The sequence below is a fragment of the Benincasa hispida genome, chromosome 1 (assembly GCF_027475165.1).
Source record: "Benincasa hispida cultivar pf3 chromosome 1, pf3_genome.v1.1, whole genome shotgun sequence".
NCBI lineage: Eukaryota > Viridiplantae > Streptophyta > Magnoliopsida > Cucurbitales > Cucurbitaceae > Benincasa > Benincasa hispida.
Genome location: NC_143478.1, coordinates 217,131 through 289,219, shown reverse-complemented (window position 1 = coordinate 289,219; position 72,089 = coordinate 217,131). Strand labels below are relative to the sequence as shown.

Here is a 72,089-nt window from a genome sequence, read left to right as displayed (position 1 = left end):
TCAACATCCATTAACTGTTGGTCACACCACTAAAGACCGACAGCTGCACTCTTCGCATTACGGATATATTTATGTGTCCATTGGATTTAACTAGTCAACAATGCAATGACCCTTACAAATTGCTCGTAAGTACAGTTGGACCAAAATTATCATTTTGCCCTTGTAGTTACATTTAACTCCTTAAATACCATTGATCCCTCTAATGAACAATAAGTCATAGTCCAATTATGACCAAACCCCTCTCGACTCAAGAGAGGGTGTGGCGCCACATTGTTCAAGTCCCAAAATTAACTCTTAGAGAACAATTTATCTACTTATCCCGACATTGAGGAAGAAGTGAATTTTGTCTTGTGTAGCCGTGTTCCAACTCCTCAATCAAACAAATCTCCAAAATGGTACGCTTATTGAATCGGCGATCTGGCCACTCTCACCCATAAAAATCAAAGGATCGTCTTCATAGGCAGGAGTTCGCAACTCACTCAGGGTCTGTTTGGGAGCCCAATATCCTATGGCGGGAGATATATAGCTCCTATATGACTGTTTGGTCCATTGATATACCATCTCCCTTTTTCACTTCCTTCAACATGTGTACAATAACCCTCATTTAACAACTCTCTCAGCTTCTCCACCCCCCACTTCCTATGTCTCCTCCCTTCTCATACTCAATCGTCACTCTCTCCTCCCTTCTTTGACCCACTTATGTTTTTATTTATTTATTCTTTTCTTGAGTTTATTTCATTATACTTTGGGTGTAATTTTTTTCCACTATATCCATTTTATTAAGAAACCATGGTATTTCAATCTAGTTCCATGTACCCATTTTTTATCTTCAATTTACATACATTGTTTTTTCCTCCAGTGTCATGTGATAGAGTATATTAATAATTCATTATCTATAAATTATATCATTCAAGTTTTCATTTTTATTTGCTTAGTATATAAATTATTTATCTATATAATGTCTATTAAAAAAATCACAATATTTTGGATTAAATCTTTGTACACAATGTCTCAAAAATAAAAATAAAAATAAAAATAAAATCTCTTCATGTACAACATTAATATTCAAAATCTACTATTCAAAAGCCTATTATAAAACCTCAATAGAAAACTCATCCGTGAATATATATGAGAAAAGCCTCAACGAAATCCCTAAAATCAAACATTAGCAAAACCTTTTTTTTAAATGTCTTATAAAATATTTAACTGACCATTCATAACTCTTTAGTTCTCGATAGTTTTTAAAAATTAAATTTGTAAATACTACTTTCCCTCGTTTATTTTTATTTTTTTTATTTCTTATTTGTCTTACTTTTGAAGACTCTTTTCAAAATTCAAATCATGAATAAAAATTAAATATATATATATATATATATATATGGGCGAGCTTGAAGCAGGGAGTCAATTAACAAAACAACGAGGCCATAGTTTACTAATAAGAACTATTGCGACTAATATAGCTACCCGGCCACAAACAAGAGTCTTCACATTTCTTTCTTTGAATTGAATTGCGGGGAAATTATCCCTTCCTCTCGTGAGAAGATGGTTCCTATCGCTCTTTTTTTTTTTTACTTCTTTCAAAGGGGAATACAGAGAGAACAGAACGGAACCGATAGCCCCGAATTATGTCAGAAAAGGCGGGGTCGACTCAATATCGAGAGACTCAGCCACCGAGGACGCAGAAGAAAAAAGTCAAAGGCTGCTCACCTGACCCCATCCAACGGAGGGTCCCACTCCAGTATCCGCTTCGATTCATGCGCAAAAGAAAAAGAATAATATTTTGATTCTATGGACCCCTTGGAACTGACGCTGAGACCCATTCTCGATGAAAAAAGCAAAAACGTGCGCAGCCCTCTTCCTGCTGCGAGGGCGTTGCACGAAACCAAACCGCTCCCCCGCCCGATCAAGTACCTGTTGCTTTGGCAATCATACCACTGCGGTCGAAAAAGCGTGGGAACTCCTTTATTTGATGTAACTACTTGAGCCAGATGAAAAGAAACTTTCACGTCCGATTTTGAAAGGTCGCCTACGTGACTGGCGCGGCCGAAATAAAGAAGGGAGTTTTCAAGGTGTTAAGAATCGATTGAAGCATCCCCTGTTATCTCCTTCTACGACATGCTGTTGTCGTCGCCATATTCCATATGTAACTTAGTCATCTCTACCTCGCTGCGGGTCCCAAAAACAACTCGGAGCCTAAACTAAAGAGAAGCGAAAAAAGAAGAGAAATTAGGCCATGTTTCCCAGAAGAAGGAGTTATTGAATACCTTGTTTAAAGGGACCGCCACCCCATAGCATGTTGTCACCAGAAGCAGAACCCCTATCAATGCCCGGCATATCATGAGACTCCCAAGCAAAACTGACTAGAGCCATGGGGGGCCCAGCAGAGAGAACAGTAAGGATAATATTAAAAAGTGAAAAAAGGTTTTACAAAAAAAAAAGTTGATTCCTGGCTTAGAATTAAATTTCGTATTTATAATTGTTGGTGTTTCGTTGACTATTTACGATTATTCTTAAATCTTGAGTGAGTTTTTTTAAACAACAATAATAAAAAAATTATTTAAAAGACAATAATTGAATAAAAAAAACTAAATTAATACAATAATTGAATTATAAGATTTTAAAAAAATAGTGTTCATACAGGTAAATTATTTTAGCGTACAAAAAACTAAACAAGATATCACTGACATATAAACTCTACACACCCAAACACAGACATATGAACTCAGACAACACAACTCTGCACCCTAAATACAAACATCAGAACTCCCTAGACATCAGAACTCCCCAAACATCAGAACTCCAGACATCATATATCATCTCAATGCCTCAAACAGCCTCTTAGGATTTAAGTCATATCACCTATGGTCATCCTAGTAAAATATAAATCTCTATTATTAGCGGTGTTATATAATGAGAGTAGTCATTTCGTGGTTCGGTCTTATACAAACTCTTTTGTATAGAACACCCCCACTCACATGACTTTACATGAATGATTAGGATCAAATCATTTGTAGCACTTTACAACAATCGTAACATCTACAAAATGGGTCGTATTCATAGTATCAGCATGATAAGGTACCCAATTTTATCCATCTACTACATACCATTTAGGTTATCACTTAAACATGATCTACCTGTATGTCTCTACATGCATGTTTAAGTTACAGAAGATAACCTTGGATATTAGTTTATGGGTTTGTGGGTTAATGCTACTATATGTCAAGTAAAACATCTCATATTTTATTAAATAAATCAATTGTTTATACATTACAATTAATTATAATTACAAACTACAGGATCCATGAGATTTAGGACATCAAACCCAACAGTTCGAACTACCATGATTTCCATTGTAATGATATCTCTCGGTGTGTTTTGTACACTCTATCAGTATGCTTTTATGCATTTGAAGGGCAATATTGACTTCTTTTCGCTTGCCACAGATTTGTACAAGTATATCTGGATCGTCTTTTGTAGAATTTGAAACACCATATCGTCTCCAAAAAGTCAGAAAGGAGTCCATCTATCACTCAGCACAAATATGGAGTTGACTCTTGGGTGAACAAAGGCCCGGAGATGAAGCAAGAGTCTGTTTCTACTATAGCAGCAACAGTTGCTGCCCATGAGGCTTGTGAAAAGTGGAGATTGAGGTTAGCGTTTTCGTGCTTATGATTTTTTCTTGCCATAGATATCAATATCATATAAGGTGTGTCCTTGGAATTTTCATTTCAATTAAGTGATTATCTTCTACTTTGGCATTGCCAGCTTCAAGATTTTATCTCTTTTATAAAGTGTACCTTAGAGCTGCAAAGTATGGCCTCACTGTTTCTTTATTGTGTTTCTTGCCTTGTCTTATTCTGAGTTTGATATACATATATGCACATATCCGTAACTCTTTAAGGTTACTTTGATTGACTTGCTATATTGAGTTAAAGTAATGTTTTATTCTCAATACTTAGTTGCTTAAGCATTTTTCTAAAAGTATATTTGATGCATGTCGGTATATTTAGCTGCAATTTTATATACATTTTGTGGGCTTACATGTTGCGTATCACCAAAAAACAATATGGGCACTTATATTTCTTATTCTTCTTCTTCATACTTCCGGAATATCTTTTTGCATAATAAAAAAAATTCTCTTGTTCAGATAGTTGAATTCTTATTATGTGTTGTTTGCCTATTTTTCTCTGCTTGCAGGAAGTCTTACTTTAGATTTGGATCAAATTTTTGGTGGATGGTGGAGAGAACATAATGAAGGAGCAATTGAAAGACTATGTTTGGAAAACACTACATAATGACAACAAGTATGTGTGTGCACTTTTTTTTTTAGGGGAGAGACATATTTACAAAGTTTTAGTTTGTATTTTGTATATTAAAAGTAAGCTCTCACTCTTTTTTTATACACAAATAAAAGATATTTGTATCTGATAGAATTTTAATTTTACTATGTAATCCTGATGAGTTTTGGTGATTTGTTGATTACCTTGATTTTAAAGTTAAATTATCATCCAATTCCTCTTTTATGACGTATTATTAGGGATTTTTTAAAGCAATTAAGATTTTATTTTGTGCATGTACAGGTAAAAGTATTGATTTACACATGCATAAACAACAAATATATACATATATATTTTTTATTTTTTCAATGACAAAATGATGACAAACATTTAATATTGGACAATTACTAACAAAAAGTAGGTGAAAAACCAACATTGAAGATAATGTTCAATGTCAGTTGAAAATCGATATTGAAACAATATTCAATGTCGGTTGAAAACTAGAAGATAACTGACATTGAAATCTTGGTCATCTATAATGTCGATTTAAAATTGACATTAAAGACAACCGATATTAAAGACCTTTTATAACATGATCTTCCATGTCGGTTTTCAATCGACATTGTATCCCCTATAATGTCAGTTTTAAACGGACATCAAAGCCCTATTTTCTAGTAGTGATAATTTTATGAAAGTTTAATTGATGTACCATATATAGAGATGAGAGTAAGTATTAATTGATGGATCATGTATATTTACCTAAAAAGTGAGGGAAACAAGAAAGTTTATTGGGGATTAAGTGTTGCCTGAGTTGCACCTATCTTTGTGTGCAACCCAGGCAACTATCCAATGAAAAATTATCATGCGGTAATTTTAAAAAATGATTTTTTTTAATGTAACGAAAAGGGGAGCATGAGGTTACGTGCAGCCTAGACTACATCTAATCATTACTCAAGTTTATTTTCCACTCCGTCTTAACTTTCATAAGGTATATGCTTCCTTTCACACACAATTTTATGTATATAAGCTACGAATGAGCTTTCTTTTTTCTCTTTAAAGTTGGAGTATGTAACGACCCGACCCCCTAGGACTTAAGTTAGGCCGTTACTAAATACATACATGCATGAAACTCAAAACGACACTTGGTTATGGAGAAATAAATGCTAATTAAATATGGTAAGTTCAAAAGACTTTCATTAATTTCAAATACTAAAACAATAGTAGGGTACCCATATATCATAAAGGATAGTAAATGAGTCTGAAAAACAATTCTTAAAGTAATTTTTAAACATCAAAACTAAAAGTTAAGAGAAATATGAAAAGAACTCTAAATTTCATGATGTGAAAGCATAAAAACTAGTCCTAGTGGCTCGATCACGAATTTCGCTTGTCCATCGCCAATGCATCTCTATCTTTACTTGAAACAACAACATGAGAAAGAATGAGTATAAAATACTCAGTAAGTAACCCCACTACTGGGGTCAGGCTGGGCATCTATGTCCTCTAGATACCCACATCTGGTGAAACATATAAACTGCTCTAGTTCTCATGGGACACATATGCACATGAAACAAGAAGGAGACTGAGTCCTATCCTACTGTAGTTAAGTATGCCCACTACCTCTAGTGAATCCTGAAGGAAACACAATCTCTTACATACGCATGGTTATGCATACACCTCTTTCGTATACACATAACCCACTTAATGTGTACCTCTTTTGTACACATGGTTACGTATACATCTCTTTCGTATATACATAACACACTGAATGTGTACCTCTTTCGTACACCTGGTTAAGTATACACCTCTTTTGTATACACCTAACCTACTGAGTATGTACCTCTTTCGTACATCTAATTATGTATATACCTCTTTCGTATACACATAACCCACTGAATATATACCTCTTTCGTACACCCCAGATCCTCTAGGTATGTATCACTTTCATACACACCAGCCCTAGTATATCTCTTTCATGTACTAGCGCCTTTGGACGTGCATCACTTTCATGCAGTCACATAGTCTGGAAAGGAAAAGAGATTGTAACTAACTTCATATTACATATAACATTCACCTAATCATGAATCCTCTAAAATCTCTTGATCAAGATCAGGCTAGTTAACCCCAACATACGTAATTAATCTAGTATTAATGGATCCACTCTAGTACATCACTTTCATGCACTAACTCATGTAACAATCAAACATTTGAAATTTCATAATACATCATATAACTTACACACTTTCATAATAAGTCACATCAATAAGCACATCCACAAAATGCTCCAACTTTCATCTAACTTTAAGACATTTCCGTAGTAGTGTCGCTTAACTCATAATTTAAGGTCATGCCCGATCGTCCTTTTAATATATTTCATAAAATTCTAAATCATGCTCATACATTAACATGTTTCAGTCATATTATCACATGCTCATATATCTTTTCTAAACAGTTCATTAAATCTCAGAACAGTCAAAATTATCCTAGTAACTAGTCTTACAATCCTCAACATCAACAGATCAAATACAACAATATGGAATCACATACCATCTCATGCTAGCATTCAAGTGTCTATGTGCACAAATAAATCTTTCAGATCTCATACCAGAACATACATTGGTCATACTATACTATCAGTCCATCATGCTGTCATTCTGCCATATCATTCATTAATCATGTTAGCATACATCTAATGCCTGGCCCATGGGTAGTTCCAGTAGTAAGATTACTTACCTCTAATCGCAAACTCTAGAACTAGAAGCTCAACCTTTTCCTTGCCTAATGGAACCTTGAATCAAACAAACATGCAAAACAACTTTAATCCTTGTTGGTTTATTGTTCGAAATTTGGAGCCATTAAGAAGTGGGTAACTCAAATCTAAGTTGCAAGTGTTGTGGCCATTGAAGTTGTATGTTGCGGCGTCAAAGGACATTGGTTCGAGATCGTGGGCATTGCCGTTGTTCATTGGAAGGACAAAATGAACAGATGGGAGGTGGGGTTTGACTTTTTATAAAAAAAAAAAAAAACAATAATAATAATAATAATAAAACAAAAAAAGGAAATAAATATAATTACATTTTTTTTTTTAAGAGATATTATATTTAAAGTGTGGGGTGGGGGAATCAAACCTCAAACCACGAGGTTGATAGTATGAACATTATGCTAGTTGAGCTACACTCTTGTTGGCAAATATAATTACATTTAATTCCTTTCCGTTTTATACTATTAAATTCCATTACATTTAATTCCTTTCCATTTTACTATTAAATTCCTTTTCGTTTCAAAAGAAAATTAATTTCTGCCATTAATTTTCAAATTGAATAATTTCACGCCAACAATTAATTCCCGCACTTACACTTGAAGTCCAAAATTCCAAAAATGCCCTCCAACTAATAACAATTACTGAAATTCCAAATAATAAAGTTACTGAAATTACATTATTACTAAAAAAATGTGTGGGGTGTTACAGAGTAAGTTGCTTTGAATTGTAATAGAAAACTCAAAATCATTTAAGCTTGAACTTTATTATAAGTTGAGCTATCACTAATTGACATGTGTATAAATAAAATTGATTGTAATTTTTTAAGTTTAATAAATAGATAATAGGAGAAAGATCAATGGTTTCTTTAAGAAATCTATCATGTTAAGATCTTCAATGAAAATCTTTAAGAAATGCCCTTCATATTTGTTGGGTTTTATGTCCTAAAACTCGTGGTTTGTAAACAATGGAACTTATTCTGAAAATTCAATAAGGTGTTATTGAATAGATATATTGCTTATGAGAAATCCAATAAACCTAAAAGTCTCTTGACTATTGGATGAGTACTTGAACTTTATGTGGAGACATAAAAGTGGATCAGGTTCGAGTAAATAGTCAAAATGATCTATAGTATATGAATAAGGTTGGGTACCTTATTCTAGTAATACTATTGGATGCGGCCTGCTCTATAGTTGTTACAAAGAGTTGTAAAGTGCTACAAACGAAGTGATCCTAATTTGTTCATGTTGGGACATGAGGAGTGGAGGTTTCCTTGTGCAAAAGAGTTTGTACAAAATCGGACCACAAAATCAGTCACTCTTACTTCATAACATTGTTTACTGTTTAAGACTGATTATTTCAAAGCGATGACCTAGGTAACTTGACCTTAATCCTGAGCTAACTTTGAACTCCTGTTTATTTGGAATTATATTTAGATTTGCATAAGTGAGGGTTGGCTCAACAACGCTGGCTTAATAACCTCCCATTTCATGGGAAAGACTGGATAGATAGCTGGAGACATAAGGTGTAAGACGAAATTCGCTCCTACCCGCTTTTAGGGATAGTAAAGAAGTTGTTCCCTTAAGTGTTGATTTTGGGTCTTGAACAAGGGGTCCCGCCCTCTCACTGGCCCGAGAGTGACTCGGTTTTTTTTATTGGATCACGAAATGATTGTTCATTAGGGGATCAGTGGGGACTTAAGAAACAAGAGGTAATTTCGGGGGTAAAAGAATGAATTCAACTATCAAATATCAAACAGGAATTCGACCCAGCCGTTATTACGAACAACCTGTGAAGAGTTGACTTACTAATCATGGTTATATCGAGTAGACATAAGGGAGTTCAACTATGGGCTTTAGTGGAGTGACTGATTAGTTAACGAATGGGGGTTAGTTTAGTCTAATGAGTTTAGCCGTTTAATCTCGGATCGTTGGAGCCCATGATCTGTAGGTCCACGAGGTCCCTTTACTAGCTCGAAAATGGATTAGCTCTAGAGTAGCGCGATAAGTTTATTTGAAATGTTCAAATTAGAATCAAACGGAATTGGAGAATTTATATTTAAATATCATTTAAATATATGAAGATGGATTTGTGTAAAATTAATTTAATATTAGATATTAAATTAATTAGAATTATTTAAATTGTTTAAATAATTATTTATTAATTTTATTAGAAAAATAATTTATGAAATTAATTTGTAAAATTAATAAATTTTGATTTTTAAATCAAATGTGATTTTAAAATCAAAATTAGATTTTGGAAATAGAAAAAACATAAAAATGGAAAAATGAGTATTTCCAACTCCATCTTCAAGTAGTTCACTAACAACCCACCATCTTCAAGTTTTAATTACTCCAAGCATGATTTGCATCTCATGCAGTTATTCTCTTTGCATGATGGTCTGCAATATATTGAAGAGATTGGAGTAATTTTGAGGTAGTTGCAACCGATAGAATTTCAGCTGAAAATTCGGATGAAAAAGGTGTTCTTCCTTTGGGTTGTTGTTGTGAGCATTCTCCAATTTTCCTTTGATTCCAACTTATTTTGAGTCCCACAACTCAATCTAGAGCACCAAGTGAATAGTGGAGAATATCTTGTGGTGGTCTGCACAAAAATTTGGAGGAATTAACAGTTGGAAATCGAGATTTCAAAGGTATGACTTGAAACCCATTATTTTTGCTTGAGCATGCTTTTGTTTCTAATAAAATCAATCAATTAGAGTTGAAACTAAGATGTAATTCGAAGAAACAAGCGAAGAGGCCGAGTAGCAGATTCCAGACGTTCAGCCTCTGTTCATATTGTCGTTGAGCTTAAGTAGCTAGATGATCGTTTAGCTTCATGCGTTAGACGATGTGAAGAAAAGCTAGACGATCGTGTAGCTTTAGGCGTTGATCGTTGAAGTGTTGTGCGCTAGACGATCGTGTACCTGCAGGAGCAAAACGATGTGTTGTATTGCTATGCGATGGCGCTACACATTTCGCATGGGAGTTAAACGATGCGTTGAAGCGCTATGCGATAGCACTAAACGATCATTTTCCTTTAATCGGCAGTTAAACGGTGCGTTGAGATCCTAAGTGATAGCACAACATGATTGGTTACCTATGTGCGGCAGCTGAGCGATGCGTCGAGAGCTATGCGATACCACTACACGATCACTTACCTTTGTGCACGCGCTAAACGATTAAGACGAGGTGCTAGAAGATGGCGCTAAGCAATCGTGTAGTAAATGTTTGTGCTAAACGATGGAGCTACATGATAGTGTTGGACACTAAGCGATCATGTAGCATCCTCCGACACTAAACGATGACACTATGCGATAGAAGGCAGACACTACACGATCGTGTACCTTGGTCAGGCGCCATGCGTTGATGCTAAATGATCACACAAACACTAAACGATCAAGCAAACATATGACGATGGTCATCATTGCTAAATGATCAGCCTTAGTGAGATTTTGAACATGAGCGAGAGTAACCGGTTTGACCGATTCGCTTGAGGTCTGGTCCGATTCAGCTTCAAATGGTTTTTGGCTAATCCGGTTCAGACTCTGTTGGTCCAAATAGTTTGGGTCTGATTCAAGCGGTTTGGAGCGGTTTGAATGATTTTGAAGCTGTTTTTGTAATAATTAGGCTTTTGCTTGCTTGTTTTGCCAAAACTAAAATCATATCAGTCTGTGTTTAATTATATATGCATTGGATGTATGATATAATTAAATAAATCTTGTATGTGCATATAATATGCCATTTAGATTTAAAATCCCACCGTAGGAAACATGCTACATGCATTGAAAGTATGTTATAATCTGTTATAATACATAGTATGCATGTTAGGGTTTCTTGTATTTAATATAAGTGTTATATTAAATATTGAATGCCTTTATGTATGTTGTGGATGGTTAGCATGTCTAAGGTTTTATAAGGTATTATAAAATTGGGTTAGACATTTAAAATTCATAACAAAGAACAGTTGTATGCTCGCGTAGGTTAACCACTTGTTTTAATAGTTAAAATATGTCGTTAAACTTGTAAAACTAGGGTTATAAACTCAACCGTATATAATCATGTCGAAGGCTGGGGGTATTTAAGTTAACGGTCTATGGAACACCTCTTACCTGGGGGATTATGGTCGAATTATTGAGCGTTGGTAACTGATTTTATGAGTATACATAAGCGATGTGAGGTAATAAAAGGGTTTATCACCTAGACATCGTAGGTTTAAGTCCATTTATAAGTGTTATACTTGGATAAACCACATAGACTTAGAGTTGTTTTTATTAGCCGGAAAAGAACCCAAGTATAAATTTACCCTTTTAATAGAACACTTCAGTGGTAGTCCAATAACTTCTATATGATTGAGTTATTAGAAAACTTCAATGGGATATTAATAACATATACGATACATTATTTTTAGCTCTTACATCCCTAAGAGTTCACAGTCTTGATTTAAGCGATACTTCGTGTCACCCTGGAAGTGACCTCCATTTGGAAAGTATTTTCTTAACTTAAATCTAGATTTTGGTGAATAAGGGGAAGTTGTTCGAACAAAAATCAAGTATACGATTTCAACTGCCACATTCCCACATAGTTCACATAGTGAGATTCATATGACGCTTCGTGTCACCCTGGAAGTGGCCTCTATTCGGAAAGTGGGTGTATGAGTCAATATCAAGGTGAACGGCGGAAGTAGTTCATAGTAAGTGGGTGAAGGAAATGTGTCAACATATCCTGCGGTCTCTTCCGTTAGTTTGGACTATGAGATTCCTATATTGCGCCTGCTAGTTAGCTTTAAGCGGCTCTTTGCTAGTTGTTTAACGATGGCTATCCCCTCGGAGGGTTGTAACATAGGATTCGGAACAACTCAAGCTCCAGAGATGGATAAGATTTCTTAGGTCCATTCCCAACCTTGACTCTCCACTATGGTAGCATAGTTGGGGCTGACCTTTGACGTCTGGAAACGGAGAGTTACACTTACAGAATTATTAAGTGTTAATAATTTCTGACCAAAAGCAGTACCTAAATGACTATCGAAATATGAGTTATTCTGGAGATAGTATTTAGTCAAGAATGTCTTGATGTAGTATCATTGCTAAAGAATAATCTTGGGTACATTATTTAAATTTCTAAAACTTGATTGGATTTAAAAGAAATTCACTTATAGAATTTGTTTATAATTTCATAATGACGGTTCAATAATACAATTGTTGCTATCAAATTAACTCATGGGGGATAATTATGTGACCTGGAAATCAAATTTAAACACGATACTTGTGATAGACGATTTGTGGTTTGTCTTAATGGAGAATTGTCCTCCCATTCCTAGCTTTAACACAAACCAAAATGTTCGGGATGGATATGACAGATGAGTCGACAAATGATAAAGCTCGTGCTTATATCCTCGCCAGCCTATCTGATGTCTTGGCAAAGAAGCATAGGGATATGAGTACTGCTAAATAGACTATGGAATCTCTACGAGGGATGTTTGGACAACCGTCCTTCACCTTGAGGCATGATGCCATCAAGTACGTTTACAATAGTCGCATGAAAGAGGGAACCAATGTTCGTGAACATGTCTTGGACATGATGGTTCACTTTAATGTGACAGAAGTAAACGGTGCTATCATAGACGAGAGATGCCAAGTTGGTTTTATTTTGGAACCTCTTCCGAAGAGTTTTCTGCAATTCTGTACGAATGCATTGATGAATAAAATTGAATACAACTTGACTACTCTGCTAAATGAGCTACAGGCTTACCAGACAATGTTGAGAAAAAGGGGTCTGGAATCAGAAGTAAATGTTACTACTGTTGATAAGAGAGTAATGTCCTCCAAGCCTGATGTTGCCTCCTCTTCAAAGAGTAAAAGTATTCCTGTGAAGAATGGCAAAGGGAAAGGGAAGAAGAAGCTTGCTGGAAAGAAAGGCAAGGAGAACACTGCAGATAAAGAAAAATATTTCCATTGCAACGAAGAAGGGCACTGGAAACGAAACTTCCCTCAGTATCTTGCCGAGAAGAGAGAAGAGAAAGGTAAATAGGCTAACTAGTTCTTGGGGACCGTTTGCTCAGCTCGACCATGGGAGAAGTTGCTGCTTGATCTTACTTGTTTTTATGATCTTGTAAAAGAACAAATTGTATATATTTTTGTGATGAATGAAATGTTCATTTTCAGAAAATTATGTTTGTTCTATCTCATAGCAACTTCAGTTAAGAATCAAATGTTAAAAGCCACTTGTAAATATTCAGATATTTAAAATGGCTAGATCAAAGTATAGAAAGTTTAAAGATTTCTAGATCTGACTATTAACAAGAGTTGTTAAGATAGGTCAGATGCGTCTTACTCAAAGAGTTGAGAGTACCTCAATGTAGTAGGAGAAAAGTGTGCTTCCTGGCCATTATTGAGAATAAGATGCATTCCCATATAGTTTAAATAAAATCCTATTGTATACTGACATGTTTACAATGGTTCTCTCAGCTAAAGTATTTGAGAATTATCTAGTAGGACTGGGAATACTAGAATAATCTAGGGAAAATGAGAGAAATATCGGGTATGGGATACCGAATGGTAAACCATGGGTATGGGATGTCTTAGTTTATTGTATTTCTCTATAAAACTCAAAAACTCAGTCTTATATATTGGATATATAAGTTACCACTGGAGTTTTACTCCAAGTAGGAGTTTGTTGGGTTTTATGTCCTAAAACTCATGGTTTGTAAACAATGAAACTTATTCTGAAAATTCAATAAGGTGTTATTGAATAGATGTATTGCTTATGAGAAAGCCAATAAACCTAAAAGTCCCTTGACTATTGGATGAGTACTTGAACTTTATGTGGAGACATAAAAGTAGATCATGTTCGAGTAAATAGTAAAAATGATTTATAGTATATGAATATAGTTGGGTACCTTATTCTGGTAACACTATTGGATACAGCCTGCTCTGTAGTTGTTATAAAGAGTTGTAAAGTGCTACAAACGAAGTGATCCTAATTCATTCATGTTGGGACATGAGAAGTGGGGGTGTCCTTGTGCAAAAGGGTTTGTACAAAATCAGACCACGGAATCAGTCACTCTTACTTTATAACATTGTTTACTGTTTAAGACTGGCTATTTCAAAGCGATAACCTAAGTAACTTGACCTTAATCCTGAGCTAACTATGAACTCCTGTTTATTTAGAATTATCCTTAGATTTGCATAGATGAGGGTTGGCTCAACAACGCCGGCTCAATAACCTCCCATTTCAGGGGCAAGACCGGATAGATAGCTAGAGACATAGGGTGCAAAACGGAATTCACTCCTACCCACTTTTAGAGATAGTAGAAAGGTTGTTCATTTGTGCTGATTCTGGTCTTGAACAAGGGGCCCTGCCCTTTCACTGACCTGAGAGGGACTCGGTTTTGTTGATTGGGATCACAAAACAATCGTTCATTAAGGGATTAGCGGGGACTTAAGGAACAAGAGGTAATTTCGGGGTAAAACAAAGATTCGATCCAACCGTTATTACGAACAACCTGTGAAGGGTTGACTTACTAATCATGGTAGGCTTTAGTGGAGTGACCTATTAGTTTACGAATGTGGATTAGTTCGGTTTAATGAGTTTAGCCGTTTAATCTCAGATCATTGGAGCTCATGATCTGTAAGTCCATGAGGTTCCCTTACTAGCTCGAAAATGGATTAGCTCTAGAGTAGCGTGATAAGTTTATTTGAAATGTTCAAATTAGAATCCAACGAAATTGGAGAACTTATATTTAAATATGATTTAAATATATGAAGACTGATTTGTGTAAAATTAATTTAATATTGGATATTAAATTAATTAGGATTATTTAAATTATTTAAATTATTATTTGCTAATTTTATTAGAAAATTAATTTATGAAATTAATTTGTAAAATTAATAGATTTTGATTTTTAAATCAAATGTGATTTAAAATCAAAATTAGATTTTAGAAGTAGAAAAAACATAAAAATGGAAAAATGAGTTTTTCCAACTTCAAACACAAAAATGGAAAAATGAGTTTTTCCAACTTCATCTTCAAATAGCTCACTAACAACCCACCATCTTCAAGCTTTAATTACTCCACGCATGAGCTACATCTAATGCAGCTACTCTCTTTGTGTGATTGTCTGCAATATATTGAAGAGATTGGAGTAATTTTGAGGCAGTTGCAACTGATAAAATTTTAGCTGAAAATTTGGATGAAGAAGGTGTTCTTCCTTTGGGTTGTTGCTGTGAGCATTCTCCAATTTTCCTTTGATTTCAGCTTATTTTGAGTCCCACAACTCAATCTAGAGCACCAAGAGAATAGTAGGGAAGATCTTGTGGTTGTCTGCACAAGGATTTGGAGGCAGCTGGAAATCGAGATTTCAAAGGTTCTTCAAAGGTATGACTTAAAACCCATTATTTTTGCTTGAGCATGCTTTCGTTTCTGCCAAAATTAATCAGTTAGAGTGCTTATCGTTTCTTATCACTTCCGTTGCATGCTAGTACAATCCAACAATATTAACTTCTAAATATTTAATCTTTCTATTTAGAGATCAATTTAAGGAATGTTTGATGCAATCTTCTCACTCATTTAGCTTAGAAAATATTATTGTTGTTAGGGTTCATATATGTTGCCATATGATGGGTCACATGGAAACATGCATTGGGAAAAGTTAACAATCCCGCCACCCAACACCCTTTGAAAATGTAATTTCATGCCTAATTAAGATCATCATGTTATTTAATTCATTGGCTTCCCATGACCATATTATTATGATTATTATTTAGGGTTTGGCATCAATTTATATTTTTTCCTTTGACTTCATAAATAATCTCTCTCTGAACTCCTATTATATATATATTAAATTCCATTTTTACAATTTCTATAGTGTCTTTAAAAGTTTAAAAAGATTCAATGAATAGTAACATATCGAATTTCGAGATGAATATATATAAATGAATTAGAATCGTAGATATCAAAATAAATAAAAATACAAAGTTTTTAAATCAAAGATCAAAAGCGAGAAAAAGGGTTAAGTACATGACTTCAATATTTTTTTTTTTTTTTTTTTTTTTTTTTTTTTTGAATTATTATATTTTTTTTTCTCATGTTAAAGAGTCAAAAGAAGAACTCAACAAATAGGTAGCCACCATAGGGGGTCTCCATGTGAATTGATATTTGATTAAACTTGTAATCATTGGCATCATGTTTATGTTTATAGTGGGTGCCCCAAACAAACAATCATTTGCCTTTTTATATCTTTTAACACAAATTCAAAAACATGAGGTCTCAATCATTATATATCTCATTGATTCTCTATAGTTTTCAATTTAGATCGATATATATGACATTCACTAATTTGTATCTTTTTTTTTCCTCTTCCAATCATTAATTGTCGTTCAATGAAAAAGAGCTTAGTTGGAATTAATAAGCTTCATATTCAAAAGGGTTTTAGAAAGACCAAGAAAAAAAAAATAAAAAGACATGAATAAGGCCAAAGGAAAGTAAGAAACTAATTTGGAATGATTAATTTGTTGGGTTTTGAATATATAAAAATTTATATGATTTAAAACTCTATCATTGAAGCATTAAATTAAAATGAAAAAGAAAAATGAAAATTTTGATGATTAGATGCGGTTGATGAGGGCTGAAATTTGATTGATTGAAAGCCTACTAGGGATGTTCGTGGGTTGAGTTGGGTTGGGTTGAAGGACCAATCCAATTTTTCGGTTTGTAATTTTCTTCAACCCAAATAACTCTCATTAAAAAAATGAACCCAACCCAACCATAAAACATTTGGGTTGAGTTGGGTTGAGTTACTCGAGTCATTTATTTAAATTGTTATAAAAGGAAGTAAAAATATTAATAAGTAAAAACTCAATATAACTATTTTTATATGAATTAAGATTAACAACTCAATTTCAATTTATATAATATATAATCTTTTTTCAAAGTGAAAAAAAAAATATTTTTAAGAGTTGTTAAAGAATAAATCATCCAAAAAAACTGATAAAATTAAATTAAACTAAAATAAATATATGTATATCTAATTGTACATAAGCAAAAATAATTTACATTTTAAAGTTAATAATAAGTTCGGGTTGGTTTAGATTATTTTAGATGACTCATGAATAAAATTTTTATTTATTTGAGAGTTCATAACCCAATCCAAACCGAACGAGTTGGGTTGGTTTGATCAATTTTTTCGAATCATCGAATTTTTTTTAACACCCTAAAGCCTACCATTGAATTAACGCAACCAAAATCTCTCTCGTTGCACTCACTCTTTTTTTCTTTTTGAAAACTTCCATCATCTATACTCTTGTTTTTACAATTTTAGTGTTTAGGTCCACTTCAACGTCTCGGAACGATTTAGAGAATTAACCTCCTATATAACTAATATTTCATTAATATTCTAAAATATAGCAATATTTAATAACTAGGTTTTAACAACATTTTGAAACATTTTTAACCTTTTGATTGATTCTCTTTCATATTTTAATTTTGTAATATTTTAAACTAAAAATATATATCATTTTCAAATTTACTATTAATTAAATAAAGTTTATTTTCAATATCATTATTTACATTTCATCAATAAATTTTCGAAATATTTGATTCTTTCCTTAATAACATCATTTTCGAATTTGAACTTTATTTTTGTTATTTATTAATTTTGGTTGATAATGCAAGATATTTTAAATTAATATTTTCTTCATTTTTAGAAGATTTCTTTTATTTTCTTCCATATTTCTATCTAAAAATTCATCACAATTCTATCAAAATCTCAAGTTTATATCGAATATACCGATAATATACTAAAAAATATAAATATACATCACATATACCATAGTTTATTTTTGGTGTATTTACTAATATACTAAAAAATGTAATATACATTACATATATTATTTGGTTATATAAGATAAATATTGTACAAATTGTCTTCATGCACTTATCAAATATATAATGTTGTATATATCAAATATACTTTATTTTCTTCTTCGGACAACAATTTCTAGATTTTTGTAGAAACTTTCCTTACTTTATAGGTTTTGGAAAGAAAACTATTATGAAAAGTTCATAACTGCAAGAAACTTCCTTTATATGTTTCTTCTGGTATTAATATAATTATATACATAACTTAATGATGAGGATGGTTGAAAAGGTAAATTAAGTCCAAAATATGTAAAATGATAGTTTATTAGGCTTTTTACATAAAAGAAAAATAGTAAAGTTTAGACAATTATGTAATTAGACCTATTTATTTAGATTACATTTATAGAAAGCTCTGAAATTGGGAAATCTCTCTTAGGTACATAGGAATTCGTCAATTATAGATCAAAATGTTTTTCTTCTCCATCTATGTTTAAATTGGAATGACTTTTTGAGTGCTCCTAAACATTTTTTTCACTTACAAGATTAGGAAAGATAGAGATCAAATTTGTTTCTCCTCTACACACCCAGATTGTGGATCAATTTTGTTTTAACTATATTTAGAGGATAAAATTTTATTGTTATTTTTGTTTTTATACATACAAAAATAAAACAAATAATAAAAAGTTGAAAAATATGGTAATAATTTTGTCATTTTTAATATATATATATATATATATTCAATGGAGATATTCTCTTCGAAATTGACTACATATATGAAAAGTCTATATCATTATAGAATGAATTATTATATATTGTTCTATAACTACCCCTTCTATATGTTATTTTATTAAATTATGCGTCACTAAGATTTATTCCTCTCAAATTTAAATTGAATGATTGTCTATTTTTATTTTTAAAGATATTTTTAAAATAATGAATACATAATAAACGATAGTGGAGATTCGAACTCACCACTTAAGCTATCAGTCACGTTAAAGATTAATACTTTTATCTTTTATCTTTTATCTTTATGGTTAAAGAAAGGTATAATATAAGATTGGATAATAGGCCAAAACAAAATCTTAAAAAACTACATAATTACCCTAATCATTAATAAATAAGAAAATGAGTGAAATGCAAGTAACAAAGAAAAATATTTGAGTTGGTCTGTGGGTTTTCAATTCTTCTTTGACCTTTGAGATTCCTTCGAGGATCAGATCTAATAAGTTCACACCCACACCATAAAATCAGATAAGACATTGATTAATCGAATATTGAATAAAAACAAATGCAACTACCTCCATAACTGTAATAACTGAAATGTTTTAGTGAATATAAAACTAAGAGTCAAAATGTTCCCTTCAAGAAAGAGAGAAAGAGAGGGAGAGTCAAATATGAAACATGGGAATGCATGTGATCTCACATGAAGAATGGAGCAAAAGTTGGCTAAGCCTTGTGGTTATGAAGAAGAAGCAGTCAACAAATAAGCCTTTTGAATCCAATTTCTAAAACTTACAAAAACTACTCTGCATGTGCTTCAGCCATTTATTTTTAATTAAAGGAAGGCTGCTTTTGTTTGAGGAGTTCATGAAACTTCTAAATCTTGATTTTGATAAAAATGAACAAAGTCTTTGTTTCTTCAACTAATCTCACAGGACAACCCGCCTAACTCTACAACATTTGGCTACCATGAATTGAACCTATGACCTCTTAGTCCTTTATCAAGCTCATGCCCCCTATTTACCATTAGGCCAACTCATGATGGTTAATGAACAAGTCTTTTTATATGAGGGGAAAAGTCCAAGGGCATTCTAAAACCCTGATAGTGCAGCCATTTTGATGGTGAAGGGCCTCCCTAAGGCAGACATCAACCACAAAGCTACAGCACATTGTTAAGATACAATGAAATAAACCATAACTGTTGTTGATAGAACAAATTAGATGCACATGCCTATGTTTTATATTTAAAATCCATGTAAGCATGCTCATTCAATGCACTCAGAAAGACAGAATTACAAATCTCAAAGCTTCCTAATCTTAAGCAAAATTAACTGTATGAAAGGATGTACGTACCAAGAATGAAAGTTATTGATGCTGCAAACTTTGAACCTTGCAGGGAAAATTTAGTGACTTGTCAGATGCTTATAAGATATATCAGATATAATATCATCAATGAATTTTAACCATTTCAACAAGCCTTGTGTGCCACCTCGTTCAAAACTTGAGATCCTAGTAATCAACAATTTCAGAGCAGGGGAGTAACTAGTGGAAGAAACTAATACAATACAATAGATCTGTAAGTTTTGAGTACATTTGCAATGATAACTCACATGCCATACTTACAAAACAAATTCTATTCCACTTGCCTGGCTCAACATATTGACCCCAATGTAGAAGAAGATTCTGCAAAACATCGCCCTTGCCAAGGTTGTATGTCTCTTTTCAGTCTACTCGAGTTCAAATTATTAAGAATCCCTTAGTGGTTCTACTAAAGGAGGACAAAAATTCTCATTGTGCATGAGACACTTGTATCCATTTCGATTAGGGTCATATATTCTAAAATATTGACCATCTCCACCCACGATCCCAACGTCACAATTCCATTTTGACTATTGTGAGCAAAGTGAGTCAAGTAAAATTGTCGACATTAGTCACCAAAGGCAACCAATACCTCAAAAAGAGGAGGATAGTGATAAAGAAAGGAAGGGTAAAATAAGTGATGAACAAAACTGACTTAAAATTGATAACAGATTATTAAAGCGGAGAATCATAAAAATAGATCAGCTGAATAAGTTAAAGAAAGAAGAAATGGATTTCAAGTTAATATATCTTTGAGACGATCTGTCACTTTGTACAATATAAAACTGGGGAGGCAAAAGAGCCTTTGTCACACTATATTGGATCAATCTGAGACTTCCTACCCATCACTACCATTGATCTTGTGACCCTAAATATATCACTAATAGTAAGACTGAAATTTGAACTGAAAAGAATAAATAAATAAAAAATTAAACGCTTAAACCTATCTCTGATTTCCTTTCCCTTCTTAACTATTCAAACCGGCCTAACGACATTATACAACTCTAAAGAATGAACTTTACATCCAGAGAAATGGATGTTACAGTGGTAGTGAAATGATTTTTTTCATTTTTTATTTTTTTTATTTTTTTTTTTTTTGTTCTTTTTTCATTTTGAAACAAAAATGAAATGGATTTACAAAGGGCAAAGACTGGTATGGGGCACCATGGATCATATATAAATAAGAACCACAGCCTTATTCCTGTAAAAATTGGAAGGCCGGATCCTCTAGTAGTTCTGGTGGAGGCTTTATATCTTGAAAATTCTTTTCTTGCAGAGAAGTGAATACGTCATCAACCGAGAAAGGTGTACTGCAATCATGAAGCATAATTAGTGTTTATGCCTTCCAAAGAAGTCCTCTGTTGAAGGACTTTTCAATGCATGTCCTGTTTCTGTTCTAAAAATACCTGGAATTGTCATCCAACAAAAAGGCACTATTATCGTCATCATTGGAATCCTCAGTCATCATAACCTTCATGCTAGAAATAACCTAAGAAAGAAAAATGAAAGGAAAACTACATGAAGATATCAAATGGGAGACAAATAGATGCAGTAGTCAATCCTGTACAAACGTACATCTGGAGCTACACTCCTAGTATTGTAATTGTCATCCCAATAAAGAGTACATATTCTATAAAGCTGTTGAACGCTCAATATCTGCATAAAGAAGGCACAGGTGAGAGATAATCACGGAGAAGGATGCATTCACGATTAGAGAGGGACTTACTGGACAGAGGTCATTTGTAATTTCATCATAAGATATTCTAGACTTCTGGTGAATAACCTGAATTCAAAATTTGTAAAATCAAGTTATCAAAAGGCCATAAAGTATATTCACCTCATCACAACAATAATCAAGATAACATTTTGCTTAGATATATTTTCTCGATAGGAAATGAAAAGTGTACTATAAAGGGCAAACCAATGGCTGCAAAAAAATACTGTAAGAGATGTGAGTAGAGGAAACCTCTGCTCAAAAACTAACGAATTAGTGCCTTCCAATCACTTATAAGGAGGTGAAGGCACCAAATGTTTCTTTCTTTCTTTCTTTACTTAAATTTATTTGGCTAAATTGAAGAAAATACCCCTAAAAAATTTTAAAAATTTCATTGATATCCTTAAAATTTCAATAAAAAAGGTCAAAAATACTCTTGCTGATAGGATATGGACAAAAACTATTAGTACCTCATTTTAAAAGGTCATTGAAATTTCAGAAGTTGCATTAATACCCTTAACCTATAAGAAAAGTTTTAAAATGGCTTTAACTACCGGTAGTATAGGGACGAAACCGTTTTATACTCCATCTCTCCTCCCTCTTCCATTTCCTATCTCTCTAACTTCAATCTATGGTCTAACACTATCCTATTTCTCTTTTTTTTTCCCTCACTTCTTCAATACCCTCTTAATCCTCTTCTTTCATTCTTAAATCTCTAAAACTTCCTCCATCTCTCCTCTTTTTTTCCTTCTCGTCTTAAGTATCAGAACTTTACATGAATAGAAGGAGGTCCCTCATTTACGAGCATGTCCAAACAGCATTTTTTTCCCTTTTTTCAAAGGTTAATGGTATTAATGCATCTTTTAAAAGTTCAACAGTACTAAAGGTTTACGTCATATACTAACGTAAAGGTAGCAAACCCTCCCTTTATTTAATGGATGGCGCTTATCCTCTTTCATTTTTTACTTCTTTTGAAGTTTATGGGTATTAATAAAACTTTTGAAAGTTCAAGGGTATTTGTGAAACAAACTATAAAGTTCATGGATATTTTCTATAATTTAGCCTATTCATTTTGCAAACCAAAGAGATATCACCTAAGGCCCACTTTGTTTCACAGAATTTGTGATGGATTTTGGCAAGGATATAAAAGACTCGTGTTTCTTTCATGGATGCGTAGCATTAAAACCTAGGTAAATATTATCCAAGAATAAAAATATTCCATGAGCTAGGAATGTGATTGTCCTTGAAAATGAGAATACTTTCCTTGAAAAATCTAAAGGTTCATTCATTAATTTTTAATTAATGTCTAAATTGATTTTTAATCGTTTTAAGTTATTATTTATTTTCTTATTAATTATCAAATATAAATATTTTTAATTAATTTTTAGTTAATGCCTAAATTATTTTAATTGCTTTGAGTTGTTTATTTATTTATTATCCAATATAAACATATTAATTAATTAAAACATTTTTAATGAGATCTAATAATTTAATTTATTTCTTCTTGAACAAAACCTAAAAAACAAACATAGACATTCAACTCCCAAGTATTAATTAACCTACACCATCTAAACATCGACATTTAGGCTCAATTTAAAATTGTTCTTGCTTTTAGAATGATAGGCGGTAAAAAATATTTTTAGAACTTAGAAGTGAAGAAGTGGAAGAATTTTGAAAAGCCTGTTAGAAGAGCCATCAAATCTTTTAAGAAGTCAATCCCAATAACTACATTAATAAGATTTTACAAATCAACATAAATTAAAAAGTGAGTTTCTTTGGATTAATGTTTAACAAAATATTGAAAACGGTTCAAATTCTCACACCTTAAAACCTGCAAAATCAATCCTAAGCAAAGCCTTATTAAACCATACGGACATGAAACAAGATATTTAATATCTATAACCATCAAACAAAATCAGCATACCAAATGGGCCATAGAGATTCCAAGAGGCAATCTCCAATCAAATATTTTCTTTTCCCCCCAATTAGATAAATAATTATATACCTCGCCACTTGATGAATAAAATTTTGATGCTTTTTTTAGGGGAATAAAATTTTGATGCCAAACCTAGTACATTAAACTTATACAATCAGATGAATTGTGAGAGAGACAAGAATGTTAAATAAAAGTTAACATATGGACAGATAAATAACAAAATAGTACCAAGAGATTAAAAGACCATATAACAGAATTCACGGTATATAAATATATACCACAGAGAAATTCAGAATGGTGGCACTGGGGTATATAGGACAGTGAAGGAACATACCAAGAATCCAACAGCTTGCCTCACGGGTTTTAGCTCATCCCAAGATGCCCCAGCATACTAGAATTTATAAATTCATAAAAGGTAATGAATCGAGTATTAGAATATAATAAAGTAGTATCAAACACTAAAAGCTAATGAAGCAAAAGTGATAAGTAATTGGAGGGAAAAGAAGAAGAAGAAGAAGAAGAAGAAGAAGATGATGATGATGATGATGATGGATTGAGTTCAAAGCATAAGCAGTATGCAAAGTTTGAAGAGGGAGCTTGTTAAAATATCAGACCACCAGTCTACCTCTTCTTTTGCTTCGGAACACCAAACCTCTAACTCAGCCAATCCTGACTTCACATATTCCCCATTGCTAAACGTACAGCACTCTCGACGAAGTAGAAGACTAAGCCAGCACAAGCAACAATCCAAGTACATCTTCAAGTGTCACAATAAAAGGTTCTAAAATTGATTTTCTAATTTAGAAAAAGCAGATGTACCTGTTGAAAAGCTGAACGTTCATATATGAAAAAACCTGAGTGAATATCTTCTGAACCAAAACGTTAGGCACCTGTAAGGCGCTTAGCATAAGTTCACAGTGAAGTGATATATTATTCACTTGAATACCAACAGAAGTTATCACATACGAAGTTCTTTTGCAATCTACACAGATGATCATTAAGGTTATCGATGATGCTGCTCCATGAATTACTGGGAGGGCTACTACTATTTTCCTGGCCAGACGATTTCAAAATATTTCCTTTCGAAGATCTGGGAGCCTGCATACCATCAAAAGTGTATCAGAGCTGCTAGTCTTGGATCCAAGTTACAAAATTAATCAAATAAGGATATAGTTCTTGAAAACTTCTAACCAAGAAGGATATAGCTAATAGCTTGAAACTAGTAATCCAGTTATTTTCCAACAGAAGTAATCATAAACAGAATGTTTGAAGTCCTTGGCCATATATATTAGACTGCAGAAAACTTAAGTTGTTCTTACCTGGATACATGTTGAAATCAACGGCGATAGTTCCTTCTTTAGGTTGTCTCTAACTATTCCATATATCTTTTCTACATACGCTGTTAGCTGCTGCTTGAAGAGTAGAGCAGGATATTTGGCCTCAACTTGCCGCACCACATCAAGGGTGCCAACTGGAAGAGCAGAAGATGATCGAAACCCCTAAGAAAATCAACACTTTGTCACCTTTCAATCTATTTGGTTAATGCCTGAAAATAACATAAATCTCTCTTCTCATTTAAAATAAGATGACTTCTCCTTTTTTTTCTTCTAACAAAAAAAGAAAAGAAGTGCATATCGTTACTTGGGTCATCCGCTCAAAAAATGATGTAGGGGTGGGAGGCTTCCGTGGTGTGGCTTTTAAACTCTTTTGAAGAAGGAATAACAATGTAGTTGTGTTGGATAACCAATAGGTCATAAGTTCATTATCATCCTGATTCTGCAAGTAAATGAAATGCTATATTTAAATACATGGAAAAAAAAAAGAAGAAAGGGAAACATAAAAAACAAAGGAGAAGAATAAACTTAACTACTAATACTATATTTAAATACATTTGATTTGTTCAATGCCTCTACGTGTATATAAAACTTTACTGCTGAATAATGTCTATCAGTTGGTGGTTTTGCCTCCCTCCTTTCCAGGAATTTCAGTTAAGGCAATCTTTCTTAAGATGTATATATATCTATATATATGTATATGTATATTTGCAAGTGTTCAAATCAGCTTACGCGCACCTTCCGGGACAACTCATCTGTTCCTACAATATTTGGGTGCAATAACTACAGCATTTCTAGGGTTTTCATGAAAAAGACTGAAGTTTAGAATTTCAACCATCTCGTCCAATAGACAGACATGATGATGTCTCCATCACTAAGAGAGTCTACGAGAGAAGGTTTACCTCAATTGCAGAACCAATCAGCTGAATAAGCCGATCAAAAACACTTGTTTTTTCTGCTTCAAATGATCTCCAATGGAGGAGAGATTTATAAATTACAAAAGCAGCAACAGGTTTTCCCTCACTGTACCCAAGATCCTGTGTCAAGTACTTTGATAGAGCATCCATGCCTTCCTGCACGGAGTGTTTAATGACCAAATATAATGAAACCAAATGTCAATAAAACCACAACCCATAAAAGGAAAGGGGAAAATGACTCCCTCGCAGACACATACGTTTTGCCTTTCAATTTGGGATCTCCTCAATTTTGCATCAGCATCAGTTCCGTACTTTTTTGATGGTGCATTGCTTAGTAATTCCTACACGATGTACTTGGTATTTTATCATCAATGAACATCCACCCCAATGTAGAAATGCATACCAGTCGGGAAATATTTTATAAACTTACATGGTGGCCATTTTCCAAAGGCTGCAGATGTAGGAAAGAAAAAGGATCAATCAATACCTCAGAGACCTAACAATATAAAATTTATTGAGCATGCCTACCTGAATTGCTATACGTCCAGACATTTTTCTTGAAGGAGGCTTTAGCAGCGTTTGCTGCCTCAGGATTTGGTCCTCAGTTTCCAAGTCAGCTAATTTTTCCTCAAGCCTGAGACAAACTGAATAATTTAAATACGAATACCCTTCTAAAATCTATAATCAGAAAAATCACACCAAGTAAATGTCCATGAAAGAGACTAAAGATACATCAGAGCAAAATAACTGATTAAACCTTTGCTTGGCAGTCTTTAATTCGATTATCTTTGACTCTGCCTCGGTAGCCTGCTTCAGCCGCTCTTCACTAAGTCTGTTACTTTCCTCAAATTTCCTTTCTGTTTCATCAATTTTATTTTCCAAAGTACTTACAAGAGCCTGCACTTGCTCGAAACCAAATAAAACAGTTGCACACAAATGTAAGAAGCAACAACTTCACAGAATCATATCTAGGATACCAAAAATCAACATCCCGCTAATGTAAGATTTGAAGACCAGACCTTAAGTTGTTCATTTTCAGTAGTTAACTTATTGATCAGCTCATGATCAACAACGGGAACCTCCTGTATGACTGGAACTTGCTCAACTACTTTCTTTGCAGCTTCACGTTCCTCATTAAGCAGTGCTCTCGTTTCCTGAAATTGAGTTCTCATTTCTTCCAAATCAGCCTTCAATTTCGTGTTTTCTCGAGTCTTGGCTTCCTCCATGTCAGCCTGCATTAGTAAAGTGCTTACTGCCAGCATTACTATATGGGAAATTTTGAGAGAAATATTATATATTATCGAAGCTTATATTTACTTGGAATGCACATATAAATACGTACATCCCAAGTAAAAGTATGGAGGTGTTATAGATATCCAATATAGATATGCATGGGGAAGATGTGTACCCTCATTCGTTTCTCTAGCTGCAATCTCCATGTTAGTTCTTCCACTTGCTTCTCCAGCAGATTTTTGGCAGCTTGGAGAGCGCCCGTTTCCTTAGCAGCCTGCACACATTTGCAGTTTAAAGATTTATTTTCATTGGAAGTTATTAAATAATATATTTTACATAAATACTGGTACCTTTACTTTGAAAATTTTGAAACTAATGATAACTTAAAAATAATGTATTATGAAGTAGTAAATCTCGAGTTGAAAAGCATGCTATTTTTTTTTAGTACAATTAGAGATAGGGAGATTCGAACCACAGACCTCGTGGTTATTAGCACACTTCTATGCCAATTGAGCTATGCTCGGTTTGGCCAAAAGCATGCTATTTTTATCGCACTGATGAAAGTAAATTTAATGTTGCTACACAAATGGGTGTTAAGAAATTATCTAAATTATCTGATTTATTTTCATTGGAAGTTATTAAATAATATATTTTACATAAATACTGGTACCTTTACTTTGAAAATTTTGAAACTAATGATAACTTAAAAATAATGTATTATGAAGTAGTAAATCTCGAGTTGAAAAGCATGCTATTTTTTTTAGTATAATTGAAGATAGGGAGATTCGAACCACAGACCTCGTGGTTATTAGCACACTTCTATGCCAATTGAGCTATGCTCGGTTTGGCCAAAAGCATGCTATTTTTATCGCACTGATGGAAGTAAATTTAATGTTGCTACACAAATGGGTGTTAAGAAATTATCTAAATTATCTGATTTGCTAACCTTGCAACATAAGCTTTTGAGATTAGTCAAAATTAACAATCACACTTATCTTGATAATTCAAGGCTAACAACCATATATATATAATATATATATACACGCAAAATTATTAAGATATTATTCAACAGGAACAGAATTTCTGTTCAAATAAACTTCTCCAGGAAACTCTTGCCAACATGGAAAGGCTCACATGACAGGGTAGAGGGTAAACTATCATGGCTTTGAAGCATGATTATGTTATGTACGTAATCCAATCAAATGTAGATTAATCCCAGCTACTCTACATTTGAATACCAAATCCTGATCCCATTAAACAAACATTTACAAAAGGAATAATAATAAAAGATTAAAAAAATAAATAAATAAGATGCAAGTGACATGAAAAATTTAAATTGCACCACCAATACAACCAAGGGATTAGTGATTTTTAGAAGTGCTCCATCAATCCATTTAACAATTCAAAGGTATGCAAATTTCGTTAAGAGGAATAAAAGTACAAAAAAAATGTCATCTTAGAGCATGTAGCATGGATACAAGCTTCAAGTAATGGGAAAGGATGAGACAATGGGAAGATATTTTGGGGTTGCTACTCTTTTTAGTAGTGCACTCCATAGCCCCAGCTGTTAGCAACCTCGCCTTGGAGAAGAAGTGTTGGAATAATGGTGAGTTTAGTTTTTAGGACTTGAAATTCAGTAAAAGAAAAATGTTGTTATCGAGTTGCAAGACTGCCAGTCCTTATTGGCCAAACTGGATACAGAGTTCATTTGACCAAAGGATTCTATCTGTGGCTTGAGAACTGTTTTCTCCATTAGATCTCTAATTCAAAGCCTAAAGGATCCAAACTCCAACGTTACCTTCATTCCTACCAAAGTCAGAAAGAGAATTTGGTGCAATACCAAAAGACTAATTCTTGAATGAAATGATTCTCTCTCGAAATGGGGGAGAAGGATCTTATTATTGAGGAAATTAGTTACAAGATGTTTAACTATCATAACAACTAACAATTAGCTAAGAATTAGCAATTAACTAACTCCTATCCTTTTTAACTAGTTATTTACAAAAGGGCCCTTTCAGCCTTACACCAATCCACCCTTCCCAAAATCAAACTTGTTCTCGAGTGAGCTAAGAAGCTAAATGAAAGTCTTCTAGGGCATAATATGGCTTCAAATCAGCAATATTGAAGATTGGATTAATATGTAGGTCATAAGGCAACTCAATGCGGTAACTTGGTTTGACCATAGGTCTGCGAATGAGAAGTAGGGCTTAAATAGCCTTCCACTCAACCCTCGGCCTTATTCGAATCTGGTGGTATTCACTCTTCAAGTCCACTTTCGAAAAAATAAAGGCTCCCCCAAATTGATCAAGTAAATCACCTGTCCAAGGAATTGGGAAGATATACTTCACTGTAATCCGATTGATAGCTTCTTCCAACAATGGGTTACTTTTTTACATCTCTAAATGCCTTCTTTCCTCCACGTCAAAATGGGTTATTGACTCTGGTGCTACAGACCATATGATAGGTAACCCCAGTTTATTCTCTAACCTTTGTACATCTACCTCTTCACCTACTGTCACTATAGCTGATGGAACCTCCACTCCTATTTTAGGATCAGGAACTGTCCATCTTACTGAATCAATTTTTTTGTCATTAGTTTTAAATTTACCACATTTCTCGTTTAATTTGATTTCGGTCAGTAAAGTCACTTGTGATCTTCATTGTTGTGTTTCCTTTTTTCTTGGTTATTGCTTATTTCAGGATCTTATGACGAAGCAGACTATTGGTAAAGGCCGTGAATTTGGAGGTCTTTACATCTTTGAACCACAAACACCTATGGCCATCACATGCTCAAGCGTGTCGTCTCCCTTTGAAGAGCATTGTCGTTTGGGTCATCCGTCTATCTCTGTGTTGAAGAGTCTTCGTCCACAACTTCAACATTTGTCTTCTTTAGATTGTGAGTCATGTCAGTTTGCTAAATTTCATCATTTGAGTTTGTATCCTCGAGTCAATAAACGAGCTAGTGCTCCTTTTGAATTAGTCCATTCTGATGTTTGGGTCCATGTCTTGTTGAGTCCAAGGGAGGGTTTTGGTATTTTGTTACATTTGTCGATGACTATTCTCGGGTTACGTGATTATATTTAATGAAAAGTCGTTCTGAGTTACTTTCTCATTTTCGTAACTTCCATGCTGAAATTCAAACTCAGTTTAGTGGTGCTCTTAAAATCCTACGGAGTGATAATGCTAAGGAATATTTCTCTCATGCACTCAAGTCTTATTTAGATGCCCATGGCATTCTTCATCAATCTTCTTGTGTCGATACTCCATCTCAAAATGGGGTTGCAGAATGAAAAAATCGTGATCTCCTTGAGACAGCCAGAGCTTTGATGTTTCAGATGCATATTCCAAAATCCTTTTGGGCTGATGCTATTTCCACAGCTTGTTTCTTAATAAATCGCATGCCCTTTTCCATTCTTAAGGGTGAGATACCTTTTCGTACTTTATGCCCCAAGCAACATTTATTTCCCATTCCACCCAAAATATTTGGTTTTACTTGCTTTGTTCGGGATGTTCGGCCTCAGCATACCATGCTGGATCCAAGTCCTTAAATGTATTTTCCTTGGTTATTCTTGTGTTCAAAAGGGTTATCGGTGTTATTGTCCTAGTCTAAATAAATATTTCATCTCTCCTGATGTCACGTTTTTTGAACATACCTCATTCTTTTCATCATCGTCTTTCTCTTCAATAAGAGTCAGGGGGAGTATAAGGAATTAGAGGATGATTTCCTTGTCTACACAGTTATTTCTCCTTCCGATCCTCTTCCTGATTTGTCTCTACCTATGGCTACCTCTACTCTTCCACCCATTGTTAAGGTCTATACTCGACGACAACCTCCTTCAGTTCCATGCCCTGTACCAGAGTCTTCTTCGTCATTGGATCCAGAAACGAGTGATGATCTTCTATTGCTCTTCGTAAAGGTAAACGTACATGTGCTCACCCTATTTCCTCTTTTGTTTCATATAACCATTTGTCTCCTTCCACATGTTCATTCATTGCATCCTTAGAGTCTGTATCCATCCCTAAAACTGTTCATGAGGCTTTGTCTCATCTTGGATGGTGTGCCGCAATGGTGGAGGAGATGACTGCCTTAGATGATAATTGTACTTGATATTTAGTTTCTCTCCCTACAGGAAAGAAGGCTATTGGTTTGCAAATGGGTGTTTGAAGTCAATCTTGATGGTTCTGTTGCTTGGTTAAAAGCGTGCCTTGTAGTCAAAGGCTACGCACAAACTTATGGCGTTGACTATATTGATATTTTTTCTCCTGTAGCAAAAATGGCAAGTGTGAGGTTGTTTATTTCATTAGCTTCAATCAATCATTGGCTTTTACATCAGCTTGATATTAAAAATGCATTTCTTCATGGTGATCTTCAAGAAGAGGTGTATATGGAGCAACCACCAAGGTTTGTTGCTCAGGGGGAGAATGGAACGGTGTGTCGCCTTCGTAAATCCTTATATGAATTAAAGTAAAGCCCACGAGCTTGGTATGGTAAATTTAGTCAGGTGATTGAAAGTTTTGGAATGCAGAAGAGCACGTCATATCGTTCGGTCTTTTTTAAGAGATCTGAGGGTGGTGTCATTTTGTTAGTCGTATATGTGGATGATATTGTGATTACTGGTGATGATGCTTTAGGTATCTAGTCCCTAAAGACCGTTCTTCATAGTCAATTCCATACAAAAGATTTGGGCATGTTGAAATACTTCTTAGGAATTGAGGTAATAAGAAGCAAGAAAGGAATACTATTATCGCAGAGAAAATATGTACTTGACTTGTTGACTTGGAGATATTTGAGCTTGACAACGCTTGATCTTTGGCCATCTCATATTTAGGTGCAAGACCTGCTAGAAAACTCATGATAAACAACTTTTCACGTTGAGCCATTAAAACTTTTGGATCCATGCTGATTGGCATCAAGGCATTGAATTTCACACATGTATTTTTAACCTCCATAAAGTAACTTGTAAGAGATTTTTCTCCTTGATCAAGTTGATATAAAGTCTTACAAACATCAAACACTCTATTAATATTCTCTTTCCCAGAATAAAGGAAATCCAAATATTCCAATAGTTCCTTGACTAATTCGCAGTGATTTACTAGTTCAACAATTTCACAGTCAATAGAATTCTTGATATGTAAAAGCATTCTTGAATCGTCCCGCCACCAAATCTTTTTATTAGCATCAATCGGTGGCTCTTCTGTGATGTGATCACCTATCTCCATGCTCCTAATAAAGTGGCAAACATTTGATCTCCATGAATAGTAGTTGGATCCATTCAACTTGTGTTGAGTTACTTTTGACACCATAGGAACAATCTCAGACATGACTACTGGTTTCTTATCAGCCATTACCTCAAAAAATAGACACCAGACAGCAAAGAATCAAACTCTAATTTACCGAAGAGATGTCTTTAAAGCAGTGAGTGTATCTATATATCCAAACAAACACACCACCAAGAAGAGTCAACAAAACTAAGGAAACCCACAGAAGACGAACCAAAACAGGTGGCGCACACGCCTACACGCATCGGCGCGTAGACCGATGGCAGAAGGGAACAAGTGGCGCGTAAGCCTCACGCGCTGGTCAGATGGAATCCGGACTTTGAGGTTATCAGCGGCTGGGCTCCTCGACGAACTGGGCGGTGTCGAAAAAACTACCTTTTTTTTTCCGACGACGATGGTGGTTGATGGCGGCGGCGGCTGATGGCAGCGGCTAATGGCGGAGAACGAACCAAAGACGGCGGCTGTGAGCAAAAGTGTAAACTCACCCCTCCACAAAACCCTAAACGTAACACAAACGGGTTCTAAATTCTCAAACTCTAAGGTTCACAAAACCCTAAGTTGGTTTAGGGGGCTCTGATACCATATAAAACTCTTAGGTTTGAGAGAGAATCAGAATATACCATTCATTCACCAAAGATATGAATATATACAAGTGTACAAAGTATAAAAAAGAAAAATATAACAAAATATTTACAATAATAGAAAACCCTAACAATAGAATTATAACAAATGTCTTCATTGTTTTTTGTATTTTTTGTCTTTTCAACAACTACAAAGGCCAATATATCAGTCTCTCTCTCTTTAACAAACATTTTGCAATGTATTTGAGGATTAAAATCTCCTTTGGGAGCAATTGACACCATTTGGAGAACACAAGACATCCTCCCTATCATCTTCATCCATCTCAATATAATTGGCTTCTTCCTCATCATCTTCATTGCGTTCAGCCAACGAATCCTCTTCCTCATCCACATATACTATTGTTTTTTGTTGGTGACACTCATTAGACAAGTGAACCACTTGGCCACACCTAAAACACTTGCCCAATGTAGGCCAGTTACAAGGATTTTGAACTTTCCTCTTGTAAACCGCCTTTGTTTCCTTCTTACCAACCTCTTCTTGCTTTTCTTTTTCCTTTTCCTCAATTGTTGCTGGTGGGGAAGAGTGATTAGTAGAAGCGTAATTCAAAGTGCTAGCTTTTCTACTAAGGGAAACATCCAAAGGAGCCTTTCTTTGAGATTTTCTTGGAGCAAATTTCATTTAACTCTTCCAGTGTTTCAGCATAAGAAATTGCATCGGCTAACCAATGAAATTGTTGAAGTTTTACTTTCTCTTTGATGTCCATTCTTAGCCCACCAATGAACCATGCTATCAAGTGTTGCTCGTTTTCAGCCAAATTAGTTCTTGCTCCAAAACGATGGAACTCTTCCAAGAATTCAGCTGTCTGAGGGCCTTGTCAACAATTTTGGAACTGATTGTATAGTGTTTGCTCGTAATTGGGATGAAGAAATCTTTCTTTCATCAATCGTTTCATCTTCTCCACATTTGGATAGGCCTCTTGCCTGGTATTTGTCAATTTACTTCCAATTTATCCCACCACGTGGATGCTCCTCCTTTCAACTTGAAGGCAACCAATTGAACCTTCTTGTGATCCAGTGTGTTCATGTAATCTAAGAAATTCTCCGTGTTTTTTTATCCCATCAAGAAATGTTTCAATGTCACGCTTACCATTGTAAAACGGCAAGTCTATCTTCATTTTGAAATCGTATGGATCACCTCTAGCTTCATATCTTCCTTCTCGGCCCCTACTTGCATCAAAGTATTCTTCTTCTTGATCATTTTCACTCGAAAAATCCAATCTTGGTCTTCTTGGAATCTTTCTTGAATATTTGGTCATCTTCTTAGGTTTTCTTGGAGATGCCTATGCATTCTTGGAACCCTTTCTTGATGAATTTCTTGCTAAAATTGAAAGTTTTTTGGCTGTCCAGCTCCACGTCTTCCTCTTCTTCCCCAATTTTGATTGAACGCTAGAGCATCTTCTTCAATTTAGGCCGATGCCGCCAATGCATCCATCCTTCTCACAAGTGATGTCACCGTTTCTTGAAGGTTATTCAACGAACCATGAATTCCCTCCAACGAGTCTTCAATGGACAACAAGTGTCTTGTTGTTGTTCTTGTAGAGAGGGTGGGGGTTTCTTCAACCTCTTGATCTAGCGCCGAGGCATCTCCTCCTCTCGGGTAGGCAACTCTTCTTCCCTCCATTCGTCTGAGTATTCATCGCTCTGATACCAAATTTGGTGTAATACCAAAAGACTAATTCTTGAATGAAATGATTCTCTCTCAAAATGGGAGAGAAAATCTTATTTATAGAGGAAATTAATTATAAGATGTTTGACTAACTATCATAACAACTAACAATTAGCAATTAACTCACTCCTATCCTTTTTAGCTAGTTACTTACAAAAGGGCCCTTCCAGCCTTACACCAGAATTTGAAGAGAGAAACATCCTAAGATGATCAAACTGTTTATTTGGTCTCTTTTCCTTGGATGGGTTAAAGTGCCACATATTCTTCAAACAATCCAGCCCCATGAAAGTCTCTCCAAGGTGGTGCGGCTCCTCAAGATGGGAATCATTCCTTTTAAGGAACTTATTTGTTTTCATAGGTGACCAGTTTGTCCAATATCTCTCCCATCAAGTACACTCCACTATGGCAAGAATTAATATAAATATAGGGATTGACATATAGAGGCATGCAATTTTTATTATCTTCCTAGCCTCCTCTTATTTTCCTTCCTGCGTTGTTCCTAATGGATGCTTGACTTTTTTACATTGGTTTGGAGCAAAGCCCTTTTGATGTAGTAGAATTAGCAGTTGATATTACCCTTGGTTAATTCTGTATATTTTAGTATTTAATACTTAGTTTGTTTTTTCAGTTCTCTATAAATAGAAAATTACTTTCTCTTATTCATTGACATTTTGATTCATTTTAAAGATTTGAAATTATTCTTAGAGGCTCTCCTTTAGTCACTTAGGCTACGCCTCCTTTGTACATTCCTTAACGAGTGTATGTTCATTTTTCAATTAGAAAAATAGATTAAAAAAAAAACTGACATAATAAAAAATAACTTCTTAAAGATGAAAGAAACAGAAAGTACCATTTTAAGTTTTCGAAGTTCTTTGCGTGCAACTCTTCCTCTCCAAGCACATTGAGTGGTAACTGCAGCTTTTTTCATCCTCAAATAATGCATACGGGCCAAGTATTGCCGACATCGACTCTGAAATATATTATAATTGTGCATAACTACACATTATAAATAAGAAAAGAGAATATATGGAAATCCAAGAGAAAGATTGAAAAATAAAACTACAAAAAATTAAGGGGAAAAAACCATCAACTTCACCACTTCAAAATTACTATAAGTGAATGTATTTCTTTAGTATATTCAATGTTTCCTTATGCCTTCCCTTAAATATTGAAGGTTGAAACGTTCTTGTGGTTATGAAAATAAAATGTTTTGGCAATAAAGGACTCTTTTGAGGTCAATTTGGATCACATTTCCAACGACAAAGAACAAGACTCAAAACTCTCTTCACGTCAATTATGTATCTTTTGTGTCTTGGTGTAAATTGAGCCCTCTTTTGGAATTATAGTTTATCTCTCTTAAAACAAAATCGAATAGCCTTTTGTGATCATATTGATAGGAATTTACTCTTTTGTAACTTTATTATATCAAATTCTTACAGAAATAAATAAATAAATCTCACCGTCCATACTATGTATAAAACTGAAAACAATGACAAGATTTTCTCGTACTTCAAAAGGCCAAAGAGCAAGAGCACCATAGAGAGTAAACGGATTAGATATCATCAATGCCTCAGTGATTAGTCTTTACCTGAATGATAATTGCAGCTCTTGTCTGCCTTCTGAACTTAAGCTCTTTACGAGCAACCATACCCTGGATACCAGCTTGGATAGTTATAGCTGAGGAGCACAATCTTTTATAGCAACATCGGGCAAAATGCATACGCCAATACTTTTGGATTTTGATAGAAGCAGCTTCCATTCTGATGTCTTCATAATGCTGGCGTGCAACTTGCCCTGTTAACGGGAAAATAAATAAAAATAAACAAATAAAAGAGGTAACAAACAGTATGAAAAATATCACACTAACTTAATAGCAACAGTTTTTCATTTGTTGTTATCTCATCTTTATGATCTTTATTTTTCATCCATAATCTCCGAGCTTACTGTAGCAATGGATTGCTTAGCTACCAGTAATGTGCACAATGCATAAAGGTTAATTAACTCAATACCTCTACACAGGGCTTGAATTTGTATAGCAGCCAACCGCAACAAAATAAAGTTTTTCCGCCCCAAATATGAGCGAACTTTCCTTTGGATGACAATAGCAGATCTTCCCAAAACCTCAGTTCGGCACGCATCTAATTCTGCCATTTGACCAGCCCTGAGAAACACTTTGGTTTTACCAATCTGCCACAAAAGAGACTCAGTAAATCATTCCTGCAACTTCAATAAGAAACATGATCTTTTCTCAATAAGAAACATGATAGAACCCAAGGAAACTTAATATAAGAGATAACAGAACTAAAAGATAAAACAAATAGTTTGAGGTATTTGGACCCTCCCTCTCTCAAGTATTCTTCTTACTCAGGCCTAAGCCACTAGTCAAATTGCCAGCCTAATTTTTTTTTCTTTCTTTCTTTGATATGAAACAGATGAAAATATATTTGTATTGATAAAAGAGAACTAAAGGGCAAGCGGCCGATATAACCCCTTTACAAGAAAATAAAACCTACCACGAAAAAGCCACCTCATGACCGAACCTCCATAACCACTTTAATAAAAGGAAGTTATTTCTTGTTGAAGCAATCCGACACCCAAAATGGTAGGTAAGAAGGTGGTCTGCCAATTAACCAGGTTACTGACCAGGTTATAAGTGGCTCCACTCCACACCAAATCCATATCACCGTCTCCATAGCTTTAGTAGACTTGATCAGAGTCTTTAGAAACGCAAAGGGGTAGATAGGGATGCTATTCAAAACTACTTAAGTTAAGATCAATCTAAACCTTTTTGAGAGAAGGAGGCCTCCCCATTTATCTAACTTAACTTACCTCTTGTTAATAAAGGTTCCTAAAAGTTGCACCTCCTTTGACTCCCTCCAAGAGGAAACCCAAGGTAGGAGAACAGTAAATAATTGACTTTGCACCCCGAAAACCTTGCCTGCTCTTCAACCAAAGACTGATCCATATTGAAGCCAACAAGGACTGTTTTGGAAAATTTAGTGAGAGAACTGAACCACTAAGAAACACGCGTAAGATGAACCACCAATTTATAAGAGTTTCCAGAAATAAGATTCTCGACACCCTATTGAAGGTGGGTGACTTCAACCTCTTCATTACCAAAAGCCTATGGTACTGCTGAGCAAATCCCCCATAATAGTGAAAAGAAAAGGGGGAAGGGGGTCACATTGTCTAAGGCTTCGTTTCCTACCTTCATTCTTTCTAACTCCCTCTATTAATTACAAAAATCTCCTAACAAACTCTTTAGCTAATTGCCAACATACCCTTAATATCCCAATAACATTTTTAATTGCATTCCTGTTAAAATATTGCTCTCATTTCAATAAAACAGAATGCATATATTCTAAATGCATTATCAACTATATCTCTTACAATTTCGAAAAAGGATGAAGTTAAAGAAAACCAATAATAATACGTGAAAGCCCAATAAATACAACCAAGTTCAAAGACACTGAAACCGAAGAAGAAAAGTATTCAAAATTCAATTGATTGTTTATTTAAGAAAATATAAAGAACAGTTGGAAATCATGAAGCTGGTACAAGCTTCTCCAAAGCTTCAGTTTTTTTTTTTTTTCTTTTTTTGGGATAAGGAACTGATATATATTAACTACAAAAGGAACAACCTAGGGGCAGAGAGGCAAGGAGCGCTCCTCCCATAACAAAACTATAGCAGCATTGCCTCCCAATTATGGAGGATTTGAGCTACACTATAATTGCAAAAAATATCCTTGTGTCTAAGAGTTCATAAAGAAGTAATTTGTACAAGGCTAAAAAATCAACAAAAACAGAGAGACTTATCTTCAAAGATCATCCTGTTTTGTTCAAATCTTCAGCTTAAACTAATATTTTTATCAAAGTTAATAAAAAGATTTACCTTCCACTTGTTGTGGTCCAACATTTAAAAACACAGCAAAGAATTTGTGGTCCAACAGTGTGAAATATGTCTCTTACAGAAAGTTTGGTTGGAAATAATCATAGAACACTTCACGGTTATTCTAGAAATCAGGAAGATACTAAGGATCTAGAAGAGTTTACTGCATCTATGTTCTACTTGATGTGCTCTTTCTAAGTCATGCAATTGTATTTTTTTTTTCCCCTTTTTTCTACCAATTGAGATTTTTCCTTTCTTTTTAAGAAAAGAACTTCCTATTAGTATATGTGCGCAGATAAATCTAACAGGAAGATCAGTTCACAGCAGAAAAATTATAAAATGGGCACTACCATACCTGATACCCTTTAAGGTTCACTTTCTCCAAAAGCCTCTTACATGCAGTGGCTTCATTAGAGCTATCAACAAGTCCAGTGAAAGCGAATTACACAGAGCTTCTAAGAGACCGAGCATTTAACATCACAATCTCAAAGAAATATCATACAAGGACGAATCACTATAATGCCTTATTAATATTAATGTGCAAATTACCTTCCTTTCAAAACATCAGGTGCCAAGATAGTAAACCGACCAATAAATTCATCAAATGTCTTCCTAGTGGGATATCCAGCACAACTGATCCTGATTGCTTCCATGACTCCCTAAAGAAAATATCTCGTTAAGTTCATGCGCCTATGAGAGAGGTATGATTAGCCAAATAAGACTGTTAAATATAAACTTACCCCACATCGGAGCTGCTGTAAAACATTATTGTTCTCAAAGATGGCTGGTTTAAGAAGATTGTTTGGTTTTACACAGCGTATGTAGTGTGGCTCAGTAGCATTTAGTGTCTCAAGCAAAGATTGAAGTTGTTGCTGTAGGTAAAAAAATGGAAATTTAATTAAAAGTATATAAAAAAAATATATACAAGCAGCTTCAGAAACAAAAAATATATTTTTAAAAAAATTACTGTTAGAACAGAAAGACACCTTAAATCGAGTGCCTATTGATGAGAACTTGGATGATTTGGAGGTTTCTTCAGGTAAGGGGGGGAAGAGCCCTGAAACAAAGGAGCACTTAGAAGCACTCAAAAGTGCTTGATGCTCCGCAACAACATAATCTTTGTTTTTGTCCAAGAAGAGTTCAGTTTGGTACGTAACCTAGAATACAATTTACCAACATATAGTGAACAAAAAGATTGATCAAATTATCTGTTGGAACTTCTGAAGAGCCTCTGGCAAAAAAAATGCCAATGATACTTACATCACCAGCATAATGACAAATTGTGAAGTCAGTTCGTGACAATTTAGGCTTACTAAAACGCTTATGGTCCTTAAAAGTTTGATATAGTTTCTGCGCAAATGTATCATGTGTGGATCTCGGAAACATGCTACAAAATGGAAAGCAAGAAAGTATCAACTTCCATTCCACACAAACAAAACATATATACAGATAAGAGTATCCATTACAACATACTACATCTTGTAATTACATACCAAGCCTCATCCAGAAGAGCAATGACGCCACCAGGTTTCTGAAAGTAACAAACTTTTTATTAAAGAAATAACTCAATGTTCACCAAACAATCAAACACGATTAGTTGAAGCAATTGAAGAACAAATATCGTACTGAACAACTCGAGAATCTGTTGAACAAAGACATTGAAGTAATATATTTGGGGGCTTTTTTTCTTCTGTGTGTGTGTGTGTGTGTGTGGGGGGGGGGGGGGGGGGGAGGGGGAGGGATTCTTACAACAAAAAAAACTAAGATTAGACATGTAATTTCCTTTTTTCCTAAATAAGGATCGTTAATGCAAAATGAGATTTCTTACATCGACACATAGAAGAGTTTAAAAAATGTCATATGTTCCCCATTAGAAGTTTACAAAAGGTACACCTTAGAATTAATACGAGTGTAGTATTACAAAAGGAATTAGATACAGAATATTGAAAATACTTACCGACCAGAATGGAGACCATTTTTTTAAATAGGAAATGGAAAATTTTGACTAAAATCGTGTCAGGAAAATGTGTATTAAACAACCACAAGAAACTCAGAGAAGGAAAAAAAGGTTCAACAAAATCTTCCGATTTTCCATGTTGAGAGCATAAGTCCTTAGGAATATATTAGAAACATTTTTATGAAATTTGTAAATAACTTAAGTCACGAAAGAAGGAAACTTTTCTGCACCTTCTCAATGAGATCAAGAACATCCTGATTATCAATAAATTCAATATAACTCCAGTCAATCTCTTCTTTTGTATATTCTTCTTGCTCCATCTTGAACACATGCTGTAAACAACATTCTTCACATTAAGTTTCAAATTCCAGGAAATTATTTTAAAAAGGTTACCGAGTTCAAGCTCCACCTGGTTGAAATGTTGCTGCAATTTCTCATTGGTCAGGTTAATACAGAATTGCTCAAAGCTGCATAGACCAATACATACTCAAAAACAAATCCTAGAAAGAAAACAAAATTGGAGTATCACGATATTAAAAGAAAAACGAACAACTAGAACCAGATGCATTCTACACAAAGCCAGTGTTCTTCCAATACACTCTCGGACATTTATTATTGCAGATCACTTTCTAGTCGCCCTAATCAGTAAGTTATTTCTGAAGCCAGCATTTCAGGGATGTGTGTTATTTTATGGGGTCTCAGGATAAGAGATGATAGAATTTTTAGGGATCGTGACGTATGGTCCCTTATTAGATTCTACATTTCTTTTGGGCTTTTGTGAGACGCGTTCTTTTTGTAATTATACTTGTTAAATCACCGATCAACTCAATCACTTAAGTTGATGGGTTATACTAAATATAACTATATCAACACTCTAACATTTCCCCTCACATATGGGCCTTAAGATTTGTAGAAGCCCAACCATTGGAAACAATATTAATTGGGGAACACAGGACCCGTGCTCTGGTACCATGTTAAATAGCCATTGACCCAAAAGCTTAAGTTGATGAGTTAGGATAAATTTAACTATATTAACACTTCAATACTTCCCCTCACTTGTGGGCTTGCAAATTTATAAGAGACCTAACAAATGGAAATCAATAATAATTGAGGAGTAAAAATCACATTATAGGGATTCAAACAGAGGACCTCTTGTTCTGATGTCATATTAAATAACCAATCAACCCAAAAACTTAAGCTGATGGGTAATAGTAAATTTAACTAAGTCAATAATTTAACAATACTCTAAGTCCTTTTTTTTTACTTGACTAGAGCCCTTTTTCTCTAGGCTGGCCCCCTTTTGTGGGCTTTCTTTTTCCCATGCATGTATATTCCTTTATTTTATTTATTTATTTATTTATTTACTTATTCTCAGTGAAAGTGTGGTTTTTCATCGCAAAAAAGGAAGAAAAACTATAGGCGTATAGGCTTTAAATGGATTACATCAATAGAGGTCATTAAATAAAACCAAATTCCATATAGCTATCAGAGAACAATTCTTTTCTATTAAAGACCTGCCCATTCTTTTCACACCAAAGAGACCAAAAGCTCATGACTCTTTAAAGCAACACCTACGTCAATATTTTCATATGGAGAAATTGGTTGCAGAGAAACCATAGTCTTTAGATAACAGATATATAGAGTGGGAGGTGAAGTTTCGATGGTCATCAGAATTCCAGGATACAATTGGTGTACTCTGTAAAGTTTTTTCATTTTTTTTTTCTTTTTTTTTCTTTTCTTTTTTTTTTTTTTTCTTTTTTTTTTTTTTGTAATTATACTTCTTTCTTTAATCAATATTAGTAACATTTTCTTTTGGTACCGAGGGTCTAAGCTCCTTCAGCTTTGTATGGCTGGAAAACTTTTCTTCCCATCACCTTTTCCTCTCTTAATGGAGAACAAAAAGCTGATTCTAATCCAATCGAATTAGTGACAGAAGAAAAAGAATATTGATAGAAGAGAGAGAAAATATGATCCACCAATGAAAGGTAAATTGAAAACATCACATGTATGTTATGTGTTGCCAACAAATGCATGTGAAATTGCTTGATGGGATTTCATCCTTCACTAACGATGAAAGCAAAAGCGTACCAGTTAAGCACCTGTTTGTCTTGAAACTCTCAAATCCATAGATATCCAGAACCCCAATTAAATGCTTTGAATCAGGATCTTGACCAATTGAGTTATTAATCTTTTCAACAATCCTGCATCCACAAGGAGATGTTTAGAAAGATTCCACCACGATTGAAGCAACAAATGACAAATTTAAATTAAAAGGAAATTTAAGAAACAAACACAACATACCAATCAAATAATCTTGAATAAACAATCTTGGCTAAAGCATCCCTACTAAGAGATGCAGAGTCTGGATCGAGACATTTAGTTATGGTTTCATCACGTGTAACTATCACACGAGTACACATTGAATCTTCAAGAGCCTTCTCATCACACCTGTTCCAAAAAAGAATACCGATTATGAGCCTTCAACTATCTCAGACACCACTTCACTTAAAATAGGAGTAAGCTGATACATGAATAGTTCTGCTGCCATTTTGAGATGGAACCGAGCTTTGTCATCCTTCGGTTCAGAGGAATCTACGTCCTTCCCCTTTGCAAATTCAACATTGCCCAAATGAAGTACCGCAGCTACCACTCGAAATATTGCATCCTAAAAGTACAAAAGCTCAAATCAGTTACTTGGTAAGCTATAGTCACTGGAAAATAGAAGGTTAATAGAAAAGAACACCTGCTCATTTGTACTTATTCCAACAACATCCATAGCTTTCCTAGTAGAAAGATATTCCTTGGAATCATCCACTCCATCAAGTTCGTAGCAATTAGATTGATTAAGATAATGAAATGTTCTTGGATTCCCTAATTTATACTTTTCAATTTCCTGATTAAAGAAAAGAAAAGACAATCAATTTCAAGGAGGTGAAGAAAACACCTCACTGCATTTGAAGGTGAGATTAATTTAAATATACAAAAAAATAAATAAACCGCTGGCGAAGGAAATGGACGTCAAAAAGTATTTCAACTAAGCCACTACCCATCAATTACTTCCCAAATTTAGATGGAAAAGAATAAGTGAGAATAAAAGGACTAAAGGGGATTTTGAAATATCCTGAAATGGAACTACAATTGGGGCAATGCATATTTTATTACTGTAAACAATGTTCTTATCCAAATTATACAATAAATCTAAATCTAACCCACCCATTATCAAAATGAAGGTACAAACAGCCTAAAAAAGTAGAAACTTCAACTTAAGCGACTTCATTTGATTGGAATATGACATGACTTTGGGGATGTAGATAAAATTGTTACGCAATTGAGTGTTCAAATTGTGTGATGAAAATATGTTATATTTTCCAAGAAGGAAAAACAAAAAATTGTTCAATTTTTAAGCTTTTTCAATATTCATGGTTGAGGGCGAAGTAGTTGTGAAAAGTTTTTATTTGTTTGGAATGTGTTTGGTGTCTGGGAACGGAAAAATATAAAAAATGTATGCATAGTATGTGTTTATATTTAGGAATTTGTTATGTTTTAAAAATTGGAAAGGAAATTTTAGCGTTAAAAATTTTAGTAAAAAATGTGTGTAGTTGGAAATTAAAAAAAAATATATAGCAAAAAAATCCAAGACATCAATTTTATTTAGAAAAACTACACCAGATACTCCAAACTCCACTCTGCACCTCAAACACAATTTTTCTGACTCAACTCAACTTAGTACCCCAGACACAAACAATCTAACTACACAGATAATCTAACTTCTCATATAATAATTACCAACTCAACTCAACTCTGCACGCCAAACACCTCTTAAATAAAAAATAAAGAAATTAAAGGTGACAATAAAACGAACACACAAAAAGAAGGGAAAACGAATTCGTGATTTTTTATTATTATAATAGAAGACCCAACTTTCATAAGAAGATAGAAGAACAAAATGCAAGGGGAGACCTGCAAAATGATGAGCCTGATCAACACAAGGGAGCATCTCAAAGAGAGGCCTTAAGGAATGTCACATTCAACACATCCGCCCACAAACTATTCCTTCTAAGGAGCACTCTCCTATTCCCTTCCAGCCAGATAAACCAAAAAACAACAAAGAAAGTAGCCTTCCGAAATAAGGCATTCATGATGGGTAATTTACCTCTGTTGGTGCAGCACAAAGCATATAGAAGCAATGATAATTCCTCTCGGGATCAGACACTTGGCAAACACGGGAACGTTCTAATAAATAAGTTCTAATAGCAGCTCCAGAAATTCTCCAACTTTGATCAAATTGGATCTCCACAAATTTACCAAACCGGCTGCAGGAACACAGTAATCAATTAATTCCACTAGAAAGAACATATAACAAAAAACTCAATGGACGGAAGATGAAAAGAAAGGAATCCAGAAATAGGTTACCCACCTTGAATTATTGTTTCTAACAGTCTTTGCATTGCCAAATGCTTCTAGAACAGGGTTGGACTGCCCAAGGAAAATGTGATATAAAGATAAATTTGTAACCGACTTAAGTTCAAATGTCAAACAGAAGGTGATAAATTCTTAAGATGTAATTGGGAGAGGAAAGACATTAGTGACAAACAACTTTAGTTGATTGTGATTTTCATTTAGGCCTTTTGGATGAATGGTAATCTAACCCGACAATAAGTAGGAGATTCTATGCTTCTAGAACTTAAGTTTAAATCCACTCATTTTGATTTCCTCTCCATCGTAACATTACGATTTACATACTATATACTACTAATCAAAGGAGGGTATAAACCTAAACATAAAAGGCATAACAAATAATAGTGATAGCAAAGTTCTATACGAATTACTTGAGCCTTCAGGGTTGATGATAATTAACAAACCAATAACAAGTCCATACCTCTAGTACTTGCTGCTCTACAGAACGTTCACCAGTTGCAGCCTTCCCACCAGCTCTCCCTCCAACATGGGCAAGATAGCGCATAAGCATCTTTGTACTCTCCGTTTTACCAGCACCACTTTCCCCACTAACTAAAATTGACTGGCTGATACTTTCATTAATCATCTGTCTGCATTTTTTGTCATTTTTTAATTTGTATGAAAAAAATAAAACATTTAATTATTTGCAAATGCACATATATAATATGTGGGAGTACCTATAAGCAGAATTTGCAATGGCAAAGGGATGCGGGCTCAGCTCACCTAAAGCTGCACCTTTATATTGTTGCATCATGTGATTATCATATAAATGAGGAAGTCTTCGAAAAGGATTTACGGCTATTAGTATACCTCCAGTATAGGTCTGTGGAATTGTAAAGAAGTTTTAGAACTAACCAGGTTAATACTTAAAACTTTATCATAAAGATGCATTACAACAGCTACATGGCATTCATAGAGCCAACAACAGCATGGCTCAACCCCTTTGCATAGGGACAATTAGAGTAATCATGAACGAGAGACACCACAAAGCAACATATCAAAAGCTCCCACCCGAGGAATGAATTTGCTCTAACAAGGAGGAAGAGTAGTGACTCACATAAATTTCATTAACATCGTAACGAGATTTTAAGTTCAGTAGAAGTCCCGGCTCATGCAAATAAGCTAGTTTTGTCATATCATCCACACCACAGGGCGGAAATTCAGGATCCTTTGGATAGACATTTGATGCTTTGACCTCAACCTTTTGAAAAAAAGAAGCATAACCATTAGAAATGGACTCAATTGTTTATTTTGTATAAGCAGACAATTTTTTTTTTCTTTTTTTGATAGTTGTGAGTGTCCAAACCAATTTATGCGCACCTCAACTAATCTTACAGGACAACCCACCTGACCCTACAACATTTGGGTGTCAAAGAAACTCATAGGAAATTAATTCAATCCTAGGTAAGTGGCCACCATGGATTGTTTTGTATAGGCAGACAAGTACGATAAGTCACAAGTTAAGACACTATTTCAACTTATTGGCATTAATTAGATAAATTACAACGAAATTGTTGTTACAACATTAATCATCGTGGTTTTTTAAAAGATGAAATAACAAAAGAAAAATGCAAAATAACTTATTACTAGTATAGAAATTCCTTTCTGAACCAAGCTTCATAAAATAGTTCTACAAAACCTGTCCTAAGAAGACTCACTTAATCCACACCTCGGCATCCATCATTAAAAGCAGAAAACAGAGCTTCATGTATGTACAACACTAAATGTAGGGAAAATGGATAGAAAGGAAATTGAAAAAGAAGTATAATCCTGTTATAAACAATTCCAACTGCGCAGTCAACAGTATCTAACAGTTAAATACAGCAAATAAAAAATGTAACATCCTGCGAAGTATCACTTACAGTAGCTCCTGATGTACAAAGTACTTTGATATCTTGACCATTAACTTCCACGACTTCCCCATCTAGCCAGGCTACCTCAGGATCCTCAATCCAAACAAGAGACCCAACCGCTAGATTTACTTGACCAGCCTGTCAGACGAATAAGATGTTTAATGTACCGAACATCGCAGGATCCTCCATTTAAGTGCCAATACAAACATATAAAATGGAATTGCAAAACATCCAAAATTATATTTCAACAGAAAGAATGAAGTCACCCTCGTCATCAACATTAAAGAGAAAATCCACATTGGACAAAAGAGAAAAGTAAGAAAATATTACAGGGGTAGGGAGGCGAGTCTAACACTTGATGCAGCATAAAAAGTTCAAATACAATACACGACACTGCTGTAAATGATTTCTGTACTGATTAAAAAATCTAGAAAGGCATGCATACAAATCATAACACAGAGTTGAAGACAATAACCAATGGGTTCAAATTTCAAAATTCCATTTAAGCTTATCAGAGCTTGGAGACTTGGGGCGAGTCAGCTAAAGTAAGGCAGGAAAAATTAAAGAAACAGAGTTCATTAAGTGGGATACCATTGTGGGGGGGATTCGATCAGCCACAGATCCAAGGTCGAGGTAGCGAATCCCAAGCGAAACGCCCTAACGAGGAAAAATCAATAGGCAATACCATGAGACGAGAGAATCCTTTTTAGGGATTCCTCCCCAACCTAACAGGGTTCAGAACCGAATGCAGATGGAAAAGGGTGAGCTCTGCTTGGCCAGGCATTGTCGTTCGTTGGAGAAACCATGAAAAAGGGGTTATGAGGGGATTGAAGGAGAAGAGTTTCGTTGTGCTCAGTGGAGGAAAATTGATGGATTGAGGAGGAATGGAGGTTGAAGTTGGGAGGCTAATGAGCCGACATTGATGAGGAAATGGCAATGGCAATGAGGGAGGATGGTGGAGGTGAAAGAAAGGAGTGCCGTCGGCGGAAATGGTGTTGCTCCGGCGAGTGCTGCGGGATTGGAAGAGAAGGTTTTGGGGGGAGAAAAGAGAAGAGGATTGAGAATTGGGAATTGTTCCGGCGGGTAGGCAGCGGGTGGCGTTCGGGATTTTGTCGAATAAAGTTGATACATCTATACTGAAATGTAACGCCCTCAACAATATTTATTCTAAGTTTTACTCTAACTATATTATTTTCTTCTCAATATATATATTGTTTATGAAAGTTTGTCCTTTTCACCAAATTCTATTTTCTCAATCATCAGCATCTTCATTTATCTTATCTCAAAAAGGGGGGAAATCATCGGTGCAGCTCACATCCATGTATCCCTAAGAGCAAAATTACAAAAATATATTTTATTTTAAAAGAGTTTGACATCTACAAATTGTGATGGAATACTTAAATGAGTTATATAAACATAATTGTAGCTCAGAATCCACCAACGTATATATATACTCAACTTGTAATGTTATGTTGTAAATTAATTAATTAATTAATTAAAAAACCTTTAAAAGTTGTGCTTAACAAGTATTTGCACTTCTAAAATGGTCCAACAGATTTTAAAGTTTTTTTAATAGATTTTATAAAGTTTGAAAGGGATATATTTTATTTTCAGGTATAGAACCATCAATAGAAATATTTACAAATATAACAAATTTTGTTATCTATGTATTATAGACATCGATAGACTACTATCATCTATCACTTATAGACACTTGCACGAATAGGTATATAAGTGTCCGTCAATATTTTATTATATTTGAAAAAACTTTCAGCAATTTGACATTTAAAGTAATTTTCTTAAATTTTTCATTTAACCTATCAAACATTCTTTTTTAAGTTCATATTTATTAGATATATAACTAAAAAGTAGTGTTATTATTAGATACATGAGATATATCAGATATTTTTAAATTTAAAAAAAAATAAAAAATAAAAAATAATATTGGATACAATATCAACCATTGGAAGTTTGTATTTGTAATTTTAAAAATTTATAAATATATTAGACATCTTTTAAGATTTTAGACAAGTCATTAAACACAACAAAGTTTAAATGCTACATGTTTATTATTTTTATATGAAAATGTTTGCTTTTCATATATATATGAAGCAAATAATGATACAAGAATATAATCTACGGGTTATATATGAGATATCAAAACTCCAACTACTAGCAAGTATCCCAATAAAATTTGTTCGGAAATCAATAAAACAAACTCTTAAACGTGTGAGATTCATTTGGTGTTTATATTTATTACGCATTTAAAGTGTATTTAAAGTTACGTTTAAAACGATTGAAAACTAATAATGATTATACTATCAACCTAGTGGTTTGATGTTCGATTCCCCACCCCACACTTTAATTACAATACATTTTCCAAAAAAAAAAAAAACGAATAATGATAATGTAAAAGGTGGTTTCCAATTGATTTTATTGTTTACTTTTGTAATAAAATGCGGGTCCATCTTGAAATTTGTAATCAAGTTGTGTCATCTAATTGAAAAATAAAATGTGTTAAATCCAATTACAATTGAATTACGTGAGATCCCCTATCTTTACTGTTATCACTACATATATCATTGTAACAGTATGAAAATTATGAATCTGTCACATTTATTGTGTTATTGTTATGATGTTATTGTCATGGTCAAACAATAACAATAAAATGTGATAAATTCATAATTTTAGGTAAATGCAATCAAATTACATTTTTTGCAGACCTATTACGATTAATTCATCAACAAAATATTATTTCAATTATACTAATTTTCATTACAGTTTGATAAACACGGTCTAAATGTAATTCCTCCCCAAAGTTAATTAATGAAAACTCATTTTTAAGTAAAATGTTCCAATCAAAAATAAATTATTTGCAGTTCACTTTTATATGTGTTTTGACATTACTTCATAAAATGAGATAATTTGGAATTGGAAAGATGGAATATATGGCACGTCCTTAGTTGTGATCACAATAAATTCATTCACCTAGAACGATATAAACATGTATTAAAGAAAAAAAGACTGAAAAGTGTATTGGAGTATAATTTATAACTATAGACATTCGCTCGATAGATTTACAATAATATTAATTATGATCCTATGAAATAATACTCATAATAAATATCTAGATAATTTATTGACATATTCCAGAGGTCAAGGGCCTATAAGATGAAAATTTGAAATTTTAGAAATGTATTAAATATTTCTAAAATTTATAAACTAACATAGATCCGTTTGAGATTGTTGTACATTTTAGAATAATTGTAGTTGTAATCTGCTATAAAATGAAGTAAAAATTGGCTATGATTATTGGTAAATTAATACTAAATTGATGTAATCTAGTTATATGAATCAAAGTAGGGTAATTGTTTCCACAATATTTGTCTAGATAATTAATTTGTAATTTATTTTAGAATTTATATGATTAAATTCCAACTAATTTCATTTAATCTAAATAATTTGATAAAAGTTTTAATATATATATTTATTTATTTATTTATTTATTTATTTAGGCAAATGACTAAAAACAATTCTTATAAACAATGAATTAATTAAAATTAAAAAATATATGTAATAAAATTCACAAATATAAAAACGATATTATTATAATATATTTAGTTAAATGGTTAGGAAATTAGCAAATTTTTAGGAAAGCTAGCATATATCAGCTTTTACATAAAATTAGAAAGTGGTTTTATTAAATCAATAAATAATTTATTTTACCAAAAAGTTAGATACTTAAATTTTTTTTATAATCACATTTTATAATTTAAAATTAGAAACGTAATCTAAACGAAACCTACATTCAAATTTAAATATATGAAAATTTTCCACTTCACACACGGAAAGAGAGAGAACAATAATTCAAGTCTAACAAGTTAAAGAGTTTTATAAAAAAATAAATAAATAAAGATCCGAGTATTTTTTTAAGATTAAAATCTAAGAGTTTAGAGATTGTAATTTACCAATAACATTAATGGATTATGAGGGCAAAGTTGGAAATACGGATAAAAAGGGGCACTTTCCCTCCAACAATTCCGGTAAAAAGTGGACCTCTGAGATGATAGCCCCCCATAAAAAGTTAATGGTCCAGATCTTCCCCTGCCCCATTAGCCATTTTCTTAATAAAGATTGCTCCAACATTCTCGGGATGCCTTTTTAGTTTTTAGTTCCATTTATTTAATCTAACAATAAAATCCGATCACGTTCTCTCGCAACTTTGCAACTTCTATAGTTCTTTTAAAAAATAAAACATAATAATAATAATAATAATAAATTGAAATATTAGTCACGTCTCTATATTTTAGATTTATTCAATTTCATTTTTTTATATATTTTTAAAAGTCGAATTTCGATTTTTGACTCTCAATAAATCTTAATTTAGTATTTTATTATTAATTTTTAAATTTTTATTATTATCATCTATTAGTATTTGATAAACTTTGATAAAGTTAAATTGATAAGATTTAAAATTTTAAAAGTAAGAATAAAAATAATATTCTAACATTTTATTTTTTTTATATAAGAGAAAGGGGAAAGAAAAACTTTGCTACAAGTATGGTCCATTGACCAAGGCGCCAAACTATGCTAAAAATAAATACGTTATCATTATTGAGCTTTCACGAAAATATTAAATTTCGTGATTTTCTAAAATAACATATGAGAACTTGGTTTTTTTTCCCTTTCTATTTTACGTTATTTGAAAAACTACATTATGGCATAATAAAGTATTGCCTTCCATGATTTTTCATTTTTGACCTATCAATTTGTAACGTTAATTTTATTATTAATATTTAAATAAATTTAATGATTTTTCAGAGAGTATTTTTATTTGAGAGATTTGAATTTCTATTCTTGAATAAAAAAAATATAATTCGAAAATAATAATACCTTGTTTTTTTTCCTAAAAATAAAATAATGGTGAGAGTAATCAATAAATATTAAAAGACCCATGTGCAAAAAAAAAAAAAAATGAAAAAAAACTATATCCATTTATAAGAAAAAAGTTTTAAAAAATAATTGTATAACCATATTTTAAAGCATACATAACTTTGAGGTCTTAATTTTATAAAAATATCAATAAAAATGATAGAAATATACGTACACCTTTCAAACAAATTAATATATTGATTATTGCTATATAATAATTAATTTTTTTATTACAATTTTAGAAATGTTTAAGTTTTATCTCATATCCACTAAATTAGTAGATTTTAAACGAGTTTCTTTTTAATCTAACTAATAAAGTCATTAGTTTTAGAGATTTATATATTGTTGTCATATTTACGTGATTGTAAAATTAATGACTTCTCCGTATACTTTATTATGGTTAGTGTTATCAAATAATACTAATTTGTATTTAATAAAAGATAGGGCTAGACTAAAGTATAGATTTTATTACAAGAGGTTGAATTTCTTCCCTAAAAGAAAGATTTCCATGACTCATCTTATGCATCTACCTTAAATATATAAGATATAAAAGACAACCCATCAATTAATTTACTTTAGAAAAAAAAGTAATAAAATTCAATTCTTCTTTTCATCGTTACGGTATCTACAGCATCTTGAGCCATATGCATCATATGCTCTCCCGTCTATAAAGTAAATTAATTTAATAGAAAAGTTAGTCTCTCCTGAAAACGATGGTTGAAAATAAGACTTAAACCGTGTGTATAGGGAGAACCTGTTGGAGAAAATTGAAAATTTCTTGCTTAGTTTCGAGGATAGACTCCTTGGCAGATTTTGCAGTATTGGTTGCCTTGTCACATGCCTTGTTTGTTGCTTCCTTTCCTGATTTGATCCATTCTTTAGTCTTTGCCTTGAACCCATCATCACATTCTTAAAATTTTAATTGAAAAACACTTTTTACATCGTTATACATCATCATTCAAACAAAGCTCTCGTAATCTTAGTTTTTCCAAATAAAGATTAATCCCAATATAGTTATTTGAAACAATAGCATAAATTATTGAACAAGAAAAGATTGAAAAGATATTATTTTGCAGTCAATATTATTTCTACTTGGTTCTTTTCATATTTTAATTTCTGTTAAACATAAACAAATGAAATTGAACCCACCCACCATACCCTACCAAATAAAGTTTTTGAGTATAAATAACTAAAGAAGAAAATAATACTTCTCAAAATATATATATATATATTCAATGGATTATATATTAAAAAAATTGATAGAATTTCAAAGGAAAATATACATCAGAGTTGGACTTCATTTGAAATAATTTGTGAGTTTTGGTAAAGTTATTTCTTATTTGATGATTGATTTTGTGCATTGATTAAACATAATTTTGTAATTTCATCATGAATGTAATTTTTATTGTTTGAGTTTAATTTCTTTTTGGCACCAATTATTTTGTAGGAGTTCGATTGAGTGTATATGATATGGATACAACATATAGTTTTCAATTTAATCCCTAACATATGGTTACACACCACAAATTATCCATAGTTTTCAACCACATGAAAAAGCTCACTCACATTCTCCTTAGTATATCATATAATTCATTCAATACGGTACAATGACAACTAAATTGAAGTTACTATAGATAAATAAGATATCATTTATCTTTTATCAATTGTGGGATTTTTCCGTTTTTTTAAAGTGAGATTTCAATAGGTTCATTCAAGATTCCTCTTTTGAGTTCACCATTCTTAGATTTGTTTTCAATAAATAAAAAAATAAAAAAATAAACCAAATACCCATTTAAATTTTACGGCCTCCCATACCATATAAGATAACACGAGATTTCATCTCAAAATCTTAATATTTAATTACCTATTTAGTCTTTAAGTTTTGAAGAATATATGTATTTAGTCCCCAAGCTCTAAAAATGTACCTTTTTAGTCCATAAGTTAATAAAAATAGGTTTATTTGGTTCTTGAGTATTCAAAATGTATCTTTTTAATCTATGAGTTCATAAAAATATGTTTAAAAGGTTCTTAAAGTATTTTTTGTTTGATTTTTAAAAAATAACTATATGATATTTAAAACTAGAAAAAAAATAGTTTTAGAAAGGATGAGATTTTTAAAATTTATTCTTCTATCTTAAAATATAATATAATTATTCAAAATAATAATATAAAGTTATTTGGAGGGCTTTCTAAATCTATTTTAGAAAATTCATGAACTAAAAAGACATAGTTTGAAAACTCAAGAACCAAATAGATTAAACTAAAATTAAAAATTATAAGGTCAAATGGTCATATAATTTAGAGTCGGTTCAATTTTAGTTATTGTGCTTTCAAATGTCTAATTTTAATACATATATTTTCAATAAATCTAAAATTTAGTCCATTAAAATTAATTTATATAGAAATCGACTAAATAACAATGATAATAATTTTCATGTAAACCATTACAATATGAATAATAATTTAAATGCAAAAAGAAATCAGTTGATTGATAATTTCACTCTAAAAAGTTGCATCTTTTTGTCTACCAAAACTCAAAAGATAGTAAAAGTGAAAAGTATCACATGACACAAATGATATGTATTGGAAATTTGCAACCAAGAGAAAACTCGACTCTCGTGACCTCGCGGGATGCACGTGATCTGCTTTAGCTAAAAGCGAGCTCCCATTTCAAAACAAATTCATATGACGTCTCATATATCATCCCTTTCTTCTTCCCTCGTTTTACTTTTGATTCTTCTTTCTTATTTCTTAGAGAGATTTTTTAAGGAAAATCTAGTAAGTATGTCGCGGTTTATCATTGATTATTTGATAGATAATTACATTTTGTTATGAGTTTTATTATTTAAAATAATTATTTATTTCTTATTCATTTTCTTATTTTATTTTCGTATTTCATATCATCACAAATTTAACAATTAGCATATCATATTTAATAAATACAGGTTGTATTCAATCAATTATCTAAACTAGTACGCTAACAATTGAAATTTATGTAACGATTTAACCTCATGTATTTTAATATATAAAGTCTTCAGAATTTGTAGAAATGTTATCCAACTCGTAAAAGATTTATAAATAAAATATTAAAAGTTCAAATACTAAATAAGACAAAATAAAATATTAAAAGGCCTAAAATATTACTTCCATAAACGAAAATGGATCAAAATGTGATTTTAACTCAATTCCACGAACTTCCAGAGAGTGTAAATATTTGATCTAAATGTTACTTCAATTTGGTTCGATTTGATTTTTTTTACTTCAAGAATGATCAATCGGTTCCAACATACACATATCATTTTATTAGAGAGGGGCTTTTCTTTCGGTATATTCCAACAAATTTTCCATATCTTGGGGACATAAATTACAAAGATTCTCCTCTTTTCTTTTCCATAGCTACATCAAACTAAAACCAGAGAGCTACAGAAAATGCATAGCATTTTTTTTTTTTTTTTTTTTTTTTTTTTTTTTTTTTTAAAAAAAACCACCTTATTGAACCTATTCATCAACTATGGAGTATACAACAACACTATAATATAATAAAATGAACCTTCTCCTTTTCTTTTCTTCTAATGCATGAGAGCAACAGCAGCCTCTTGAACTAAAGGTTGAGTAACATGAACAAAATGCTCAGCTTCCCTCTCCACCTGCTCCCAACACTTATCTGGGTTCTTCCCTTCCTTCATCTTCTTCACAAATGCCACAAATCTTCTCCAATTCTCAGCCTCAAACAAGTTAGGATTCATTCTCAGATATGTGAAGGCACACATCTCAGTCTCCTCTGACTCCCCTTCGCCAATGAAAGATGAAGCTTGCAGGATCTGTTCGTGGGCGAATTCATCGTAGCGAGGCAGAGCATTTTCACCTGCAAGAGGGACTTGGGCTTTGTGGGTGGCTTGAGCCACTTGCCGGACCAGCTTCTCGGGGGCACAGAGGGCATCTTGTGGTTGCTCATGGTCACGCATCTCAATGCAGGTGAAGTTGAAGATGGCACCATGGCGAGCTAGCATTCGAGCAATTGGGAGATATCCATCACGGTACCATGTGTTGTAGTAGCCTGCTGTGAGCTCTGGGGCATGTGAGCGGTGGCCATAATGCCAATGGATTCCAGCGATCTTCACTGATATCTTGACGCCGGTGTCCTCGAATGTTGAAGTGGCTGCTGTGAGGATTCTCTCGCCATGGTCTAACAGCATTTGGGAGTACCAGGTGAGGAAGAATTCGCCGTAAGTTGAGTTCCAGCCACCACCATCTTTTCGGAAGAATGTGCTGTCTTCTGGCCAATTGTTGTAGCTTCCAGCATCTGTTGGGCCCGTGCTGCCCCATTCAGGTTTACCATTAGCTTCAGCAGCAGCTTTTAGACTACTCAGCATGTACTGCACATACCATTACAAAATTAACCAAACAGTTATCCACAAAACTCAAGAAGTAACTATCAGTATTGACTGGAAAACATTGAACAATATTTTACATGTTAAATATCTAATAACCAAATCAAATTGGCTAAACATTAACTATCTCGTACATATTATGAAGAGGGCACGAAGTTAAAGCTACCTTATCAAAGCATTGGAAAGCTCCGATCCCTGGAAATTTCCATGTCCCATTTTGCTCAGGGTAGGATGGATAACGGAGCTCACCAGCTGGGCCCATTCCCACTTGGATTTCCTAAAGCAAAACAACAAAACCCAGACAGTTCAGCTTATAATTCACATCAGTTAAGAAAGAGATTTCATATGAAGAGGCTGCAGACAAAGCAAATGGAAACAAACGAGTCGAGGGTTTTACCACAATGGTGTCACCAAGCAGGTGCTTGAAATTGTCCTTGAAGGCACGCATGAAGTCTGCATAACACTGGACAGGCGTCCGGCCTTTAAGAACAGGAAGGTTGTCACATCCCAATGATATGTATTCATAATTCCTTCTCCCCCATTGATCAGTGTACGCAAGGTCTGGATCTTTATCCACCTCCTCCACTACCCATTTAGGTAAAGGAATTCTGCACCCAAATAAGAATAACACCATATCATCTCCAAACCTTACCCAGAATTAGCACTGTAGAAATTAAACACAAGTGTGACCAAGTTCCCAGATAAGGAGCAGTGATTTCCTAGTTTAATCATACACAATCCAATGAGCTACATATATGTTCTAATCCAATGAGCTAATATATGTTCTACACCTAGCAAGTTCTAAATTATTTGTCACATCTAACATTCTCCAGTTACATCATTTCCTTCCCATTTGAGATATACTGAATTATGAACTTACACTAGAGAATAATTAAGCCCTAATGCTTCCTCCAAAATGGCATAAACTTCATCGTTACCTCTATTGAGTGCTCTAATTCTTAGTCTCAATTTCTAACTTTAAAATACATCAACTAAAGGGAAAGTGTACAGTAAAAGAACTAGAATAAAATCAGATATGAACATTGAATAATAACAGGATCCACGAAAGTTCAATCTTCAGGTTCAAGGGTGATTGATCAACGTAACCAGTTTGACAAGCAATTCCTCTCCAAAAATACTTGAACGAATCTTGAAAAGAAAACAAAGATGGAAAAAGGGTAAAGGCGCTTACGTGACAGAGTCACCAACGTTTCCGCCACATTGATGAAAGGACATGACGGCTTGGACTTTGAGGCCGTGCTTTTTGGCCATGTCTAAAAGCTCTGTATAACCTCCCCAGTTGTACGAACCAGGCGAGTCCCTCTCCACCAATCCCCACCACACGTCCATCATAATCCCCTCAACTCCGGCGCGCTTCAACGCCTGTAGACTCGCGTTCATCGCTTTCCGCCGATTCACCGTATTCCCCATCGTCACACTGTCCAACGGCATCATCACATACACTGGAACTCCTTTCCCCTTCCCTTTCTCACCTCCTTCTTTGTACTCCCTCACCTCCGTCGGAGCTGCCACCTCCGTCGCGAACGCTTGACACGCCACCGACAAATCTGGCCGAATCCCTCCCAGCACCGGCGATCTACAGGGACTCAACGGCGGCGACAGCGCGTCTACTCCTTCCGTCCTCTGAACTCTACATCTAAGAGGCGACGCTGGAGACTTCCTCAACACCGCTGTATTCACTGCCGCCGTCGCTTCACCGGCTGAGCTGTTACAGATTTCTGACGTCACCGGCGTTCCGGCGAGCGCCCCAATCTGATGGGTGATACTCAACGCCATATCCAATAAAATCAAACGAGAAAGTAAAATAAAAAATGTGGATTCAAATTTGTACTAACAATTTCACCGAATCAACTCGTAATCCGTTCTTGAGATTTTAGATTTGTGTATGGCAGTTTGCAATTTGCTGCTCAAAAGGTCGATCGGTTCCAAATATATAGCGCTCGGATTGGATAAAAAATAATCTAAAATGGATCGTTAATCTTGCAACACGTGTCCCTCGGGACACGTGGCGGCAAGCGAGACGGTGAAGTAGGCGACGGCTAGAATCACTCGACGCACGTGAAGATGGACGGTGAGATTTTGCTTTACGAGAAGGTTCCAAGAAATCGGCTTTTGAGTTCGGTTTCCAAAACGAATTAATCACTGGCACGTGGATGGTATACGTGTTACGCGTACTTCCTCTGCTGTGTCTTTATTTTTCCGAAAAACAATTTTTATTGAAATGTTCATTCTTAATTTCGAAGCAGAAATAATAATAATATAATTTAAATACTATTTTATTCTTTATACTTTTGACTTTGATTCATTTTTATTTTTGTATCTTAAAATATTTATTTTGGTCACTATATTTTTAACTTTGGTTCATTTTGGTTCTTATACTTTTAAAATGTTCACTTTGATAATTATACTTTCAATTTTTGTTCATTTTGGTCATTCAACTTTTAAAAAGTAACCATTTTGATCCTAAAAATTGAAATGAAAGGATCAAAATGATCACTTTTTTTAAATACAAGACTAAATCAAACATTTTTAAAATATAGAGATCAAAATAAATAAAAGTTGAAAATATAGGGACTAAAATAAACATCTTAAAGGTCCATTTTGAATCTAAAATAGTATTTGAATCTAATAATAATAATGATAAACTTCTTCTACCGTGTCTTTATTTTTCTAAAAGATTAAATTTTATTGAAATGTTCATTCTTAATTACGAAGGTAGCAAAAAAGAAAATAAATAATAAGAATTTATTACTTATAAAACTTTCAATTTGGTATGATTAAGTTCTTAAATTTAAGAAAATGTTAGTAATTTTTATAATTGGATAAGTTTTTTCGTTCGAAAATTAGAAACAGAAATCTCATATGTTTTCAATAAATTATAAAATAGATCAACGATACAAAGGTGATAAATTTTCAAATAAAGTGCTTGAGCTTTTATTTATTTATTTATTTGTTAAAATTCTTGAGCTTTGGCAAAGCCATCTAATTAATGCAAAATCAATTATTAAGTTGCAAATTTAATTTTTATGTTCCAGTTAATATTGTCTATAATTTAGTAGAATTCTCTTAAATAATCTCTAGACTTTGTCGAATCATATAGAATATCTACGAGATTTTATCAAACTATAATAAGTAAATTATAACTCCTAATTTTAATTCCATTCGAATTATAATTATAATTTAACATGGTAAAATTGTTCCAAAAATGGAGTTTAAAGTAGGAATTGTAACATTAAACTAAATTTATGGTCAAATTTGATGGCATTGAAAATAAAATTCATACAAGAAATACAAGTTTATAAGTAAAATTTTGAATTTGGGAGGAAAAAAATAGCTAAAAAAAGGAAAAATAGTAGAAAATCAGGTGTGAAATAGAGACACGTGAAAGTCAAGATACAAAAGCTCTAAGAGCCACATGATTATGATTTGGCAGAGTCCGGTGATGGGACTTCTTGATTTGTCTTGATGAAAGAAATTCGCTTTCATCAATTTAATTAGAGGGAAAAGAAGTTCGAAAAAACGGGGGCAAAAAGCAATTTTTACTTGTAAATTTGTTATGATGTATTAAGACAACATACGGGAAACATAATTCATATCTATCGATAATCTGAAAAGCAAGTCTTAATTGATTATGTTTATTGTTATTTACATGTATTTTATAATTGTAATGAATTGTGAGACTCGTTTTTGAATTTATAAGCAAAACGTGTAATCTAATTGAAAAATGGATGTTGCTTAATTTGTATTTGAAAATTATGTGAGACTTATTACTTTTATCATTATTATTACAGATATTATTGCTATAAAAGCATGATAATTATAAATTTATCACATTGTTACCTTTACCATTAGGGTACCTTTACCGTTAGGGTCAAATGACAATAATAACAGTAAATATGATATAAATAAACGCGATTAAAATTAATCAAATTATGTTTACGGTTAGATCCATTGTGATTGATCAATTAATGAAATTCCATTGCCTAAATTTTACTCTAAATTTCTAAATTCATCAAATTTATTGTAAATTTAAATAAATTGTGCAACTTTAACCTTCAATTTGAAAACACGTTTCAATTTTCACCATTTGATCATATTTTCGGTTGGAAATTAAAATTCGTTGAGAAAGTACTCTTATATGTTTTATAATGTTATAAAACATAGTAAATATGATATTATTTTAAAGAAAATGACATTACAATAATTTTTTTTTTGTCCAATTATTCTATGGTCAATTTGATTACATGAACTGAACTTGGTATAGTAGAAATCAAGTAGTTCTAGAAGATCTTTGCTCTGCTATTTGTTTAAAATAATAGGTGAATTTACAAAAGTTGAATATATGGTAAAAATGGCAGCATTTATCTAATTTGATAAACTTAAGAGTTTAAGATGAAAATTGAGGGCAGCACACAAGAACAATGATATATTTTTGAGACAACGAACAATGATATAAATACTTACGAGAAAAATCCCTTTTCAGTCTAATTTCTATTTGGTTCTTTTGTTTTAAAATGTTGTGCATTTAGTCATTTAATTTTGAGTTTGGTTTCATTATAGTCCTTAAGTTTCAAAATGTTGCAATTTTACCCTTGACATTTAAGTTTTGTTTGGATTTGGTCCATAGATTTTAAGATTTACATTTTTAACCTCGATTTAAATACTCACTTTCTGTCTCCAACGTTGATATATGTTAGTAAATTTAAAATAATAAAATGAATTATACTTAATTAAGTTTCACTATTTTCATCACTTCTAAAATTAAATTAAAATTTTATTTGCATAATTATCTTAAATTAATTAATAGACATTGATGTCAATGTTTGATAGTGAGTACTTAGTGAAAATTTGAGGTTCAAAATATAAAATCTTGAAATCTAGGGACTAGATTCAAACAAAATTCAAAGGTAAAATTGCGATATTTTGAAACTTAGGGACTAAGTTGAAACCAAATTCAGAACTTAAAACTAGATGTGTAACATTTTGAAACCTAAGAACCAAATAGAATTAGACCTCAAACTTAAAGACCAAAAAGGTATTTTTTTTCAATGCTTATGTATGTATGTATATATATACACACACACACACGTAGGGTGGTAGGATTTGAATTTTAAGAACAAATTATAAAAACTACCTATGAAGTCTAGTGATAGTTGCAATTACACCCTCAAATTTTTTAATTGTAAAAATTGGACCCTAAACTTCTACAAGTATTAAAATTAGACCCTTCAACTTATAATAATTGTAGAAATTGGACCAACAAATGATAAAATTTGAATCTTCAAACTTATACAAATGTTGCAATTTATACCATTTTGTAAGTTTAAAGTTCCATTTTGACCCAATTTTAACATTTATATAAGTTTAAGGACTCAATTTCTAAAACTAAAAGTTAAGAATATAATTACAACTACCATCAAATCTTTGTTGGATATATATAGTGAAATAAAGTGAACGTTTGGTGAAGATTTGAAATATAAAATTAATTTGACTGTGTAGATTAAATTCATTATTTAGAAACGTTCAAATTGAATCGAAACTTCAAATTAAAATGATGTTTCATGTACAAATTTAATATGTATGAAAATTAAATATGTAGTTTTTTCAATTTGAATGAGTTATGTTTGATTTTTGTTAAGTAACAACTCATTTGAGTTAAATTTGACAAATGTTTCAATTTTTTTATTTATTTGATTTTATTTTGTAATTTGGAGAGTTACCAAGCTGCTAGCTTATAGATAACAATTTGGTTCTTAATATGTAGCATCTCATTCCAAATTGAAAAGTTCTTTCCTTTCTTTCTTTATTTATTTTGTTCTTGAGTTGAGTCGAGAGCAAGTATCCAAGAGTTCTGCCAGATTCGAGTAATTCGAGGTTGTAGTTCTACTAGAGTTAGTCGTTGTATCCTACTGAGACGATCGTTGTAGTCTGCTTGCAACATGTGTAGAGCAAATAATTATCTTCAGGATAACGCTTACCAGAAGCGTGCCTCGACTGTGTTTTGAGTTTCCAAATGTCTTGAAGTTCTTTCAAGTTTTTTGTTATTTTCATATCTAAGCCTTGTTACACCATCCGACTTTCGCTTGAGTTCGAATATTATACATTGAGTGTATTATTTCTAGTAGTCGAGTTGTAATAAGTATCACACCCCCTCCCAGATTTCATCTCTTACCTAAAAGGAGGCGTGAAACAACAAATATAACTCTTTCATGACACCTATTGCCCATTCTTACTAGTATCCTTTAAAACAATTAATATCGCAGAGGAAAAACTTAATGTAATAAACGAAATTACAACTTTGTTTAGGAAACTAGTTTACAAGTTTTAAATTATGTTTTACAATAGTAGCCCCATCCCGACTACAAACTTTATTCTAGTAATTAATCTATCTTGTGACAGACCTCGACCACTTCTTGCAACCTGGACTCTTCTGCTACCTGCAAGGAAAACATTAAAATAAAACATGAGCTTTTGAAGCCTAGTGAGTGGAATCATAATTCTATAAGTCTGTTTCAACTTATAACACCATAACATGAGGTTACTATGCAAACCTCCATTTTGAATGAAGTTTTTCACACACCTACCTACACACACGGTAGATAGTTAACATTTCACATCTATAAACATTCATAAACTTATGTGCACATAATTCTCTCTCTCCTGGGCTTAGAAGCTAGGCTCATCTACCCTCTGACCATCCCATGCAAGGTTCCTCCCACAGGCTCAGGAACTAGACTTCTCGGTTCCCTGACCATCCTGTGAGATTCCATCTTGGGCTCAAGAGCTAGGTTTGTTGACCCCTTAACTATCCCAACCCCATGTTCACCTCATGATCTGTTGGGATTGCTTTTCCTTCCCAATTCACCCGGTTTTCCTTGGCCCCATGTTAAATCCTATTTCAGTTTCAACTTCAAGCTTAGAACACCCATCATTTTAGACCATATCTCAATGTAGGATTGTATCAATAGCAACGAAAGCACAAGAATTATCTAAGCACTCAAATTCACTAATTTTGGCATAATATTAAGCATGCTTCTACAGAAAAATGGGTTTCAAGACATACCTCTTGTAGAACTTCTTCAAAACTCCTTCTCTAGCTGCAATCTTCTCCATATCTTGTTGTAGACCACCTCAAGATCTTCCCCACTATTCTTTTGGTGCTCTAGATTGAGTTGTGGGACTCAAAACAAGCTTGAATCAAGGGATGAAGGAGAAAAGCTCACTGCTGCAACCTTGTTGAAGAATCATTCTTCAAACCCGTTTTTCTCTAAAAAACTCTATGGATTGCATGCCCTATTTTCACTCCAATCTCTTCATTACATTTCAAGTCAACATGCAAAGAGAATAGTTGCATGAGTTGCAGCTCATGCTTGGAGAAGACAAGACAAATAATGCTTCATGTGTGAGCTAGTTAGGTGATGGATAATGGAAAAATCCATTTTTCCATTTTGTGTTTTAGTTTTTCAAATTTTCAATTTTATCTAAAAATCAAATTTTGATTTAAAAAATCTATTTGATTTTAAAAATGAAAAATCAATTAATTTCATAAATTAATTATTAAATAAAACTTAATTAAATATCAAATATTAAATTAATTTTAACACATATCCATCTTTATATATTTAAATCATATTTAAATATATAAATTCTCCTATTCCGTTTAATTCTAAAATTAAACATAATTATATCTCATATAATTACTAATTCCCTTAATTTTAATTGGAACGTTTCAAATTAACTTATCACGCTATTCTAGAGTTAGTCCGTTACGAGCTAGTAGGGGGACCTCACGGACCTACAGATCATGGGCTCCAATGATCCGAGATTAATTGGTTAAACACATTAGACCAAATTAATCTCCATTCGTTAACTAATGGGTCATTCCACTATGCACTCCCCTCACTGTAGATATATTATGTCCACATGATTTAACCATAAACAACAAGTCGACCATTCACAGGTTGTTCGTAATAACGGCTGAGTCAAATATCTGTTTTACCCCCGAGATTACGTCTTATTCCTCAAGTCTCTACTGATCCTCTAATGAACAACTGGTTTGTGATCCAATCACCAAACCAAACTCTCTCAATCCAGTGAGAGGGTGGGACCCCTTGTTCAAGACCTGGATTCAGTACTTGAGAGAACAACCTTTCTTCTATCTTTTAATCGGGTAGGCGCGAACTTCGTCTTGCACCCTATGTCCCCAGCTATCTATCCGGTTTTACCCCTGAAATGGGAGTCTTATTGAGCCGGCGCTATTGAGCCAACCTTAACTATGCAAATCTAAGAGCAATCCCGAATAAACAGGAGTTCATAGTTAGCTCAGGATTAAGATCGAGTTACCTAGGTCATTTAGGTGAAATAGTCAGTCTTAAACAGTAAACGATGTTATAAAGTAAGAGTGACTTATTTCTTTGTCTTGATCTTATGCAAACTCATTGCATAGGACGCTCCCACTCCTCATGTTATAACATGTACGAATTAGGATCACATCGTATGTAGCACTTTACAACTCTTTGTAACAACTATAGAGTAGGCCGCATCCAATGGTGTTACCAGAATAAGGTACCCAACCTCATTCATGTACCATAGATCATTTTGACTATTTATTCAAACCCGATCCACTCTTATGTCTCCACATAAAGTTCAAGTACTCATACAATAGTCATGGGTCTTAGTTTATTGGATTTAGACTTTCATACAATTTATGAAATCAATAACAAGTATATTGATAATAGAAAATGTTTATCATTTTACAAACTGCGAGTTTTTAGGACATAAAACTCAACAATACTCCCACTTGGACTAAAACTTCAGTGGATCAAATATACAAATATATAAAATGTTGAGTTTACATGGAGAGAATAAAATGTACAAATACAATAAACTAGGGCATTATAATATCCATAAATTCTCTCATTTGCCCTAGTGATACAAAACTCGTAAACCTAGTCCTACTAGGTGACCCTCGAACACTTTAGCCGAGAGGGCCTTTGTAAATGGATCAGCCAAGTTGTCTTGGGAAGCAATCTGAGTGACAATGACGTCTCCTCTGTGTACAATCTCCCTGATGAGATAGTACTTCCATTCAATATGCTTTCTCCTTTTATGGCTTCGTGGTTCCTTTGAATTTGCAACTGCTCCACTGTTGCCACAATAGAGAGTGATAGGCATGTGCATATTAGGAATTACTTCTAGATCTGTTAGGAACTTTATGAGCCATACTACTTCTTTTGCTGCTTCACTTGCAGCTACGTACTCGGCTTCCGTTGTGGAGTTCGCAATACAACTCTGCTTGATGCTCCTTCACACAACTGCTCCTCCGTTCAGAGTGAATACTGACCCTGAAGTTGATTTCCTCAAATCAATATCAGTCTGAAAATCAGAATCAGTGTATCCAGTAAGGATCAGATTCTTAGGACCATACATGAGTATATAATCTCTCGTTCTCTGAAGATACTTAAGAATATTTTTAACAGCAGTCCAATGGTCATGACCATGATTGGACTGAAATCTACTGACAATTCCTATGGCATAGCATATGTCGGGACGAGTACACAACATTGCACACATCAAACTCCCAACTGCAGATGCATATGGAATTCGATTCCTCTCCTTAACCTCTTGAGGTGTCTTAGGACTCTACTCCTTAGACAAGTGAATTCCATGCCTGAAAGGTAAAGATCATTTCTCGGAATTTTGTATTTTATACCTAGACAACATCTTATTTATATAAGATGCTTGAGATAATGCCAATGTTTTGTTCTTGCGATTCCAAACTATTTGGATTTCAAGAACATACCGTGCTTCTCCCAAATCTTTCATTTGGAATTGTGAAACCAACCATCTCTTAACGTCAGCTAGATATTCTACCTCATTCCCAATGAGTAGAATATCATCAACATACAATACCAGAAAAGCGACAGTTTTGTTGACGATCTTCTTGTATACACAGGGTTCGTCAATATTTTGTTCAAAGCCATAAAATTTGATCGCAGCGTCAAATCTCATATTCCATGATCTAAAAGCTTGTTTTAATTCATAAATGGATCGATTAAGCTTGCAAACTTTTTTCTCTTGACCCTGCTGTATAAACCCTTATGGTTGAGACATATAGATACTATTTTTGCTATCGTTGTTGCTCTTTACCCAACGATCTCGCTGTCACTCATCGTGTTACGTCTGCCCATCGTATAACACTTACGCCTCATCGGATAGTTTATCGCATACTTATCATTTAGCAATCTCTCGTTCTCAATGATCTCGCTATCGTGTATCTCTCGCTGTTAACGATCTCGTTGTTGCTCATCGTGTAGCGCTGATGCCTATCATCTATGCATCATGCTCATCGTCTAGCGCGTCCACTTATCGTGTAGCACTATCGTCTAGCGCCCGCGTCTGTCGCACAACGCCCATCGTCTAGCGCTTTGCCTATCATGTAGCATCATCGCGTAGCTCTTGCATCTATCGCCCAGCTCCCGCACTTAACGCTTCATCTAGCACTTATGCTTATCGTCTAGCGCCCAAGCTTATTGTTTAGCACTATCGTATAGTGATATCGTCTAGCTTCTACGCTTATTGTCTAGCGTTTATGCTGATCATGTAGTGCCGTCGCCTATCGTGTAGTGCTATCATCTAACGCATCACTTCACATTGTTTAACATCGCACGTAGCTACACGATCGTCTAGCGCATCGCTTAGTGCCGCCTGTAACTACACGATTGTTCGTGCGCACAAAACTTTGATTTAACTCTGTCGAATGCATGCTATCCTCCAACACTTGGTTGTTGCATGCCTTGCCCAATGCCTGACTTTTCTTCACTTCAGCCACATTTGGCTTCCAGGGCTTAATAACTTCTATAACCTTAGCCTCTTTAGATGCCTCATGCGTTAATTAACACCGAACGCATGGTGTCTTTTTTATTTCACATTTAGCCAAATTTTACTAGTTAAGGCTCAACTTAAAGCTACTCAAGGAAAATCTATTCAACACTTAGAAATTCTCCTTCAACATAGGATTTAACTTATTCTTAGTTAGTTTCCTTAATTATCTGCTTAAGTAGGGAAGTTGAAATCCGAGTTTCACAATAGGTTTGCTAGTGTATTCAGTTCTATATGTTAGATTGTATCATCATGCAGCGGAAGCAACAAGGATTATTAAGCACTCTAATTCATTAATTTGATAGAATATAAAACATGCTTCTGTAGAAATAAATGGGTTTCAAGTGTTACCTTTGTAGAACTCTTGAAATCTCGATTTTCAGCTGCAAATTTCTCTAAATCTTGTTGTAGACCACCACAAGATCTTCCCCACTATTCTCTTGGTGCTCTAGATTGAGTTGTGGGACTCAAAACAAGCTTGAATCAAGGGAACTTGGAGAATAGCTCACAACAGCAACCCACTTGAAGAACACCTTCTTCACACGAATTTTTCAGCAAAAATTCAACCGATTGCATGTCTCAAATTCACTCCAATCTTCTCAATATATTTGCAGACCATCATACAAGGAAGATAGCTGCATGAGATGCAGCTCATGCTTGGAGTAATTGAAGCTTTAGGATGGTGGGTTATGGGTGATCTACTTGAAGATGACAATGAAAATATCATTTTTCCATTTTGTGTATTTTTCAATTTTCAAATTCCAAATTTGATTTTAGAAAAAAAAATTGATTTAAAAAATAAAAAATATTAATTTTATAAATTAAGTTCATAAAATAATTTTTCTAATAAAATTAATAAATAATTTTTTAAACAATTTAAACAATTCAAATTAATTTAATATCAAATATTAAATTAATTTTACACAATTTCACCTTCATATATTTAAATCAAATTTAAATATTAACTCTCCAATTCCGTTTAATTCTAATTTGAACGTTTCAAATTAACTTATCGCGCTACTCTAGAGCTAATCCATTTACGAGCTAGTAGGGAGACCTCGTGGACCTACAGATCATGGGCTCCAACGATCCAAATTAATTGGCTAAACTCGTTAGACCGAATTAACCCCCATTCGTTAACTAATGAGTCACTCCACTAAAACTCATAGTTGAACTCCTCTAAATGTAGATATATTATGTCCACTCGATATAACCATAATTAGTAAGTTAACCCTTCACAGGTTATTCATAATAACGGTTGGGTCAAATCTTTGTTTTACCCCCGAAATTACCTCTTGTTCCTTAAATCCCACTGATCCTCTAATGAACAATTATTTGTGATCCAATCAATAAATCGAGTCCCTCTCGGACCAATGAAAAGGTGGGGCCCCTTGTTCAAGACCCAGAATCAACACTTAAGAGAACAACTTCTCTACTATCTCTAACAGCGGGTATGAGTGAATTTCGTTTTGGACCCTATGTCCCCAGCTATCTATCCGATCTTACCCCTAAAATGGGAGGTTATTGAGCCGGTGCTGTTGAGCCAATTCTCACCTATGAAAATCTAAGGATAATCCCGAATAAACAAGAGTTCATAGTTAGCTCAGGATTAAGGTCAAGTTACCTAGTTCATCGCTTTGAAATAGTTAGTCTTAAATAGTAAACAACGTTACAAAGTAAAAGTGATTGATTTCGTGGTCCGATCTTGTACAAACCCTTTTGCACAGGGACACCCCCACTCCTCATGTCATAACACGTACGAATTAGGACCACTTCGTTTGTAGCACTTTACAACTCTTTGTAACAACTACAGAGTAGGCCACATCCAATAGTGTTACCAGAATAAGGCACACAACTTTATTCATATGCTACTATTTACTCGAACCCGATCCACTTTGACGTCTCAACATAAAGTTCAAGTACTCATGTAGTAGTCAAGGGACTTTTTGGTTTATTGGATTTCTAATAAGCAAAACATCTATTCAATAACAACTTATTGAATTTTCATAATAAGTTCTATTGTTTACATACCATGAGTATTAGGACCTAAAACCCAACACTATATATACTATTTTCTCCAACAATCTGAAGACAATTACTATATTTCAATTGATGGCTACAAACTCCTTCACCAATGTCGCTACTTTTACCATCTTTGGATCGCCCATTGTCAAGCCTCATGCTGAAAGACTAGGGAAGTTCAAGAGAGACAATTTCAAAAGATGGCAATAAAAGATGATTTTTCTATCTCACCACACTGAATCTTGCTCATATTTTGAAAGAAAATTGTCCAATTACCTCGCCAGAAGCTCTAACTCTTGAACCAGAAGCTGCAAAGCAAGCATGGATGTATTTAAACTTCCTATGTTGTAATTATTGTAGGGATGAAAGTCCTAATGCAGCAGAAGAATACATGACCGTTACTCATTATTAATTTCGGTATTCTAAAATACCAGTATACTGAGAAATATAGATAAACTGCAGAGACAAAAAAAAAAAAAAAAAAAAACAGCCTACTGTATAATTAATCTCAGCTAAGCATGCATAAAATTAATTCAACAGAGAAAGAGAACAAACTTACTTTTGCAGAAACCTCGAATGAAAATCAACAAAAATTCTTGGGATTGAAATTCAACACCACCAAGAGGCTACCTCCCTATTCTCTGAGAATTCTTACTGATTTCCACGAATTTGTCCTTCAATCTTTTAGTAGACCGCCAAGTGAATATTCTTTACTATCCTTAACCTTAGATTGTGTGGTGGAAATACTGCAATGAAGTGAATTCAAGGTGTGGTAAGGGAGGGTATGGGAGAATAAAACCCAACAGAGTTTCTGTTGAGTTTTTCTTGTATATCTCTCCAATTGAAATCAAATATTCAATGTATAATACAAGACCATGCAATTCAGGATTGCAAATAGGATGCCACTTCAATTTCCATTGAAATTGGAGTGGTATGGGGTGGATTAGTGAGTGGTAAAATCTAATTTTCCCACTCGAATCTTATCCAAATTTAAAATGTAATTTGATTAAATTAAATAAAACTTAATATATTAAAATTGATTTTCAAATTCAATTTAAAATTTTGAATTTTCAAAAAATCCAAAATTCCAATTAATCAAGTTGACAATTTTAAACTCAAATTTCAAAATTGAATTTTAGTAAATTGGATAATTAACTGAACTAATTTAATTAATTTAATTTAATATCAAATATTAAATTTTATAATTCACTTAATCAATTATTTAAATATTTTGAACTCTCCAATTTCAAATTCGATAAATTTAAACGTTAATTATATCAAATATAATTAATCAAACCCTAAATTGAATTTGAATACTTCAAATTAAAAACCCTAATTTCGAATTTGAACATTTCAAATTTGCTCAACTCACTAATTCAATATTTAATTTAACGAGCTAGTAGAGAGACCTTATGGACCTACAAATCATGAGCTCCAACGATTTGAGATTAATTGGCTAAACTCTTTAGACCAAATTAATCAATATTGTTAACTACCGAGACATACCACTGTAGCTCGATAGTTGCACTCTTTTCACTGTAGATATATTTTTGTCCATTTTAATCATAATCAGTAAGTCAATCCTTATCAAGTTGTTCGTATTTACAACTAGGTCAAAATTGCCGTTTTACCTTTGTAAATACATCTTGCTCGGTAAGCTCCCACTGATTCTCTATTGAACAATTGGTTTATACAACTAATAAACCATGACCCTCTTGATTATGAGAGGGCGGGGTCTCATTGTTCAAGACCAGGAATCAATACTTAAGAGAACAACTTATTTGTTAACCTAAGTCGGGTAGGAGTGAATTCCTTCTTGCTGAATTATGTCCCAAACTATCTATCCGATCTTATCCCCAAAATGGGAGGCTTATTGAGTAGTGTTGTTAGACTACTCTCACCTATGCAGATCAAAGGATAATCCGGAATAAATAGAAGTTTATAGTTATCTCAGGATTAAGATCGAGTTACCCTAGGCCATTAAATTTGAAATAGTCAGTTTTAATAGTAAACAGTCGTTTTAAAGAAAAAATGACTATTTCGAGGTTCAGTCTTATACAAACATCCTTTGCATAGGATGCCTCCACTCGCATGTCTCTACATGAATGATTTTACAATCACATCATTTGTAATAGTATACAAAATGGGCCACGTCCAATAGTATCACTGTGACGAGGTACCCAATCTCATTCATATACTTATAGACTATTTTGGCTATATACTAAAACTTGATCCACTTTTATGTCTCCATATAAGGTTAAAATATTCATATTATAGCCATGGATTCGTTTATTGGACTTTTATAATAGAATGAAATATCAACAACAATTTATTGAATGAAATACTCAATAATATTTCTATTGATAAATAGAATAAGTTAACATTTACGAACTGCGAGTTTTAGGACATTTCCAACAGAAACATGGGAAAACTCATGTTTCAGATAACTCCTCTAAGTGGGTGTTATCTGATTTAATTAATTTAATAAAATAACTAAATTAATTAAATTAATTAAATCTAATTTAATTAATCATTTCATTTAAAGTATATTAAATGAAACATCGCTTACATAACCTGTAGTTTTAGTTCAATTAATTAAATAAAATTAAATAAAATTAAATTGAGTAATTATTTAATTATCCAATTAAATGATTTTCAAATTAAATATCAAATATTTAATTTAACATACAAATGGATCATATTCAATTTGTATTTCTCTCATAATCTATAGTTTTAATGTGCATCTAATTCGCATTACTTTTAACGTATAGTTTTAATATGGATCCAATTCATATTAAATTAATATTTGAACCCTTTCAAATATTTAGTTCTCTCATAAATTAATTTTGAATCATATCCAAAATTAAATTTATATTATAGAGTTTAATATAAACTTTATATTATAATGTATCATTATACATTATATTATTTCTCTAAGTGAATTTGAGCATTTCAAACTCTATACAAGATATAGTTACCTCAATTCTCTTTACA

At 33.4% G+C, this 72,089-nt stretch overlaps 2 protein-coding genes across 3 annotated transcripts; both read right to left on the bottom strand.

Moving 5' to 3' along the window:
• Positions 1–20,680: 20,680 nt before the first annotated feature.
• Positions 20,681–48,026, bottom strand: LOC120088661 (myosin-8-like). 2 transcript variants are annotated; one of them, XM_039046079.2, is made up of 39 exons: positions 47,440–48,026; positions 46,858–46,986; positions 46,053–46,196; positions 45,673–45,818; positions 45,417–45,585; positions 44,955–45,013; positions 44,691–44,850; positions 43,281–43,430; positions 43,066–43,202; positions 42,839–42,985; positions 42,637–42,738; positions 40,947–41,004; positions 40,768–40,869; positions 40,074–40,111; positions 39,841–39,967; positions 39,567–39,737; positions 39,321–39,452; positions 39,130–39,239; positions 38,936–38,996; positions 36,701–36,878; positions 36,280–36,485; positions 35,542–35,661; positions 27,280–27,378; positions 26,891–27,103; positions 26,629–26,768; positions 26,400–26,505; positions 26,302–26,322; positions 26,129–26,212; positions 25,857–26,027; positions 25,262–25,396; positions 24,940–25,119; positions 24,587–24,718; positions 24,440–24,510; positions 24,246–24,345; positions 23,955–24,011; positions 21,697–21,753; positions 21,546–21,626; positions 21,377–21,459; positions 20,681–21,280 (listed from the first exon to the last, which is right to left on the bottom strand). In XM_039046079.2, exons 1-39 carry the CDS (start codon positions 47,440–47,442, stop codon positions 21,166–21,168), a joined length of 4,494 nt encoding a protein of 1,497 aa, XP_038902007.1. In that variant the 5' UTR covers positions 47,443–48,026; the 3' UTR covers positions 20,681–21,165. The 2 variants fall into 2 exon arrangements, 1 of the variants encoding a protein (XP_038902007.1); XR_016525613.1 differs by having other exon boundaries at positions 21,055–21,280; positions 24,940–25,166.
• A 7,082-nt stretch (positions 48,027–55,108) lies between these two features.
• On the bottom strand, positions 55,109–58,153 carry LOC120084783 (beta-amylase 1, chloroplastic-like). The gene is made up of 4 exons (XM_039040606.2): positions 57,364–58,153; positions 56,569–56,779; positions 56,338–56,448; positions 55,109–56,156 (listed from the first exon to the last, which is right to left on the bottom strand). Exons 1-4 carry the CDS (start codon positions 57,966–57,968, stop codon positions 55,350–55,352), a joined length of 1,734 nt encoding a protein of 577 aa, XP_038896534.1. The 5' UTR covers positions 57,969–58,153; the 3' UTR covers positions 55,109–55,349.
• Positions 58,154–72,089: the final 13,936 nt, after the last annotated feature.

What these genes read in the sequence shown, in the direction of transcription:
- LOC120088661 (XM_039046079.2), bottom strand. An exon ending in TGCAGCAACATTTCAACCAG is followed by an intron (nt 40,870 to 40,946) that starts GTGGAGCTTGAA and finishes TGTTGTTTACAG; the next exon opens with CATGTGTTCAAGATGGAGCA. An exon ending in TTAAAGACTGCCAAGCAAAG is followed by an intron (nt 26,506 to 26,628) that starts GTTTAATCAGTT and finishes AGTTTGTCTCAG; the next exon opens with GCTTGAGGAAAAATTAGCTG.
- LOC120084783 (XM_039040606.2), bottom strand. Translation starts at nt 57,968, where the DNA reads ATGGCGTTGAGTATCACCCATCAGATTGGGGCGCTCGCCGGAACGCCG. An exon ending in AACGTTGGTGACTCTGTCAC is followed by an intron (nt 56,780 to 57,363) that starts GTAAGCGCCTTT and finishes ATTTGGGTGCAG; the next exon opens with AATTCCTTTACCTAAATGGG. An exon ending in CTTTCCAATGCTTTGATAAG is followed by an intron (nt 56,157 to 56,337) that starts GTAGCTTTAACT and finishes TGGTATGTGCAG; the next exon opens with TACATGCTGAGTAGTCTAAA.